This window comes from Pollicipes pollicipes, unplaced genomic scaffold (genome assembly GCF_011947565.3).
Source record: "Pollicipes pollicipes isolate AB1234 unplaced genomic scaffold, Ppol_2.1 Scaffold_7231;HRSCAF=8579_pilon_pilon_pilon, whole genome shotgun sequence".
NCBI classification, from domain to species: Eukaryota; Metazoa; Arthropoda; class Thecostraca; order Pollicipedomorpha; family Pollicipedidae; genus Pollicipes; species Pollicipes pollicipes.
In genome coordinates this window covers 32,105,712-32,164,187 of record NW_023597034.1, presented here as the reverse complement: position 1 = coordinate 32,164,187, position 58,476 = coordinate 32,105,712, and the positions used below count along the sequence as shown (strand labels likewise).

General features: G+C 53.3%; 3 protein-coding genes across 3 annotated transcripts; 2 read left to right on the top strand and 1 right to left on the bottom strand.

Moving 5' to 3' along the window:
• Positions 1 to 1,931: 1,931 nt before the first annotated feature.
• LOC119109694 (dynein light chain 2, cytoplasmic) lies at positions 1,932 to 7,637 on the top strand. Its single transcript, XM_037233423.1, has 3 exons — positions 1,932 to 2,083; positions 3,763 to 3,879; positions 7,221 to 7,637. Exons 2-3 carry the CDS (start codon positions 3,772 to 3,774, stop codon positions 7,380 to 7,382), a joined length of 270 nt encoding a protein of 89 aa, XP_037089318.1. The 5' UTR covers positions 1,932 to 2,083; positions 3,763 to 3,771; the 3' UTR covers positions 7,383 to 7,637.
• Positions 7,638 to 7,910: 273 nt separating this feature from the next.
• LOC119110013 (translation initiation factor IF-2-like) lies at positions 7,911 to 25,955 on the bottom strand. The gene is made up of 10 exons (XM_037233761.1): positions 25,840 to 25,955; positions 25,359 to 25,425; positions 19,816 to 19,996; positions 14,749 to 14,876; positions 12,641 to 12,749; positions 12,340 to 12,415; positions 10,061 to 10,178; positions 9,642 to 10,024; positions 8,280 to 8,898; positions 7,911 to 7,914 (listed from the first exon to the last, which is right to left on the bottom strand). The coding sequence occupies exons 1-10, from the start codon at positions 25,898 to 25,900 to the stop codon at positions 7,911 to 7,913; spliced, it is 1,746 nt and encodes a 581-aa protein (XP_037089656.1). The 5' UTR covers positions 25,901 to 25,955.
• Positions 25,956 to 30,114: 4,159 nt separating this feature from the next.
• Positions 30,115 to 43,526, top strand: LOC119110012 (uncharacterized). Its single transcript, XM_037233759.1, has 4 exons — positions 30,115 to 30,231; positions 38,771 to 38,914; positions 41,978 to 42,182; positions 43,302 to 43,526. The coding sequence occupies exons 2-4, from the start codon at positions 38,775 to 38,777 to the stop codon at positions 43,524 to 43,526; spliced, it is 570 nt and encodes a 189-aa protein (XP_037089654.1). The 5' UTR covers positions 30,115 to 30,231; positions 38,771 to 38,774.
• The last annotated feature ends 14,950 nt before the right edge of the window (positions 43,527 to 58,476 follow it).

Below are 58,476 nucleotides of genomic sequence, written 5' to 3'. Positions count from 1 at the left end.
GAAGGCCTGCCGCGTTCAGGAACGACCAGCAAATATGATGTGTCCCTCTAATGGCCTTCGATCGACCATGGAATACCGCCCTTGTCGCCAGAATGACGGCCAGAAAATACGCTGCGGTTAAACGAATGGTCCTGCGACCCTTACCCGGAACGACAACGTGCCCCATGATGTTGTACTACTCAGAGGGTCCCTTTACCCGAAAGAAGTAAGCTTTTTTAGTGTTGAATTGAGTGGGATGAAATGAGTTCGGAGCACACAGGCCACCCCATGTTTCCCTGAGAACGTTCATTATTTTGCTGAATCGACAAGCGAAACAAATATCATCAAAAGTTTTGTGGTTAATGTGCCTGCGTTGACCACTGCAAGCCTGGGAAATCACAGGTACGTGGTTTGATTCCTCATGGTGCCCGCCCTTCCCGCCAGGGTGGAGGCTGGCGGCGCCACATAACCCCAGCAGCTGAGGGCGTCATTAAGTCCCAATGAGACGCCCATAATCTCGGATAGCGAAGACCGCGATAACTTGGGAAAGATAACCCGAATATCTGTAATATACGATTTGGTGTCCATTAGCGTTCAAAATTATTTTTTTTTTCAGATGCGGCACGATTTTCGTGTACCTGTTGACCACGGCTTAACGTTAACCATAGACCGACCAAGCGCGGTCTACTGAGACTGCAACACCTGTCAAGTTTTTTTTCACCAAGACACGCGAGCGCGCTCGCTCAAAACTATGTTACGTACCTTTTACCACAAATAATTTCAGACTGAATGTTGAACATATTCAGAAAAACATGACTTGGCAATACTAATGCACATTGTTGACCTAATTTTGGTCTTCGACCTACAGTCACAAAATCATTGCTAGCTCTGTACAGCCCAGATAAAAATTCTGACAAAATTTCTGAGCTCTATCCGTCTAAAAGAGTCCACCGTACTGTTGTCGAATGACGAGAGCCGGCGATTTTCCATGCAGTCATTTAATGCATGAGTTTGTCATCATATTTACTGTTAACTTACGGCAGTAAAGCTGGAATATATTCCAGCCAAGAGGTAGGACAATTTGCAAGTGAGGAGAGAGAGAGAGAGAAGAGAGAGAGAGAAGAGAGAGAGGAGAGAGAGAGAGAGAGAGAGAGAGAGAGAGAGAGAGAGAGAGAGGAGAGAGAGAGAGAGAGAGAGAGAGAGAGAGAGATATATATATATATATATATATATATATATATAATATATATATATATATATATATATATATATATATATAACACGACCTGCGGCGCGCCTTTTAGGTACTTCGGGCCCTCAAATCGGCCCCTTAGTGGAAGATTCCGAAGGACCCGAGAGGCCTCCCGGAACCTAAGTGGGCGCATGCCCCTGTGCCTCCCCCTGCCTGCGCTATTGCCCCCGACGGATTTTAAAAAGTCACACCCCGGCTTCATGTCTTTCTTTTCATTTCAATGGGGTAAACATAAACTATAACAGGAGCCAATGGCCGGAAAGCGCACGAGATGGCAGGCTGGATCGATGACGCTGCCATAACACCCAAGATAAATTCTCGCCGGCAGCACCGCGCGGCTCAACCTACACGGCTTTGCTTTTCGTCTTTCACCAGCCTCAACTCATTGATCGCCGGCTAGAAACTTCTGTAGAACCTTCCTATCCTTGACCAATCACAGGGCGGGACTAGCAGAACGGTGTTTGTGCTGCACACAGGCCCAGAGTAAAGTGCTAACACAACCAAAAATCATGTAATAATTTCTCAATTAAATCGGCTAATGAAAAGCTAAACATTTTTGAATTGTTTAATATGAGTTTAAAAGTAGTTTAAAGTGAAAAAAATATTTAGATTTTACCTTAAAAAAGCAATGGTATGAAAACTTGATTGACTTTAAGTCTTTTCAACTCATAACTATGGACCAGTGTGCATCAAATTGAGCGCCCTCGGCCGCGGGACGGAAACGCCTGTACTCACGTGTACAGCAAGTGGAGGAGCTTGGTGTACGGGCAGTGTCCTGGTTGCAGGTAGAGGAGTTTTCAAGAGTTATAGCTTGGAGGACAACACTGCTTTCTTTTTTTGGGTGCAGCAAAGGTGAGGCGTCCAAACATCAGGGAGTTGACGTGTGATGTGGCTTTATACCAACTTACGTGATGTGCGTTTTTAGCAGCGAAATTTGAAATGAACTGCTGTAGGGTATTGAACTGCTGTAGTCGCCAAGTCGATTACATATGTTGGTACGGCTCTTTCTCAGTAATTACAACTTTTTCCTGCAGTTGTGTGGCCTGTGAAGGTAGGTAGTTTAGTGGCCTGTTTAGGTAGTGGAATGGCCATGATTACGCCCATGCACGCCCAAGTTGAACACGCCTTTGCTCCTGCTCAGCTAGATGCTTACCCGCATACTGGCCAGTCTGTGTGTGTCACCAAAATTCCAGTTAATGTTATTGTAGACTGGTTGTTTGAATTTTGACAGAATAATGCTCTTCTAAGGTGTATCTGCATAACCTTCATCATCCTCACAGACATTAGGCATGTACCTATGTAATTCTTGTAATCTATGTAATTTTCTAATCTATGTAATTTTGGGATCTAGGTGCCCAAATAGGCAGCCATGTGCATTGAATGGTCTTGGTTCATCCTGCACCCATCTGGTCACATATTTACTGGCTTACCTGCATAGATAGCTAAAAGTTTCCATACAGGCTGCAAATATGGAATTTTAGCCATAAGTTTCAGCATTTGCAACTTTGCTTGAAAGATTTAGAGTAGGTACTGTATTTTTCCATACATGGCATTTGTGTCTTGAACAAGACATAGATGAATGCTTAAATTGACTTCTGATGTGTGGAGGTAGGCCATTCTGTGTGCATGTTATTTTGCCTACTAGTAGTGCATGCAGAACCACTGCAATAAGCAGTGATGTGACAGACTAATTCTGACTGTTTTTATGCTGTTGCTTTCCATGGGCAGAACTAGGAATATAAAAATAACATGAGTATTTGCCATCAGCTGACTGTTCTTGGAGCAGGCAATGGATGATAGGATCCTGATAGGCTTTCCATGAAACTTGAGAATGGGGTGGGATGGAAAGGAATATGAAATGCAATTGTTGCATTTAATCTTTCATGTATGATGTTTCTAGATTGAATCAATTAGACTGGTGCCGTTTTCACCATGTAGTGCCAGGCTGGCATTTATAATTATGACTGCTGTTGTAAATGCTGATTTTTATAGCTCATTGTCTACTGAGCTGACAATAAAATATATTGTAGAGCATAATATAATGTGTGATACTCATTATATCCTTGTGTTTTTATTTGTATCACATTGCCCTCACAACTGACATAGCTACATATTTGCCTCTCCATATATAGAAACTGAAGTCACTGATCATCTTGTACATAGAAGTTAAGAAACTAGCACTGAAGTGATTGTTACCATCATCCATTTGTTAGACATCAACTCATTTAGTGTATGCAACCAACCCATTTTAGTGTATGTAAATAAGGAAACAGTTAATTGGTTGTCTCTGGCAGGAGGATGCCTTGAAGGCTTGGTCTGTCCGCATGATTCGATGTGGCCTCCTGACCGCATGTGACAGTGGGTGTTCTACTGATCAGTATGAGGGGAGGGTGTGGGAGAGAAGGGCACCGAACGGTCCGGCCGTGGCCGGGCCGGCCGGTCGGCGGGCGGGCCGACGCGCAGGCTATTACTGGCCGGCCAGGTGCCGGCTGCCCGCGCCCGCCGTGACGTCATCGTCCTGCCGCCGCCAGTGAGTCACGATGACGGACCGCAAGGCAGTGATCAAGAACGCCGACATGTCGGAGGAGATGCAGCAGGACGCCGTCGACTGCGCCACGCAAGCCCTCGAGAAGTACAACATCGAGAAGGTGAGAGCGGCCGGACAGGCTGCTGGCGGTCCTGGCCGACTAGAGGCGGCCCCCGGCAGGCTGGTGTGGTCACGACGACGTCGTCTGATACGCACCATGTTTGTATTATTGATGGCGTTGTGGAAACGTCAACATTGGCGGCCCTAGGCCACGGCGCGTATGGTTTGTACGGGGTTAAGCTGAATGAAGGTATGTATGAGGTAAGATGCAAGTAAATACGATGAATAGGACCAATCAGTCGAGAGCGTCTTACGCAGAGCACTTAAGGAGCCTATGACCGAAAGACAGTGCCGCCGTAATGTGGCGGCACAGCGGCAAGGATGTCTACGGATGAGCACGTTCTGTTGGAAACTTCTCAACCTGCTTTTGAAAGGCGGACATTATTGTTGCATAGTCGGCGTTTTGTCCATACTTTATCTGCCCAGTAGGCGTGCTGATGATGGCGGGCCACGGAGGCTTTTTGCGGGCCCGTTCGCGTTCCGGACACGTAGCCCAGGCGAGTGCTCTTCCAGTGGTCGTGCAATGTAATGTCAAGTAGTAATATGGTTTGGCTGGGATCAAATGCTGCAGCGCTGTTGGGATGATTCGTTAACACGCTTTCGGGCGGGGGTCAAATTGACCCCCCGAAGGTTTTTCCAGAATGGTTCCCGAAACGGCGCGGCGCATCCGCACCAAATTATGCATAGCTGTAGACAATTGAATGCCGGATCGTTTGACATAAAACAATTAGATGTAGCTTGTAAGGTCACTTACCTGTGGCAGGTCAAAGTCAGGCCATGGTTTCAGCGAAGGCAATTTCTAGGGAATCCTTCAATCTGATTCAACAAGGGAGTGTTAGACGAAGCCACACATTCTGAGATGGTTTCTTAGGCAACACAACAGTTGAATGAGCAAATTACATTGACCTAAGATCAGGTATGAATGTCACACCAGCGTCAAAACCAACCTGTTTTGTTTCTCTAGGGCTTACTGTGTGGGATAGTTTCTGGTGCTCATTTCAAATTTATTGATTGCAGGAACCGCATTATACAGCATCTTCTTAGAGGTCAGAATAGTTCATTGACCTAAAATGACCCAGGTCAACATTTTGTTTTAGGAACATACTACCTAGCGTAATCCTTGTCGCTCAGTCAAGTGCAAAACTTAAAGCAATCTTGTATGATTTTGGTCGCCTTGACCTTCAAGAGGTCAACCAAGTTTATTGACCTTAAGTGAGCACGTGACCTTTTGCTTAGAAACGGTTATAAAGGTTCTGGGGGCACTTTCGAGACCAACCTGGAATTTGGCCTTGTTTGACCTTATTTGACCCGAAGGTCATGACCTAGGAACCTGAAACTTGTACCTAAGTGAGTTCACGTACAGGTCAACACACCCTGTAAATTTGGTGTCGCTAGCTTTCTTAGTTCCTGAGATGTTAGGGGGTCAAATTGACCCCCACCCGAGCGAAGGGTATCTAGCCGGCCACCCGGGCGCGTGTTAATAAATTGACTTGAATTGTAACTTACGACTGAATGTGGAGGCGAGGACGTTGAGTTCTCCGTGCCGCGTGTTTTGCGGAGGAAGGTCAGCATGTGACAAATAAACATGTCACTGGGGAAACTGAGGTGAGGTGGCAGCCTCCTGAAGCTCTCCCATGTGGGCGCGATACGATTGCATCTTACGGTGCCAGAAATAACTCCCAGCTGCAAAATTTGTTATTTTCAGCACCAAGGCGTGCGAGCGTGACGTGCGTAGTAACACGGAATGAGTCTAACGCTTGACCCATCATCATCCTCAGAATGTGGGTTTCTCCATCCGAGAGGAAATGCTCGGTGGCATTGGTCAGTGTACCGATCATCCGCTTGCCCTGAGCTGTGTGTGCTGTCCTCGTTAGCCACGTCGAGTGGGAGATCCCGCAGCGCGGTCGAATGATCCTCGACGCCAGGACCGTACAGGCCAGGAATGCCCGCAATGTGGGGTCCACTGTGGCATTGTGACCCTAGTGAAAGCGTAACCGGCGGATGACGGCGGTCGTTCCCGACCGCAGGTCAAGCGTGTGAAGTGGAGCGGGGTCGGTTGATTCGCGCCGTGCAGACCGATCGGCGCTGTCTGGCCGGTTGGTATGCCGGAAGGCGGCCCGTTTATTTATCCAGCGCCCGGTTTATGTGACGGCACTGGTTCGGAGTATTGCGGTGGTGGGGAGGGGCGACCTCCGACCTGGGCGTGGCCGGTCAGTGTCGGATCGTGTCGTCAGCTGCCCTCTTCTCCGCGGGAAAACGATAAAGCGGCTAGGTGGTGCCGGTCCTGCCGTTTCGATCCTGTGAGTAATGGATAATACGTAGGTGGGACAAGCGGTATATAATTTGGGCATGGAGCGTGATCTTGGTACTCTTTTGCCAAACTTGGTGGCTGTTTTTTTCGGTGCAGTGTGGGTAATTCTGTTCGTTTTACTTCCTCTAACCCGATTTTTTTGGAGCCGTTGGCCTTAGTGGTATACTGTTTTTTTTTGTAGTTCACAACAATAAATGAAATGACAGGCCTTGTGAATGCTGTGTTTGTTTTGCTTGCGTCTTGCCCAGCAAGCGTTCTCTGTCACACTCTTGATCTAAATCGTTGATCGATAAAATTTCCGAGGCCCTGGCAAGGCTTATGTAAAGCTAGCCAACATTCTAGGGAAAGATGTGGAATGCGCGTACGATGAGCATCAGTTGCTCCTCCGCCTGCCAGACTCATGGAAGTGGGATGTTAGAATGCATTGGTAGCTCCTATCCATATTGGTCCCAGATGCGACAGATTCCATCGTGCGTTTCATCAGTCGCTTATGTTGAGGCATCACCTACATGGCGTTGACAATCACGTGTTATCAACCGCTGGTCCCACATTGTAAAGGGCTTTTACTGGTCTTACTTTCAGGGAAAATGACGCTCTTTTTCCTTAATAATCTTTTGTCGATGCAGGTGTTGTTGCACAGTTAGTGGATCGGTGCGGTGATGACACTACCTTGTGGATAAAACGAAGTCCAGCTCCAACAGGAAAACGGGTATCGGTGTCTTGATGACCTGGCTCATGAAGTCAGCAGTGAGGTGGTGGCGAACGTTATCTTGTGAAAAATGCTGATCTGTGAGGCACGAAGCGATCAATTCAAAAGCCAGTGTATGTTACTGAACGTGAGCAACAATTGGATGACCTGAATTCTGCTGACGTAACACGGCATTGATTGTTGGCGCCTTCGCAGACGTGGTCCACAGAACCGTTTTATTTACGAATCTGTCGGGTCTGATCTGAGACTAAGCAGCCTGCTGATGCTATTGGTTGACGGCAGATGAACGAATGAAGAGTGACGCACCGAACCTCTGTTTCAGGACATCGCGGCGTTTATCAAGAAGGAGTTCGATAAGAAATACAACCCCACCTGGCATTGCATCGTGGGCCGGAACTTCGGCAGTTACGTTACGCACGAGACCAAGCACTTCATTTACTTCTACCTGGGACAAGTAGCCATCCTACTGTTCAAGTCCGGCTAAATCTGCGGTAGCTTATGTGGAATGTCTTGAAATTCTTGTGCACTAACTGTCCTGCGGAGAGGAGAGCGTCCGTTTAATTTATTGCCGACAAAACGAGGAGTGACCGTGATGTAACCGCAGCTCGCAACGCTTTCATTCCCTCTCTCAAGTACATTATTATTTTAGTGTTTGTTCTTTTGTTGTGAATAATATGGTACTCAGAGTCGGGATTATTAACATTAACGTTAATAAAGCTTCAGGCCGGTGATCCACCAATGTCGTTTTTTGCATCGTTGTCTTCCAAAGCCCTGTTTGCGGGACACATTGTCTGAACCACTCGCCATTTCTGGAAATGTTTATTTTTACACATCGTGCAGTCTTTTCGCTGCATGCAGCCTGGCAACACAACGACCTGGGAAAGCAGAGTATTTCACGGAGCGGAACGAGAGAAGCGGAACATCTGGAGCGTTCGGTCGGGCGCGCACCCCCTCCCCTCCCTCTCCCGGCGGGCCCCCATTGGCCGCCGGCGGGCGAAGCGAGCACACCGAGCTAGCTGGAGAGGGCGCCCGCGACGGCGGCGGCGGCTGCGGCGGCGTAGTAAGGAGGCACGGCCCCGGTTAGTCGACTACCGCGGAAATGAAAGCACGCGACTGGCGGCGCCCGAGCGGCTAGATAACCCTGTAGGTGGGCTTCTCGGGCGCGTCAGGCTTGGGCTCGGCCGGCCGGCCCGAGCCGAACAGCTCGTGCGAGAAGCGCGGCGGACCGGCCGAGCCGGAGCTGAACAGGCTGGCCGTCGGCGGCCTCTCGGCCCGGCCCGCCGGCTCCGGCTCCGGCGCCCGACCGAAGCCGGCGGCCGCCAGCGGGTCGTCCAGCACGCGCGGCAGCGCCGGCGCCGCTCGCCCGGCCGGCGCAGGCTCGTCCGGTGGCGCCGCCGCTGCCGCGTCGCCAGCGGCCGGCTCTGCGTGTAGCGAGCGCTGCAGTTCGTCTCCGGTCATCGAAGTTTTCATCGGGTCGTGGGGCGCGCGCGGCAGGTCGCCGCCCGCCGACGAGGTCGTCATCGAGTCGTGGAGCGAGCGCTGCAGGTCGTCGCCCGTCATTGAGGCCGTCATCGGGTCGTGGAGTGAGCGCTGCAGGTCCTCGCCCGTCATCGAGGCCGTCATCGAGTCGTGGAGCGAGCGCTGCAGGTCGTCGCCCGTCATCGAGGCCGTCATCGGGTCCTGGAGGGCACGCTGCAACTCCTTGCCCGACATGGAGCCGGACATGGGGTCCGCGGCGTGGAACGAACGCTGCAGCTCGTCGCCCACCATGGACATGGACATGGGGTCGCCGGCGACGTCGTCGCGGTGGTTGAAGTCGGACTGCTGGCCGTTGGCGGCCGGCGGCGCCGACGGCAGGTCGTTGACCAGCGGGCTGTCGGTCGGCTCGCCGTTGCGCAGGTGCGAGACGTCCGTGACGCCGCGCGCCAGCGGCGACCGGGCCACCTCGTCGCCCGGCGAGCGCAGGCTGTCGGCCCGCGACGACTGCGGGCTGCCGGTGCCTGCCGGAGCGAGCGGGCGGCGTTAGCGCCACAGGCAGACTGGAGCTGATATAGGGCTGCAGGACGCACGCTGTGGGGGGCTCAACAGAAACGCTGAGGAGCCAGGACCCGGAACGGTACAGCTGGGGGCACGAGAAGTGGCTGGCGCACCTGGCGACCAGGTCATTCCCCAGCTGGCTGAGCCGAGCAAGCCTGCCGAAATTCGGCAGCGCATCGCTGAATCCGTGAGGACCGGAGGCATGTGTGGAACTTTCCAGCCGCCGGCCTGCCGCGCGGTGACGGCCTGGCCGACACAGGGGACCGGGGCCCTTATGAGCGGCAGCCATGGCCTGCTGGCGCCGCGCGGTCCGGTCAATAGCCGGACGCTTTAAGTAACCCTGCAGGACGGCGGCGGCTGTCTAGGCTCTAGGGCGTAGCGTGGGGGGGGGGGGGGGGTTACCCAATTGAACCTGCCTCGAGTTCTCGGTGACGAGATAATGGCGTGCGCGAGGTGGACTAGACCCACCTGGTTATAATTAGACTTAAAATGCGGCCTGGCGGCAGTGGGAACAGAGAGCGATGAATGCAGTTTAAAGGGCGGATTGGCCGTAACGAGAATGTTACCGAAATAGCTTCGTTTCGACGACATCAGTTACGTGGAATGGCCCCCTTGAATTCGGTCCATTTTCTGGAATTTCCGACACAACGCCTAAGAGCGGGTCGGTTCGGCACCACACCTCGCCTGCGCGCCGACATCCACGCACCTGGCATCACGTTCTGGGTGACGGTGAACGTCTTGCCGGTGTCTAGCGGCACGGTCCAGTTGACCGGCTCTGGCGACTTGATGGGGGCCATCTGCTCCGGCGACTTGACCCGGGTCGGCTCAGGCGCGCTGCGCACCATCTCCTCGGCCGGCTTGGCCGCCGGCGGCGCGTCCTCGCCGGCGTCGATCGACGCCGGCGCCGGCGCTGGCTCCGGCTCCGGCGCCGTCTCGGGCGCCGGCGCGCTGCTGGCCATCGGCGCCGGCGGCGGCGCCTTCTCCGCCTTGGTCGGGCTTCTGGCCTTGGCGGCGAGGCGGTGGGCGGAGCGCGAGCGGGGCGTACCCCCGCGGATGCCCTTGCCGCCCGAGTCGGGCGTGCCGCCGGCGCTGGCCGCGGCGGCCGCGGGCGCCGGCGCCGGCGGCCTATCGGTCGGACGCTTCCTGGCCTTGGGTCGCTCGGCCGGCGCACCCGCGTCCGCCTTGGCTGTCGGCGTGCGCGACGCGGCCGGGCTGCGGCCCTTGGCCCGGTCGACGGCGTCTCCTGCGGACAGCGGGCGGCCATCAGCTCGATCGGGATGCGATGGGCGCGCCGCCGACGGCAGCACCCGCCCACTCCCGTGTCTGGCGGCCGGCCAACCCGGCGGCGGGCCGCGCCGGGTACGCCCCCTCCCTCCCCGCCCAGGCCCGCCTCAGCGGTCACGGGGTCAGTCGACTGCCCGCTGCAGCAGCAGTATCTCGAGCAGCAGCTCGGACGCGGCATGAGAGCAGATATCGAAGGCATGTGCTCGGGGCGGATATTTCTGGACGTGTACGTCATGACGCAATGTATACGCTGGCTGGGCGCGCCACGGTCTCGAGGCTGCAGCCAGGTCGCCGGCCGGGGTCCGGCGGTGCTCCCCAGCGGCCGGCCGTGTGCGCCTCGGGCGGGGCTCGCGGCAGACATTCATCAGGGTGTCACGCCCCCCAAACGCAAACAACGTGGTCAAAGCGAACTGGTCTCGACAGCCGCGATGGTTGTCGAAGCGATTCTTAGCGCGCAGTCGGGCGTGATCTAGCTTTAGAAATGAATATGTTTGGCGGTCGGTTTCGCCAGGTTGTGAAAACGCGGCTTCCTGGAAAGCAAAATTGGAATAACGATCCCGCGGCATTGTGAACCGCGAAACAAAATAACTGGGTACTGACTGTTTGGGTTTGCTCTCGTGTACCAAACTTCCTGCAGACAACTGGTGCAGCTGACCGCGCTCAAGATGAAAAGCCCTCTTTCGCCTTCGTGATTAGATGATTGACGTGTACTTCGTCTGATCTTGTCCGGTGTTGTTTTTCTTGTTGGTGAGGAGCATTGGCTGTTGATGGGCCGTTCTAAAACTGCGCCACTGTTCTGGGGCATGTGTCCGTCGTAGTGACTTCAGTATAAACTGAGAGATAACGTGTACAAGTTTTGTTTGGGCTTTGGAATCTAGTGATAACACTTGTCCTTACGGAATGTTGTGCTACTGTGGATGTTTTTTCGTTTTGTGATGACAATTTCTCATCCTTGGACCTTTGTATCACTTGTTCCTTTTTGCTGTCGTCCATGCAATGGAGGCTGCAGGACTGACAGACTCGTGAGGATGTTACTCATCGATGGCCCCATCGCGTTTGTATGAGATGACGTCATCTGGTTTTTGGCGGTATAGCTGAGTGTTTGTGTCGTTCACTTTCGGTGTCTCCCACCTGGTATGTTTTTAAACCTTCTCTTGTGCAACACTTGAAATTAGTGCTCCTTGGAGTTCACTGTATGTCAAGATTCCTGAAGTTCGTCAGTCATTTTGTTACACTGAACTGTTCCGGGCTGTGGTGTAAGCAGGAATCGGTGAGGATAGGGCCAACTCAACCTTTTTAGTCCCGGGTCCTATTTTGATGCTTCAAATACCCACTTTGTTTTTATATTTTAGAAGACTTGCAACATCTTAAAGTGTCGAAAAGCACCGGAGCACTCACTCTCAAGAGGCCTCCGCCACCTCCAGAAGGGAACGCTGCCCCAAAAGCCCCCTTGGCTACGGCACTGAGACGTAGCGTGTACTAACTTCATCAGCGGGGTTTGAGAACAGAGCGATGGTGCAGCATCGACGTCTTTTGGTTGGTTTGTGTCAGCTGTTCATACAAGATCGTTTTTGGGGGAGTCGTTGGGCGTGGGGGAGGAGAAGCGTTCGTCTGGGGGCCGCCGCGGAGTGTCGCTTGTCAAGTGTCATCTGTTATCAATTGACCGTGGGCCAGGAAAGATCGCTACCTGACCGCCGTCTCGTAAGTCGGGGATTAGGATGATATCACAGTCGAGGGCTGCAATCTTCGTATTGGGACGAGAATGAGCCGAGCTAAGTGGAGAGCTCTCGGTAATTTCCTAACGTTGCGCGACTGGATCAGCAAGTGCCTTCCGCACAGCGCCCATGCCACGTGCGGATAATGCCACCATTCTCCCACGCGTCTGTGTGGGAGAGCTGCGAGAAGGAGCCTGTCAGCGCATTAATGTTTACAACAGGCTTACTACTCCCTCCTACAAAAGTCGGCTAGGCTGCAGCAACAGCTGTCGCAGCCCACCTTCCATCCGTGGCCTTGACGCGGGCTGCGACCGGTGGGAGCTTGGGTCGGCAGAGCAGCGCCGGAGCACCGGAAAGCCGGCGCACAGCTGGCGCGGTCACGCTCCAGCTGTTGCGGTAACTCACCAGCGTGCCGCTCTGACGAAGGCTGTGCGCTGTGTGGCCGCTTGGAGCCCTCCGCCGCATGCAGCTTGAGCGCCATCTGTGGCCGGGGAGACGAAGTGTTAGTGTCGGGGCCGGCCCACTCTGGCTGGTCACCAAGGGCCTCAGCAATCTATCATCGCTCTACGCACCAAGGATGAGTTGACGTGACCAGAGTCGCGGAAGACCGTGACCAGTTGCAGCAGCATAAATCTCCTAGATGGGCGACCGGCCGGCCCCGCGACACGACCTGCCAGCGTTCGTCCGTCGCCGCTGCGCCACCTACCTTCGTGGCTCCTGGCGACTTTCTGGTGCTCGGCGGAGGGTGCGACTGCTGACGCACGCTAGCGCCGCCGGTGGCCACGGGACTCCTGCCGCGCTCCTCCCGAACGAGCCTGCCGACCGGCCATGAGTATTAGCAGCGGCGCTGGGCTCAGCACGCCGTGCCGCTCCACCGGAAGTGTGCCGCTCGCGCGAGGCGCCCGAAGCGCCCGGACGGTCACCGCCCCCTACTGGCGTCTGAAGCTATCCTGGAGACCGTAAGCCGACATCACATGGTTCGCGCACGGCCACATGGGTGCATGTTACGCGACCAATCATTACACCGACTGGTGAACTCGTGATTGGTTGTCATTGTCATGCGATCAAATGTGCCACTCATACTGTATCCCTCTTTCAATGAGAGCCACATGAAGCCAAACTCGTCTGAATCCCAGCGTTGTTTTAGATGCCGTGCAAATGCTATAAGGCATCCCCGGATCACAAAAAAGTAAGTGCCACCGTCATTGAAGGATGTGAATGTGTCAAGACCCTTGGTACTGCTAGAAACCATTACAGGACTTAAGCCGCACGCAAGTGACGTAGCAAAGTGTCCTGATTTTCCCACAGGGCTGAGCCGTGTTCAAATACTCACTCCATGCCATTCACGGCTCTGGTTATGCCACTCTCGTTACTCTTCATACAACTTTGCTCATCACTTCGAGCTCACACCACAAGCATAATGGCGACTTTTTGGGCTGACGCGTTCGGTTATCAGATTATTCATTGTCGCGATCTCCCGTGACGCTTGCTGTCGCGGGAAACCCGAGATACTTGATCGCGAGTGAGAGCTGGCTGTGAACGTCGATTTTAAACAACATTGGCGCACTGTCCTTTGATCTGATCACCGATCGTCGTCGAAACACTCGGCCGTAAACGTTGACATTACTCTGGCTTCGACACAGAGGACAACACTAAGGAGGTGTGGATCCAGCCAACTCGGAGAAACATAGAACCCTCGGACCGCTGAAGCTACGCGCTAAAACCCGTTAAACCCACACGACTTTGACGCCGCAGCATAAAACGTTATCGGTCAACTTTACAGCGACATTCTTGACAAGCCGCAACGCAGTCGAACGGTGTCTGTCTTAATCATGGATTGAACTTTTGATCTCGTTTTCGAAGCAGCTTGCAGCCCATGCCTCCTCCAGTCCAAATCAACGCTCCGGCTATGTCGACTTCGGCGACATCGGATCGGTGATGTGACGGCTGCGCTCTGCGGAGCTCTTTGTCAGGTGTTATCTGAATCCACAATAATCTTCAATTTATCTCTACAATAGGCTCAACATGACGTGGTGGTCAATAATCAGTGATCAGTTAGAGCAGCAAATATTTGGCTTTTTTGGGAAGTATTGGCTTTCGTCGTTTTCTAGAAGCCTTCGGTTTAAAGACCGTTGTCACGAGTTTGACCGCATTGTGAAGTACGCACGCAGGACTGAAAAAATTGTTGTCGGCGGAGAAGCGATCCTTCGCAGTCAATTTGAGAGCGAAATGGGGCCGGGGAAGAGCTAACCACGACGTTGTTATTTTGCCTTCCGTTGCCCTGCTATGAGATGGCAGGTCTTTACCACAGATGTAATTATGCAATGTGATTTGATTCATAGGTAAAGAAACGACGAACGATCGAGTCTCGTGCAAATGTGTGCGTATGGGGTACCCTAAAGCTATTGCGGCCCGCTATACTTTACAGTGTTCCGCAACATCCGGTTCCTCATGGGTCCCCAGAGTAGGTCCGAAGGGAGGGGGGCCCTTACCATGGGCCCCACGGGCCTTGGGATCTGCCACTGGAACAAGTATCGGTTACCGACGACACCGTTGTCTCCCCGAAGCGAAGCGTAACCATCTGTCACTGGGAGACTTGCTCCCCAGCAAGTCTGGGAGTTGAGCGACGCCGGCTCTCGACCTGGAAGCCACATCACTGTGCAACCTGCTTCAAGCCGCGTCACACAACCTTGTAACATGTCTCCTTTTCCGATATCGTCGTGCCAAAACATGCATCTTGGGCAACATCCGACGCGCACTCTTTGTGCTTGACGTCAGGCCGCCTGATCGCCTCCGTTTGGGCAAGACACTAACCCGGGCTTCAGGGTCTCCAGGTAGAGCGCCGAGATGATCTTGCGCTCCGCCAGCAGACTGGGATCCTCCTCCCTGTCGTACAGGTGGGCCAGGTGGGGCTGGGCCATCTCCCGGCCCCATCCTCGCACCTGGACGCGTCAGAGGAGCACACGTTAGCGCCGGCCGTAGAGCTGCGCTGGAGCAAGGCTGTACATACCGGAAATAACCAGCGGATGTGAAGTGTCATGAAGGCTCGCCGCGTAGCGTCTGCGTGTGTCTAGAGAGGTTGACAACAGTAACAGCTTTAGGAGGGGTTCCGCTTTCTCCTGAACTCACCGCTATACCCGGTCGCACCACTCCACCAAGTCACGCCCGAAAAATGAACGGCTTTACCTGACGACGAACATTCCCTTCCCTCACCCTTTTCGCTCTCTCGCTTCTAAGCCACGGCCTCCAGCTCGCCTGGTGGGCACTTTCGCCACCACCGTCCCTTTTCCGCGCGACTTCTCTCTGAGCCGACTGATACCTCCGCCAAACGAGCCCCGAACGGCGCCGTTCCGACCCGCCGCGCCGGTGGGCGGGCCGCCTCTCTCGCGCCGCGGCGGCAGCGCCGGCTCGTCGCCGCCACCGACGCCGACCACCGCTCGTAACGGAAGCCAGACGGTGACGTCACGGCCGTCGGCGCGCCGCGAGCAGCGGCCGGTTGCGAGGCGGGAGGCCGCCTGGTGATGACCTCCAGCCGGCGCCGGCTCGTGACACGTGGCTCGGGTGGTCATGAGTCGAGGCTCGAGCGGCCATGACTCGAGGCTCGAGCGGCCATGGCGGCGCGCTCCGGTCCGGCCTCTGTGATATCCCCTGAGGCTCGGAGACGGATATCACCGATTGGCAGACGCCGTCTGGGAACGAACAATTGCCGAGGCTCGCAAGAATCGGATTATGAGGCCCCGCCTACAGCCGTCACCCCGTAGGCGGCCGGCGTGCGCGCGCGAGGGCAGACGGCGGCGGAGCACTGCCGCGGCGTCGTGGCCTGGTTTGGCTGTGGCGTTTCTGACGGATCTCCGCGTCGCTGTCAGTTGTCGTCAGTCATCTCACCGGGCGGTGCGGATGTCATACCCGATTGTAGGTGTCTGGGATGGGTGAGTTATGCCACCGCAACAGCTTGGCGAAGTCATGATATTCCCAGTAACTACGCCGACAATATCTTCCGGAAGCCTGAAATAGCATCCAATGTTTACTCCCCTTATTCCTTCGTTCAGGCGTTGGTTCGTCTCCTACTGGATGCGCGTGCTGTGATGTATTACTATGGGATCACTACTATGAGTACTATGGAATTCAGTGACGTATCTCGGAGACTTCGGCCCTCGCGTCGAAAGTGTGGAAATCGCTGACGCGCCACCGACTTAGCAAGTCAGCAAAGCGCGCACATGGATGCACATGCGCACACGTGCATGTTAAATATACTCGTAAGCGACAAATCATGTGGGCACCTATCTACCGCCAGCGGAAACTATTCCAATGCTTACTTGAAGAATTGAGATAATCAAGGAAAGCTTAAAGATGATGTCCAGAGGCATCCCAAAAGCATCGTTTTTCCAGAAGAGTAGTCCGAAAGGTCCAGAAGGTTCTGGACTACTCCAAGTTGCTTCAAGTTGAACAACCTTGAGCTGTCGCGACAACCCATCCAGAATACCATGCAGTTTTATGCGGGTGACGTTTGTTTCCAATACCACATCAGATGAGTCTTAAATGACCGCAGCCATCATGTTTACGACGGGATTACTTTGTTGACATTTCAGCACGTGTAAATCCTGTTTCCCCAACGCGGGTCGCCTGGGCAGGATGAACCAATGTATGCCAAGGTAGCCGCCAACTTCCCGGAGATATTCGACATCTGGCGCTGCAGGTCGGAAGACGGCCCGACGTCCTTGTATCAAGTTCAATTATCTGCGCTCTACGCCAGGAGCACAGGATTCCTGGCGCGAGGGGCAGGAGCTGAGCCCCAAGTGCCCTGAAAATTTCACATTGGCTCCACGGGTGTTGACTGAAAAGTGACCGAAATCGGGTACCAGCAGCCGACCTGGGAGAAGTTCCGTCATTCCTACTCAACTAACTTCTGATCAGCTGGTCAGCTGTCTCCTGCAAGCGCTGACGCTTGCGGCTGGGACGGGGCTGGATATACCCTCCACTGGGTGAGGTGTACGATAGGACACATGCAGCGCCAGCGTGTCCTTGTCGGCAACTTTGTCAACGTCAGCATGAGTTTATCTGAGTCTCCTGAACGCGAGTACTTAAAAACAAACAGCTGCAAGATAGGCTCCCAAGAACTGTAGCTATATCCGCGTTGATAGAACTGTCGCCCAAACCAGATAGAACAATGGTGATAGAGCTACCACCATTGTGTCACCTAAACAGAGTGCATGGAGGATGAACTTTGGGTCTATGATCGTCACCGATGCTCATCGGTAAGGTTCAATGGCGGCTACTGCTCTGGCGTTGGGCTGATGCGGTATTAGCGGCCCTGTCCCCCATGGTGACAGCATCGCTGTGTTCAGGGCCCTGAATGACTCGCGGGCGCCGGTGGCGGCCCGGCCCCTGTTCAGCCCACGTACCGCTGCATGCCAGCGTGCCACCCGGGCGAAAGCGGCGGGCGCCCCTGATCTGCCAGCTCTTCACCCGTCGATGGCAGGCAGGGGCTTTCTCGTACCGCGCCGCTTCATCCTCGAGCCGCCGTGCTGGAGGCACCGTCCATCACTACCTCTCGCGCCCGCAAGCTCCGTGCCAGACTGGAGGATGTACACTACCTCTCGCGCCCGCGAGCTCCGTGCCAGACTGGAGGATGTACACTGTCCCGCTCGGTAGCATGGCTTGCTTCCCTGGTGTAACAGTGCTGGCTTGGCGTTGTGTAGCATCGCTGGTTTGCCTTTATGAGAAATATTTCAACGTTTAACAAAATTAATCTGGCGAAGTTGTGTGACCCACGAGAGTATCAGCGACGTGCGAATGTATTCAAGTTATTGTGGTATCTTAATATTGGACTCATACTAGCACTGTAACCGCACCGAATCAAAAAGCCGCTTGAACGATTAGTGAATAAAATGAACTCTTGGCGCTCGTGAAATTCTGATATTCTCATATGTGCTAGTGACTCTGCCTGGACAACTAATGAAAAGGCAAAAAACCGAATCCTGCGGTAAACATCACCTTTGGAACAAACTGAACACACGCAGACATGTAAGCTATCTGATTATGCGCACATTTTCGCGTGGGGCCTACTTAACGTGGATAATGTTATCATATAAGCCGTTGGTCTCGTTTGTTTTTGGAAATGTCACCGAGTCATCCATCTGACCTATCAGCTAGGGACGTTATTCGCCACTAATTTCATAATGGACCTCGTAATTTCATAATGATAATCTTGCAACGCATCACTCGCAGCTTATAGGCCATTGATCTCATTGATTTTTGAAATGCCATCGAGCCATCTACATCGGCTTGTTTGCTTGTGATGTCATTTACTGCTAGTCCCAAAATGCATCCCGCGATATCATTCTAATGATTTTGCATCGCATAATTTGATATATAGGTTTATTCCCACATTGACATAAAACTATAAACAAGAGTGTGGTCGTAATATCTTTGCAGCTTTTCAGCGAGGTGATATAGATCGATGAACTGACATTACCTGGGGTAGCTATTCCCGCGAGAAAGCAATATGCGCTTGTATACGCACTGGGGGCTGAAATCCACTGTGGCAAACTCGTGGCGCTGTTGTCGTTTTTCCCTGGTACCGTAGAAGCTGTTGGAGGGCATCCTCATCTGTGTCGTCCAGCCAGAAGCGTGGTCGCACGCATGGTCTTAAACATGCAGACCGAAGCAGCGCAAAACTATGATTTAACCGGCCCACAGCTTATAGTGATAAGCTTATCCACACAGGCTCATTTACGCTACGACTTGTTTGAAGGCATGGACACGGTGTGAAGTAGCTGGCGTAGAAAAGTTTCGTCATGTATTTCTTCCGAATGACCTTGCATGGTTGGCTTTGGGATCAGGTTACATGCTACGCGAGCCTACCCGTTTGCACTGCACACCGGGTTTGATGCCATCTAGTGCACACTTCCCAAAATATGAACTCTTTGATGGGGCGGGGCAGTCTCTCCCGCAGATTGACCCATTCTCATAAATTTCATGTGAGAAAACGGGTGATCCTATTTTAGTGAGAAAGAGTGGCGGTGTGGTCCAATCGAAACTGGCATCACTTCTGATAATTGCGTGGTCGTGCAGGATAAGTGGAAACGGAATGTAATCTTGTTACGACCTGTACTGACCGGTCAAGCATACCTAAGCAAGATCTAAGCAAGACCTAAGCAAGACCCAAGCAAAAATGTCAAGATTACAATGGGCAGAGGTGACGTTGCTGACCCAGTGCCATTCCCCCAGATTTTTGACAGAAGGTTATTGGTCCTACCAATCAGATTCTAGTTGCATCTTCCTTACAACAAACAGAACCTTATCATCAACAACATCTTATCAAATATTATCAAAACATAAAAATAAAAAAAACAAAAGCATGTTGTCAAATACCTGTCAACGCCAGCAACAAAAAATACAAGGTATGTTTCCAGCGTTGTCTTGTGTCCTCGGCTGTCAGGTTATTTACCAAAATACTACCACCATTTGAAGCCCCGCTACCCTGGCTACCCGCGATATGATCCATGTTGAAACTTTCAGTAATTACATCGTAAAGAACAACTTAAGCAGTCGTTGCACATGGTGCATATCTTTCTACCGTGGCAAAAATGCAGGCATCAGACGTGTCAGAAGAATATGCCACCGTGTTTTGCCCTCTTACTAAACCTTTCATCAAAAGGCTTAGTCTGTTTTCCCCGGCGCGTGTGGAAGTGGAATGTGCCACGCGAGCTTACGGTGACCGTCTTTGTGCCAAGCAGTCTGGCTGGCCATACCACACTCGTCATACCACACAATTATGTGTCCTGCTGGAACAATCCCACGCAGCGATGCGTACAATCCCTGGGTGCCGGCAGCAGCTGGCCTCGCCCGCCAGCTGGCCTGCCCCCCGTTGCGACGTACCTTGTAGCTGGAGGCCTTCTTGCGGAGCTCGACCACCTCCTCATACCAGGGCGTGGCGGGCGCGTCGCGGCCGGCGGCGCCCCCGTCCGCCGCGTCCTGCGCGCCGGAGAACCGGCCGTCCACATACGTGTAGTCGGAGAATGGCCGGAACTTGAGCTTGTACTCGGTGTTGAGCGCAGATCTGCCGGAGAGGGGGGGGGGGGGGGGGTGAGCGGGGAGGGGCTGTGCCGGTTCGCCGCGGGCGGACGTGGCTACGCCGGGTGGGTTGGGCTGTTGTTGCCAGGCCATCGCCCGAAATTGGCCTACAGTAGCTGTCGCAGTGGTCAGCCATTATGCTCGGAGTGGGCCGTAAATTCGCAGTGATGTGACGCTTGACAGTGATCTAGTAATATTGATGTGAGAGTCTGGCATCTCATTAACACATGGTGCAGGAACAACAGAACAGAAAAGTGTTGTCAAACTTCTCGGGAAGTGGAGGGATCAAGTATACAGCGGTAGATGGCAAAACTTTACCTAAAAAATGGGCAGCCCGCCTCTGGGACGTTCCTGCGCGTCTCGTTTGACGTGGGTTTGCCGTTTCCCACACAGTGTACATGTCTAACAAAACAAAGGTTTTTGCACGTAACTATTGAAAACTTCGCTACTGTGCTTCAAGTTCCATCTCTGGCGATCTTATGATAATGCTAGGATAATGGTGTCAGTCTCAAGGTACACACTACCTTGCAAGCTTTAAGTAACTGCCATGGAGTCCTTTTCATTCAAGATGCGCTTTGATCAGCCCCGCCCCCCCCCCCCCTTAAAAACGCCAGCTCGTCACATGGGACAGCAATGATATCGAGCAATTCCATCTTTAAGCACTGAGCAATCTAGATATCAGGCTGTCCTTCTCTCTCCGACTTGAATTAATCTGATCACCTGACTGCCTGATCTCCAGACGTGATTATATATGAATATTTTGCAACTGCCCTGTTTCCAGACATGTATTAATCCCGATATCATGCAACTGCTCCATCTCCAGAATTCAGGCAATTTGAACATCAGGCAATCCACCAACCTTAGAGACAGATTAATCTCAACATCACCTTTCTATCCGTCTCCCGATATCGTGTGTGCGAACGTGAGGTTATTCTTCTTTCCCATCTTTTTCAGACGTGCTGTGACCCGAATGTTCTTCTTTGTCTTCAGATCTGGATTAACATTGTATTAAATAATTCGACATCTCTAGACATGCCGCCATCGGAACATCAGGCAACTGTTCTGCCCACAGCCATGAGACGCCTAGTCTGGACGTCGAAAATCCCTACACCAACAGACGTGGCTCAAAGCAAAAACCTGATCATCGCGCTATCTTCATCTCTCCCTTGATATATCTTCATCTTCAGATATAGCTTAAGCTGCACATCAGACGGCGCCTCCGCCCCCAGACACGGGATAATCTTACTCAGCATGGGCTCATCAGGGCGGGCATCGATTTACAATGACCGGCGTCGCATGGGTTGATTAAATCTTCAGTAAACCAATAGAGCGCAAGGCTAAGTTGGCCCGGGTCACGTAGGCTTCAGCACAGTCCCGAGCGACAACAGCAAGGCGGCGGGGTCTCCATCTGTACACCCTGCCACTGGGTGAGCTTTCGTCCCCAATGAGTGACTTGTATTGGTGTTAACATTTCATTCCCTAAGTTGGTCTGCGTGGCGCTCAAGAGACATCTACCGGCATTGTGATCCGTGCCCGGAAAGAAGCCAACAACGGCAAAGTTCTGATGGGCGTGCCTGAGAGAGACGTGAGCGAGCAGTTTGGGAACGCAGTGAAAAGGCGTATCCCACGCCAGTACCCGACCGATAGCGTTGCCAGGCTACAAGCACCGCCCAGTCTGTACTTAAGTGTTCTGACCGTCAGCCGCCCCAGCGACGCGGTGGCGAGCTCACGAACAAAGTTAGAACAGCGCTCATGATCACCCTGCCAGCTTTCCAGCGACTACAGCCTGGAGGCTGGCGCCCTGTCCTCCCGTCATCCATGTCATCCACGTCTGGCTGCCACCGCAGCTGGTACGCCTGCGGCCCTCGGCCGCAGCTGTCTGCGGTCCTCGGCCGCAGCTGTCTGCGGTCCCTGGTCGCAGCCCTCTGTAGTGCTCGGTCAATGCCGTCTGCTGTCTGCGGTCCTCGATCCCAGCTGTATGCGGTCCTCGGCTGCAGCCGTCTGCGGTCCTTGGCCGCAACTGTTTGTGGTCCTCGGTCGCAGCCGTCTGCCGCCTGCGGTCCTCAGTCGGAGCCGTCTGCGGTCCGCGGTCGCAGCCGTTTGCCGTCTGCGGTCCTCAGTCGGAGCCGTCTGCGGTCCTCAGTCGGAGCCGTCTGCGGTCCGCGGGTCGCAGCCGTTTGCCGTCTGCCGTCCTCAGTCGGAGCGTCTGCGGTCCTCGGTCGCAGCCGTTTGCCGTCTGCCGTCCTCAGTCGGAGCTGTCTGCGGTCCGCGGTCGCAGGCCGTTTGCCGTCTGCCGTCCTCAGTCGGAGCCGTCTGCGGTCCTCATTCGGAGCCGTCTGCGGTCCCCAGTCGGAGCCGTCTGCGGTCCGCGGTCGCAAGCCGTTTGCCATCTGCCGTCCTCAGTCGGAGCCGTCTGCGGTCCGCGGTCGCAGCCGTTTGCCGTCTCTGCCGTCCTCAGTCGGAGCCGTCTGCGGTCCTCATTCGGAGCCGTCTGCGGTCCGCGGGTCGCGGCCGTTTGCCGTCTGCGGTCCTCCGCCACCAGCCCCATCACTCTCCCCTCGCGTGAGGCCGCACCCAGTTCATTCTGGCGGCATCGACCGCCGATGGCGCCGACCAGAAAAACGGCCCGCCCGTGGGAACGGCCGGAGATGAGCCAGACACAGCTCGAGCCCAGGAAGTGACCCTCTAATGGTCGTCCCTCCCCCCGGCTGGGCTGGCGACAGGCGGTTTTGGTTGGACTTCCTGACACGACCAAGGACGGCTTTCATGACATGGGATTTATCACACGGACCCGGTGGCGCGGTTAGAAGGGGAAGTGGCGGACGCGTGCACCAGAGCAAGGTTCGCGCTCAACTGCGAAACAGCATTCGGTTCGTGAGTAGATGCTCAGTACTGTTCGCGTTCACGGGGTTTTCAGCAAAGCGTTTATAGCTACCAGCATCTTTCCCAAAATCTATAACCATCTTGTTGAAAATGTGAACTAACTGTTTTGCACACACGGATGACATCTACTTTCCCTCGCTGGGGCGAGTGGGCGGCGCGGTTAATGAAAGCCCTTTGGTTCTACGAAAAGGATTCCCACAACCTGCAATATTTAGCTAGATGTTATTCCAGGTCGCTGACATCACCTGGCTCTCAAGGCACTGCACGGAAAATGTTAGGATGTGAGAAGGTGTGGTGCATAAGCGCTCGGCGATGAATTGCCTTCTTATTTCGGCGCGCATCGAGTATTCCCGATTATTTGCTGTGAAGCTCTGAAACTGTTATATCATGCACGCCATCACAGTTAGTGACCTTTAATAAAGGTCACTAACACATTTACATGGGGTTTTGAACTGAAATGGCCACCTTTAAGACCTTTCGGTGCTGCTCACTAATGTTGTCCTTACGACCTAAGCTCTTCTAGTTTCTGGCCTACACGCCCGCGAAAATGGAGAAAGGTATATCAAGGAGAGCATTTCAAAGTCACCGTGGCATTCATGACATCATAGCAATGTCATTCAAATCCTACCATTCCATAAACCATGCAGCGATGAAGGCCAAGAAAACAAAACTGTCAGTGTTCAAATGTGGCGTTCGTGAGTGCGCTTTCCAGATATAACGGCTGTCCATGTGCTCTCAATCAATGTTGCGCAAGGTACGATGATGTAATCAAACCATGACGCATTGACGGAGTATATTTACTAATAAAAAATTGCGCTGTCTAGAGCAGTTTTTCCCACTTAAAAAGTATACCAATAGTAATAAGGGAGCCTGTTTCATCGTATCTGAAGCTTGATTCAGTATATTAAATGTGAAACATTCCATTTAATGTTATTCGAGGGTGAACCAATCGGTTCAAAGGTTCGTCCGGTCAGGCCTTTAAGATTATGCAGTGAGTTTTGGTTGTGTACCAATCACGGTGAGCCAATAAATTAGGGGGTGAGGATTTGCAAAACAAGTTTGGGCTGAACAGTGATATTCGGTCAGGCCTGCGCCCCAAAAGCATTTTCTCCCCGGATTTGGTTCGCATCCTTCTCAAAGCTGTGGAGGGCTGGAGCCCCCAACTGGATAGGAAACTACAACTTTGCAATAGTCCCACGGCACATAAGCCGCAAAAGTGAAAAGCCAACAAGCCAAGGCAGTGGAAAGTTAGAGAATATCTTCAGGTGACGTCACATTGGACGTTGCTGGTGCACTTCGAACTCGAATCTTTGCAATGCCGGACCGTCATGCTAGCTCGAACTCGAACAGAACAGTGAATAGCCCTCATCGCTGGTTACTGTGCATTTCACCCCTTGACCGATTTCTGTATTCTGAATTTTGAATTGAATTTCTGAATTCCTGATGAGGTTTGGAATTCTTCTCGTTCCACCTCAAATCATGCGATCTCTAATCACGGCTGGCAGATCAAATGACATCACAAGGGCTATGAGTTTTGAAGCAGCAACCATGCCAAGTATGGAAAGGACTCCATGACTTTCGAGATACGACGCATAAAATGCAAATCACTAGGACTTCCTCAACACCAGCATGCATCTTTGCCTGGTATGTGGTGCACTGAAAACGAACACTGGTGGCCAATATTATACATATGACACGTGTTACCATCAAGAGGGTACATGCGTCTGGTGGTATTACTCCTTGTGCTGACCTCAGCACCGTCAGACGCATTATCCAGGGGGCGGTAACCCCTCCCCACCTGCTGGGGTACCGGATAAGCCATCGCGCGCATTGTAAGCTGTGCTAGTTTCTCATCAATCGGCACGGTTAGTCGGGCTCCAAGGTGGTAGTGTGCTTTTTGTAATCAAGACAGGAGTTCCACCTCAGTCTTCAGGACAGACAAAGCAACTTACACGACGAACGAGCAGCTCGCAGAAACGAAGGGATGAGCATGACGTTCATCGTCTTTAAAAGAAGCAGATAAGATACAGATAACATCCTTCCGATCAGCATGTGAGCAATATTTGTTGTGTCGTGCGAAACACACAGAACTGTGACAAAACTTAAGCTGTGAGACAAAGGAAACACTCACGAACGTAGTTGGGGCCCCACAATTTTTTGCACGACCTTCGACGGCCAACGCCTTCAAACGGCTTCGTATTTTGATATGTGGTCAGTGACATCAGCAACAGATAAATGAAAGCGACATCCGTGCACCATTACGCTGTGATTTCCTGTCGCAAAAGGCTGGGGCACGACAATTCGTATCGGTTTAACTGCCCAGAATTCTTAGCCCGGGTCTCCTCCTTTCCTTCCAACAAGATATTGTGACTGAGTGCCTAACTGCTTGTCTGCCTCACGTAGTGAAGGACACCCGTCTGCGGCCTAGCTGCCGATAAATAAAATCGATATGACAGGGACCGCACCTTTTCTGCGTTGTCACCGGCTCTTGTGCCGCCGCTTTGGACGGGTTGCTCGGACCCATCCAAGAGCCTGAAAGGGAAAAACCTGTCAGAGGCGGGTACAGACGCTGCCCAGCTCGGAACTTGGGGCGTCACATCACTCAGGACTACAAGACAGCCGACTCCACCACAAGATCGGAGCGGGAGCCAGACGGACACCCTGAGGAAGATCACTCCTCGCCCCAGGCACGCCCAGCCCCGCCCTCCGGCACAAGCCACAGCGACACGCCGAAGAGCACTCAACACCGGCGAGGGGACACGCCGTCCCGCCGCGGCCTGCGTCCATCCCCTCCACTGATCCGAGGGGCGTGGCACCCCCGGCTGGTGAGAACGCCTCAGCTCGGGCGTGACTCAGCGCTCGGCGAGGGGCGGCGGCAGCGATGGCCGCCGTGCAGCCGGCGCCCGCTGCACCAGTTGCACCACTTCACCCCCGCTCGGAACTCACTGTCCTGCGTCAGCGGCACGGCGTCCGCCGCCGAGGCGTTGCAGTCGAAGCAGCGTAGCATGGCGCCGGCGGCGGCAGCGGCGGCGGACGGATCTCTCTGGGCGCACAGCGGCGCGGCGTGCGGCCCGGGCGGGGGGCGACGGCCAGCTGGCGGTCCCTCCCTGGCCGACCCGGCGCCAGCGCCGCCAGGGGCCGCCCCTCCGGACGCTGATCGACTCACCTCGGCGGCCGCCGCCGCCGCCGTCGCTGCCGTCGCTGCTCGCCGTGGCGGCACCCTCACCTGGCAGCATGGTGGTCGTCAACGGTCGTTGGCCAGCCGCATCAAAAACCCGCCTCCCAGGTCACGAATCTCCAGAGCGGTTTCGGGGGGCGCGCTCGATAAGGTGCGGTCGATGACGTCTCGGCGTCGCTGCCGGCGCAGCGGCGGAGTCGGCTTCGACGCCGGACTGGCAGCGGCCGCGCCGGTCCGATCGATAGCCGACAGCCACCGCCTCCGCCAGGGGAGGGGCAGCCGGAGGTCACCGCCAGGAGCCGCCGGGGGGCGCCGCGGGACGTGGCCTGGACCGGGACGGGGACCGAGGCCTCGGACGCCGCTGCCGGAGGCGGCGGTCAAAGTGGAGTCGGCATCGTAGCTGTCGGCCCGAGTGAAGCGCTAGAAGTCTGACAGGAGAGACGGGAGGCTCGGGCTTTTTAGCGGTTTCCATGCAGTCTGTAACTTATGCTAAAATGGACTGGACTTCTTCCGGACCGCCTAGCGGCAGGCATGATGCAGCATTTCTGTCCTTCCGTCATATTTATAGCGTGTTATGGCCTCCTCGGAGATAACGAGAGGCGTATGCTAGTGTTCCATTGAAAAATGTGGCTAGTTACGCCAACAATTCGCGTACTTTTGTCATGATTCTTCATTCATCATCTCGTCATCATTTTCATCATCACTCAACAGCGAAAGTGCTATGGTATCTCCAAATCATCTGCACGCATAGTATACCTAAACTAAGTTCCGCCATATACCGGTGAGTTCACAAAAATTGGAGTGAGACCCTTTTCACACAATGCATGTTTAGTTCGTGTCTCTCCTCCATTAGCTGGTGGCCAGTCCCAGCCCCAGACAAACTGCTGGTCGTTAACCCACCAGAACTCTCAACGGACATGTTAACGGATCATAAGCACATGTCCGGGGTAGAGTAGCAGTTCTAAATCTCTGGTGTATGTAAGGACAGGCTACCGGCTGTTACCACGCCAAGCTTTGTCCGGAGGCTTGACTCTTACGACACATACAGTATCAGGTGGGTTACCATGATGATCTGCACACAACTCACGTCCAGGCTAGGCTACCGACCCACTTCACACCAGCTCACGGTAGGCTACCGACCCACGTCACACCAGCTCACGGTAGGCTGCCGACCCGCGTCACACCAGCTCACGGTAGGCTACCGATCCGCGTCACCCCAGCTCACGGTAGGCTACCGACCCGCTTCACACCAGCTCACGGTAGGCTACCGACCCGCTTCACACCAGCTCATGGTAGGCTACCGACCCGCGTCACACCAGCTCACGGTAGGCTGCCGACCCGCGTCACCCCAGCTCACGGTAGGCTACCGACCCGCTTCACACCAGCTCACGGTAGGCTGTTGACCCGCTTCACACCAGCTCACGGTAGGCTACCGACCCGCGTCATACCAGCTCATGGTAGGCTACCGACCCGCTTCACACCAGCCCACGGTAGGCTGTTGACCCGCTTCACACCAGCTCACAGTAGGCTGTTGACCCGCTTCACACCAGCTCATGGTAGGTTGCCGACCCGCGTCACCCCAGCTCACGGTAGGCTACCGACCCGCGTCACCCCAGCTCACGGTAGGCTACCGACTCGCTTCACACCGAGCTCACGGTAGGCTGTTAACCCGCTTCACACCAGCTCACGGTAGGCTACCGACCCGCGTCACACCAGCTCATGGTAGGCTGCCGACCCGCGTCACACCAGCTCACGGTAGGCTACCGACCCGCGTCACACCAGCTCACGGTAAGCTACCGACCCGCGTCACATCAACGCAGGCCTGGTACAAAACGCCGATCACGTTCTGAAGTTCTCGGCTTTTGTTTCATGAGACTCCTTGTGATCGAGGTGTTCATAAATAGCCAGGCCCGCAGTGCAACACATATCAGAACCAAAAGGCCGACATGTTTTGCTTGTGTCACGTTTCAATGAATGAATCATCATTAAATGTGTGAGACGAGAGATGTCTGACGCAAACCCATCAATCAAAATGTACCGTTAAGTGTCGCCCTATTTCACGTTCATTTTTTTGTTGTTGCAGTTGAATGCTGCGCTTTTTCACGGGACTGTTCAATGCCTTAAGTTGCCTTGCTTGCCTTGTTAATTCAAGAAATGAAATACTCTCAGGAAAGTACTGTAACCAGATAGATATTAAGAGGACTACAAAATGGAAATGAAAAACGCGGGATATCCAATTTATAATACACAAAAGTTGCGCTCTTTCGTCTCCCCGTTTTCCATTCTTCACCTATTGACAAGTATACATGGTAAATGGAGCGTAGTAACCGTCCGAAATATTGGCTGTACACGGGGTGGAACAGGCCCGAGAACGCCGTTGAGAACGCGCAAACATCGAAAACACGTTCTGGGCTGCTGGCGACTTGGTGCGGCTGCTGGCGACCGCTAGACATGTGCCGCGTCATATATTCTTTAGATTCATTGATCCCGCATTAGACGCGAAGAAAAGATATTCGCTATTACTTTCTCTGGGAGCTTCCAGAATCCCGTGTGACAAATCATGTCACGCAGAATGCTTGTTTTTTACCCTGCAAGCAAATCCACGCGCAATGGTGAGTGCGTAGTGATAATAGCTGGTCTAAATGACACAATCAGCCGGCGAAAGAACAATGGGCGAAAATCCCACCGCAATCCGACCATTCCACGTGATTGCCCAGCGGTTGCAAGCCGGCGAAACACCGACGTGTCCTGATGGGGCGTGCTTCCGGGTAGGCGGGGGCAACAGCGGGTGCTAAACTCCGAGCCTTTAAGGGTCTATTGTGCCGATAGCTTTGCATAAACTAATGAACCCAGCATACTAACACGGAGCCATAGGGTGGAAAGCGCGAATTTGCCACACAGAGCGAAGCACAGATGTGTCGGAAAGGTCATTACGACATGGGTCGTATAATGTCGTCTGTGATCGAGCGCCAGTCTACAGTGACGCTCTCACCGACCCTTCCCTGAAAACGATGCTGTAACATCAAATGGTAAGTTTCTAACCGCCAGTATACGATGTCGAGAAGCAGGTCTACACAATGGCGTTAAGCGTTCCGCAAACTGTCCCCACCACATCGGGTTTCTATTCCCTTTTTAACGCCTCCATGAGGCCACGCACCCACCGCACCCCAGATTGACACAGGTGTAATTGAGCAGCGATTGTGAGCATGCAGAGTTCCCACGCTGGCATGTGGTTATGTAGCGGCCGAGTTTATCGGCATGCCAGACTGAGCGGAACGCTGGCCGCTCACGCTACCGTGATGGCTGGCAGATCGATGGTGGCTGCAGGTCGCGTGCGGCCTCGAGGTAACTCCCCGCCTGACTGCGATGCTAGCTATGCATGAAGCACTGCAATAATGCGATTTCCTGTACAGTTAAGAGTTGTGGTGGGGTGGGGCGAGGGAATGAAGCCCCCGACCGCCTTGCCGGACTTAAAACCCGTACCTCAACTCATCTTAAGTGAAAAAGAATCTGGAGCCGGTCTAAGCCTTGGAAAAGTCCAGTTTTACCAACTGAGCTTTTCGGGTAAAGGTTCCGCTTTTCGTCCATCTGCAGCTACCTCACTCCGCGTCTGCCCTAGACCAACTTCACCTTCAAGTATTTCGTTGGAAGCATCCACATCACTGTACTTAGACGCCTCCGAAGTACCGAAAACCTGAAATATAAAGCGGTGCAGCGGTGCCGAACTTGAACATAGCTGAACTTTGCTGCAGTCCATTCCGCGGCCGTCTCCGTTCAGCGTCGTCATTTCTGGCTATCCGATACGTTCTTACAAGCCCTCCCAGGACACCAGCGCCGCCTCCTCACACCGAGAGGTGACGCACACGCCACCTGCGCCCCGCGGCGGGCTCAGCGCGCCCAGCGCCACCCACGGCATCCCCCGCCCGCGCAGTAAGTCAGCGGCCACCCGGCGCTCCCGCCGGCACAATGGCGGCCGGCCGCCCCGGCGCGACACCAGCGCCACCTGGCCCGCCGCGCCCCGCATCGATCGACGGGCTACGCGGCGACGACTGCATGGCGGCGGCCATCGCTGACATGACCCCAGCCGGCCGCGCTGACCTCGAGACTGAGCCGTAGCTGCCGACCCGCCGCCCCGCGAGGCGCGGCTGCCTCCGTTCGCGGTGAGTAGCTCGCGCGGGCCAGCGTCTGCCTCGGCGGCCGCGTCCACCCCGCGTTCTGCGTCTTCCGCGTTGTGTTGTTCAGCGGGCGCCGCTCGCGACGGATGCTCGGTCGGCCCGATCAGAACGAGGGCTGCTGGGGTCTGGGAGGCGTCTGCTAGGGGTTTTGGGGGTCGTGCGGCTCCTTTGTGGTGCCAAGCAGTGAGGTACGTGGTTTTGGGTTTGCGTAGTGCTCGCTCGCTTGGTGTTCTAGAGTGTTCCAGTGTTCACCAGACGAATCGTGCATAATGGAGACGTTGTGTGGGTGTTTGGGGAGGGGCCATCTACAGCGCGCCCTTGTCCGACTTCTTCTGCATGGGATTTCTTTTGTCAAACGCTGGTAGGATCGACTTTTTGCATGGCGGGATGTTTGAGCCCATTATGTTAAGCAAATGCCGTGATTCATTCAAGGTCGGAGAGCGGCCTTTTATTTACAGTGATACCGATTACGCCCTCAAGCTTAATAATGGCGGCCTATCTTTCCATGTCTATACTTTTGTGAAGAAATTAAGGCGGGGTATTTGTATCACGGGTGGAATAATTTTCCGGACTATCGTCGTCGACCAGTGCGTTAGTACATACACAACGCCTCGGTCAGTTCACTCTCCGGCCACCGTTAGGTGTTCTGGTGACCTGAGAACCTTCGGAAACGTCGTATGCATGCTAAGACACCAGACGAGGACGAAAGTCCGACTGATTTTCCGAACGCGATGTCATAAATACCGTTGGATGAACATAAAGAACGTCAGCTCCGGTTATGTCTGCCAATCAACAGCACGAGATACCTTTAAGCTGTCATAAAGAATGTGAGCTAAAATGAATCTTAGGAGTAGACAACATGTCTAGCCCTCTGATACACTGCAGGCGGGCTTGCGCTGTGCTGAGCTGCTCAGCCGCGCTGCGCGACGCAGCGTCGAGACTGGCCCGCCGCACAGCGGTGCAATGCGGCACAGCCTATGCCTGCAGCGCGCAAACGTCGACTGAGTGGAGCGGCAGAGGCGGGGGAACTAAACCATACCAGGAAACGGACTATAGTGCCTGTTTTGCGAGAGAAGAAGCGGGCGAATGGCTTTTACGTGGGGCATGCCTCTTAAATCCGTTTTGGTTACAACGACATGGGGCTGTTGTTAAATTGCTCCCAAGCTGCCAAGCTAACCCTAGGCTGGGCCGGAGGTGGCGGCTGTTACCGGCCTGACACTTCTTTCCCGAGCGTTTGTCATGCATCGGCACATGAAAGCTCTAAAAGAAAATGACGGATTCCGTGGATTATAATCTCCATTTATGAGAGTATGTGTACATTTTAAACACGGGTGCACAACTCCTTTTTACGGAGACACGTTTAATTTCTGGCGTGATCATTGGTCCTGTATCATGCTCTGCACTCGAGATACGAACGGCGACACTTATTATGTGTGCTGGGAGCTTTTCAAACGATAACGAGAGGATAGCATTTTGATTAGCCACTTGATGCAAGGGTGCGCTAGTTGTGCGAATACGTGACGTACACAACACTTCAATACACGGGTAAAAGTTTCACGTCCTTGCCCGTCAAAAGTTGAACACAGCTGAGCACCTGAAATCGACCAAAAATCATGAGATATTCATTCCATCACAACGTCGCTGAAATGGTATCACACCGGAATCGTGTCTTGAAATTCATCGCAGCATAAGTTTAGAAATGACCGACTTGTAAATGACGTCATTCGCGTTTTAAATGTTCGCACATAACACGTGTCCACAGCAACTGAGTTCAGAACGGCTGATGCAATGCTGAGATCGAACCGAGCCGTATCACGCCGCGCTCTCAGTCTTCGCTTGAGGCTCTGTTCTGACCTCAGGTCGGAGGTCTATGCAATCGATCAGCGATTGGCCGCCCAAAACAACCCCGTGGCCACTCATGCCCGCCGGCTGAGCCCAGGCACGCGGCGCACGCATGCGCAGATGTCATCCATCGTCGGCTTTAGTGCGGAGCGGCCCTCCGTCTACAGCGCCCCCCCCCCCCCCACCCCCCCCCCCCCCCCCCACTCCCCTCACTTCAGAAGTGTTGAGAAGTTCGCTCGAGTGCCTCGACTCGAGCTCATGACTGAAGCTAAACATGTAACGCGCTCACACGGATCAATGTCGCTGCATTCATGCATGGTGTTATCGCACTCAGGTTCGCTGCTAACGTACAGAAACAGACGCATCAAAACGCTGTGCTTGCTTACACATCAGTCGTGCACTGGCCACTCGGACACATGTATTGCGAGCACTTCAGTAAGCGAACTTCCCGTCGCTGTCAGCGCCGTGTGTTGTTCCGATAAGCTGCAGACAGCAGCGGTAGTCGGCAGACGCGCATGGTTGCTCGATCTCTCCTTTTTCTATAACGAGGCCCTAGTGATGGTCGCGGTGTATCTCAGCATCGGCCATCAGAACTGCTCCTAAATGTCTGCCTCGCGGATGTTTCTGTCGGACATATTTTGGAGTTCGCGCAACGTGTGCAGCCGATCAGAGCGGCTGAGACCACGCAAGCTGTGACGTCAGCACAACACACAGCTGGCGGCCGGAAAACTAAACCCGGAAGGCCAGTAAGCTCTCGAGGACTGAAATATTGACCACTTGCGCTTTGATTTTGGCCATAAAGCTATTGACTTAAACGCTGCCGTAGTGGAAGTAATACCAGGTGGCTCACGCATCCTGCTGGGCCCGGATTAGGGTCAAAACTAGGGAAAATTATTACCTTAACAAAACGAAAGATATCTAGAACATTTTTTCCATACTCCCGTCTGAAAACTTACCGGCTATAATAAACTCAGTTCTCTATACCAATAAGATGCCATACACGGCGTAGGAAAAAACAAGACAATATCAGATATGAAAGCTGTCGTTGATGCTATGTCCTGTACTCTACTGTACCCTGCCAAGCTATTAAAACCAGCCACCTAGGGCAACTGGTGCCGACATCTTTCATCAGTGTGTTGAAATGTCCACATTTCATGATAATTTGGTAGGCACCAGGAAGAAAGTTCACTGATCTAGCATTCACGTACTAAAAACAACTAATTTGTTTAAAACATGAGCGGCCGTGAGTCCGGCCAAATCTGTTTATTTCCGTCGTGACACCAATCACTTTGCAATGACGTACGATTTTTTCAGTGGTGACCTGGATATCAAAAACACAAATTATTTTGAGTGGATATCGGTCGCAATGAACAGGCCCATATGCCTGCGTGGTTTCAAAACTAAATCTTTCTCGGTTAAGGTCACGGCGTCCGGCATTTGAGATCGGTTTTGGAAAAGGTGGCGTTGACCACTTTTCAGTCGCTCGCTGGAGAACAGCATGACAAAATTTGTTCACTTGGGTTCCACAAAGGCCAACACTAATTCATGCTATCAAACCTGTCTACTCCGCCGTCCCAGCTTGCACCGCACTTTCTTTGCTGCTAATACGTTGCCCTTCGACCCCGAATCCTCACAGCCTGACCCGCCCGCCCGATGTGCATTGCCAAGGCGCTGGGTTGACCACCATCCGGCTCGATACTGATTGGTCGATCCTGAGCAAGGGGAGGGGCAACAGCCAGTGTAACCCACGGCACGTTTGCAATACCATGAGACCATGTCGGTCTCGTTGGCACCCAAATGCCCGACCTTTGCCACCACCGCCGGTGGCGCTATGTGCCGGACGGTTTTTAAGGCCTGCAGCAGGTTGTAACCGGTACATTTGCCTACGCGTTGCAGTTTGCTTCACGCTTTCATCTACTCTAGCTGCTGGGATCCAACATTCCTTAAAAAAACAACATTCAAACCGGGTGTACTCACGGCTTGCGCAGGAGAACACGTGACGTCTGCATTCATCGGGTCATACTCCTGCTCATGCAATTGTCCGTTGTCTCCCCGGTCAGAACGTCCCATGTCGCTGCGACAGAGTCATAAAGATCTAAGACCGGTTCAACTTTTGTTTTTCGGCTTTCATTTGGAAAACAGCTCCTTATTAATCAAATGGGGAGGTGCAAATGATAGCAATTTTTCAACGTGACGTAAATAACTTGCCTTGTCAGAACGCTTACATGTAAATATGTGGCAATTCATACAGCACAACTGTTTACATAACTAAGCCTTTTTCTGCTAAAAACACGGTGAGCCTGCAGCCAGCGGTTGCAAAGATATTAGTTTTCAGAAAATGTCTGGAGGCCGGGCGGGCCAGGACTGGGTCGCTCAAGTCGAAATTATTCTCGTAACTCAAGCAAGACCCACCAGCTCCGCGGCCTCGGTCGCAATACATCGAGAGAATATGTCGCAACATTTTGCGTGGCTAACTCGCATTGGCTTGCTCGTTCCCTTTCAGACGAGTGCAGGGAATCGGGGAAAAAGCAGGAAGACAGGAGACAGATAAAAACCAGCATGCATTAACTGGGGCGAGAAGTCCATCCCAGCACACGATTCAAAGCGGTTTCTTGCCGAGGACATCAAACCGTGTTGATGTGCAACTGCAGCAATAAAGCGAAAACCGACGTTGCAATCTGGTTGGAAAAACTGCAGCGTTCCACTCAAATTTGGTCCCCCCCCCCTATTTTTTGGCCGAAGTAATCAAGGCAGGCTGTTAATGGTTAAGTACGCATAATAACAGCACGCTTACTTGTATTTGTCAACTTGTAGTTCTAGTAAGAGAAGAAAGGTCGACTTGCATGGATTTCCTTGTTTTTGAGGCAATGCCAGAAAAATAATTTGTCAGGTTTTGTTTGATGACGTATTGCAAAAACATCTTGAACGTTCAGCGTGCATTCAAATTTCACACACTACTAATTATTCTAGCTCTCAGCTGTGATGAAAAAATAAATGATGATTATTGTATTATTGTGATTATAACAACTTTAGACTTCGATGCACAGCACTAGTTAATGCCGTGTAAATTTGTAGCTTGAGCAGAAAAACGCAAAGTAAATGAAATATCAATAAGGAAGTTGTCAATTCCTCGCCCAACTTGGACGCATTGCAAACCATTCTATGGCCAAATTACGTTTCCGATGATTGCAAAACCCTTACTCGACATTACAGAAAGCGTTTTAGCACACACTAACACAGCGCTGAACTTCAACGAAGTGCTTTCGATTCATTATGAATCAATGTACTGGAGTAATCTATGATTGTCCTCTAGAATAGTTGACTCGAGCCTCCCAACTGCGTTGAACTTAAGTATTGAAAATTATAAAGCAATGCCGTAACTCAGGGTCTGTCTTGAATTATAGTTAGATAATTGTCACTGGCTATCAAATACATCGGACTTTTTCAAAGTTGGCCATTCCGGAGCACGTTTATTTCAAGAATACCAACCCTTCTTCACGCAAGCAGGTGGAAAATATAGCCGGTATGAAAAGCAAATGCAAAAGAATGCAAAGAAATAAGAGAAAATCACCTGCTCATGTTAGCGCTTTCAACTAGATTCAAACCCGAATAGCCAAGACGTGTCGTTTTGTCTCGAAAGGGCATCCATTGCAATCATATTATACCCGTGTGGCGGATACAGAGTGTCATTTGAGAGTTTGGAATGCATTGCTGTTCAGTGCGTTAATGGATATCACCACCCGACTTGGCTTCTGTTATTTTACATGTGTTTGCAACTGTAAACACCTGTATTGCATTGTGATCGCTGTAGCCTCAACTTCTCGGGAAAATCGCATGGGAAGCGGGTTTCTGATGAACCGTATCTGAACGGTGTGGTAGTGACGAGGAGGCTTATGCTCGCTGACCCACAACAACTTCCATCATATGTTCCTGACAGAACACTTTGCACTGTATTTTATCTCGACAGTAGAACGTATTGACATCGAGCAGCGTTCGGTCACGAAACCTCCAGCCATTTGCTGGCAGTTTATCTGACACCACAAAGCTGAGAAGATGCACCGTATAAGAACAAGTCACCAATACCACACGATGTTTTCAAACTTAAGTGCAGCTTTTCACTGTTAAGTAGGCAGTGCCATTTTATACATCACCTCGTGCTGGGCTGCATACCACGCACATGGCCCCGAGCGCCCCATGACCACAGGGCGAGCCCCTGTTCACATCCCGTGACGCGTGCGAGCTAAGGCACCGACCAGTACAGGGTGGACTGAGTTCGAGCCGCTTACAGCGCAACAGCGTGGACCGGCTGCGAATCGAAGCCTTACGGCATAAAACAGAACCTGAGCGTATGTGCTGGCTGACGACGCCCGTAAACGCCCATAGGCGTTTTGGGACGGTACTGATCCGGCTGGTATGGTTCAGGTAGCTGAATCAATTCATGTTTTGAGTCAGACGCGCTAAATGCAAGCAAGCTAATCGATCATAAATATAATAGATATGTATATAATACTCTCTGGAACATTTGCTTCTCTTTGATTATGCTAAGGATGTGCGGAAGATATGAAATGGTTCTGAAAATTAGGGAACGGGAGAAACCAATTCCCTCGTCCGTGCTTGTGAGCATGGTGGACATAAATAGCGAAATCAGCGGGGAAAGCAGTGTAGGTTACCCATCTGGCACGAAACATCTCTGCCAAGCTGGCAGCCAACCTGTTCCTTCCGGGTCGAACAGGGCGCTGCCATTCTTGCCATTTCGGCCTATAGGCTGTGCGGAAGACGGAGACACTCGGTTCTCCGCTTAATCAGACACTGCTCGTATGTCGCCTGTGACTCCATTAGTCTTGGCCTCAAATTCAAGTACAATTATTAATGTTCGCACGTGGGCATAAATGCATACACGAACGTACATTGTTCGCACGTGAGCGTAAATGCATACACGATCGTACATTGCTCGCACGTGGGCGTACTGCTGGATTTGTCCATTGCATGAAACTTTATGTATGCATATGTCACAAAACGATGGGAGGAAAACACTGATATATAATAGACACGCATCATTATGTGTTTCTTTTTGTTTCGGTTCCCTTGTCCATGAAGGTATATAGCTCAGGACAACACTTCATGCATGAGATACGAAACCCATTTCATACAATGAACTTGCATTCTGGTGTGTCCCAGGACGGACCATTTCTTAAGTGCATTTAAACCATTTACACCTCGGTTGTGGCCACAATTTGCGTTAGATGGCGATAATACCGCAAAGCAGCCAATGAAAACTTTGTAGCCCATGGCTTTCCCCACCCCACTCAATCTTCCCCGCACTTAAAGGCCCTATTGAACGTGGTGGGTTTCCGGGGCAGAAATTCCCAGCACTTGTCGGTGATTTAATGCGCTCTTGCAGGGCTTTTAAACGTCAGAAGAAGTTCCTGCGATACATCAAAATAGGATCCAGAGTCTAAAAAACGTATTCTGCGTCCCAAAACAGAGAACGTAGAAGACGGAAGACCGGAGAAGAGGGATCCCAACGACTGATAGGGGCTCCTATGACCTGGTTTGGCCCCTCCTGAGCCAAATTTTGGTTACGCTTCTGCAGGAATAGCCGGTGCCCACCTTGAACTTCGCTTACGCGCTTCTCCAAGTCCCAAATCACCATGCCCTCCAATGAATTCAGCAACCGTTCCCTGAATATGTTCGAGATAGAATCAAAAGGTCATCGCAGACGGACTGCCTGAACAGCCAACTCTTTTCATCTGTGAAGTGCATTAGGTCTGTCGGAGTTAAAGTTGAAACGGCGAAACCAATCACCACCCATTCGCTCATCGCAAACGAAGCGCCGACGAAGCGCTGAATGGCCAAAAGCCGCCGCCCACGCCGGTGACCAATCATGGAAATCAGCTAGTAACTGGCAAAGTTAAATCCGAAAGTCAAGTCATCTTCCTCATGCAATTATCACCCACGTGTCGCGTGCGATGTCGTTAGATGCTTGTGTTCGGAAACGATTCACCGCCGAAGCGTATCGGCGGCGCTCGAGTGCTGCCGCCTAGCGACCATTTTGTAGAACCAGACCCTCTCCTCCTAGCTAGGAGATGGCGAGGTCTTATGCGAGCTCGTTAGTTCTTGAGTTCTGGGAGCACGTCGATGAGCCCGTCTCCCCACCTTTTATCTCTGAGAAGCGTCAGCTAGAATCTGGATATGTTCGTCTGTCGATAGCTCACTGCTGACCGAAACCCAACAACGTCTTCCTTGTACTGTAACTGCCAAAGAAGTCTTTATCTTGAATTGTCGCACGTGTACGAGATGCCGGCCCTCCACGAGAGTTGGCAAGATGCAGTGAAATGTATTGGATGGCGATGTATATTTATTCCGATAAAACACTATTTTCATTGCTGTTTCACTATACTTACATAAATTCAATGCGATGGACTAGGTGTTCTTAAATGCTATTGTCCTGGCTTTGCATGACGTCTGTCCGGTGTCCTTTCTCTACCGATTGCCAAAAACGTTCCGGGGCACCAAGCAACGTTGCTTGCCTTATGGCACAGCGTTCCATTCCGTCTTCGACTCCTCGCCATCACGTGGGTCCACCCAGAGACCGCACAGCCGAGGGGCCCGCTTAGCGGCTGCGCCGGATGCCATGACCGGACCGGACCTGACCTGACCTGACCCGGTCCGGCCGTTACAGGGGGATGACCGAAGCTGCACACAGCCGCAGCGGCAGCCGGCACCGGAACCTGGACAGCTGGTGTCCGGGTGAAAGCAGCTGCAGTGAACGTTCCATCAACGAGCGTGACTTCCTCGCCGATGTAGACTACGAGTGGCTCTGCGGGTGAGTGGACCGCGTAGGCGCGCTCTGCGGGTGAGTGGACCGCACAGGCGCGCTCTGCGGTGAGTGTGGACCACGCAGGTGCGCTCTGCGGGTGATTGGACCGCACAGGCGCGCTCTGTGGGTGAGTGGACCGCACAGGCGCGCTCTGGGGATGAGTAGACCACGCAGGCGCACGCAGACGCGCTCTGCGGGTGAGTGGACCACGCAGGCGCGCTCTGCGGGTGAGTGGACCGCACAGGCGCGCTCTGTGGGTGAGTGGACCGCACAGGCGCGCTCTGGGGATGAGTAGACCACGCAGGCGCACGCAGACACGCTCTGCGGGTGAGTAGACCACGCAGGCGCACGCAGACACGCTCTGCGGGTGAGTAGACCACGCAGGCACGCTCTGCAGGTGAGTGTGGACCACGCAGACACGCTCTGCGGGTGAGTGGACCACGCAGGCACGCTCTGCGGGTGAGTGTGGGCCGCGCAGGCGCGCTCTGCGGTGAGTGTGGACCACGCAGGCGCGCACTGCGGGTGAGTGGACCGCACAGGCGCGCTCTGCGGGTGAGTGGACCGCACAGGCGCGCGCTGCGGGTGAGTGGACCACGCAGGCGCGCTCTGCGGGTGAGTAGACCACGCAGGCGCACGCAGACGCGCTCTGCGGGTGAGTGGACCACGCAGGCGCGCTCTGCGGGTGAGTGTGGACCACGCAGACACGCTCTGCGGGTGAGTGGACCACGGCAGGCACGCTCTGCGGGTGAGTGTGGCCGCGCAGGCGCGCTCAGCGGGTGAGTGTGGACCGCACAGGCTCGCTCTGGGGGTGAGTGTGGACCACGCAGGCGCGCTCTGGCGGCGAGTGGACCGCGCAGGCACGCACTGTGGGCGAACGCGGGCTCTGCGCGGCTGTAAACATCAGGAAGGTCCTGCGATAGCGGGGCTTTTGAATACACTGTTACGAAAGGCTCCGCACAAGGCCGGTCTCGCGGTCCCAGACCACAGGCGGTTCTGGGTGGGCACATTTCGTGGATGCACCGAATACTTTGGTCGATGATCAGCCAATTCTGCAGGTGCGCACCGAAAAACCACAACAGATACCAGCGTAGGCATAGATAGCGGGCCACTGGAAGAATAATAGCTAGCTATTTCTATTGCAAGGCAGTCTTTCCTTCCGCAAGACTTTTCACTAGGCATGTCGTCAGGGAAAGGTCTCGTCTGCGCTGTGAGACAGCGCATTTGAGACAGCTGCACAGAACAGCGCATTCTCACTTCAGTAGAAAGTTACGCATTCTCCTGCCACCGGCTATGCCCGCAAATTACACCTCAAACTTTCTGCCCAGTTTACCCTAGCCCGGTCCCAAAAACGAATGAAGAAATTTAAGCGGTTTGGATGTGTGCAGTGCGGGTGAACGGATGATTGACTTGTTGGCTGGATTTACCGACTATATCTCCTCATTACCGACTTCAAGACCACCTCTGAACACAACTGGCCTCTCGTGCGCTCCCTGGCTTACACGGCGCGATTCAAAAATGTCGCAAGCCACACTTTTGGTAGTCGTAGCTGACCTCTGGTCGTGACGTCACCCTCCACCGGCATGATCGAGAGGCCGCCGGGCGGTCTCGCTGCGCGCGCCCCGTTGATGGGTTGTTGTGACGGTCTCGGAGCGCGCCGCACCTCAGAGTTGGACCACGTAACCGGATTGTGCCCGATTGTGTCTGATTGTGTCCGATTGCGTCCGATTGCGCGTCTCGCGGCGCTGCTGAGCCAGCATAATGGCCGCCCCATTGAGACAAAGTGGCGCCAAATCGGCCACCAATCGCAGTGCGGCCAGATTGCCCGCGCCGGATCGGCGGTAATTTGGCGCGAGTCGTAATTGCGCGCGGCCCACGCTCGCGCGCGGCCACGCACGCGCCGGTGTGGCGCCACGGACCGTCCGGTCAGCTGGTGCTTATCAGCTAAATCAGTCGAGCTCGGGAGCGTCCAACTGGTTCTGCTCGCGGTGATCGGCGGCCGGCAGGCGTGGGGAAGGGTGCACTTTCTTTGAGGTGGTGGAGGAAGCGTCGCAGTGTCCGCGCCGTGAGCTGAGGAAAGTTGTGAGCCAGGCCAGTTATTAAGGCAGAGCTTGAATCGCCTATGCCTGGCCAGACATCACTTTCCTCTCCGGCTCAGTGTCTACAGCTGAACTATGTGGCAGATGTTCAACTACTTCCATCAACATTTGGAACGTGATTATATACGAGGACAACCTGTATCTAAAGCATTTCGCCGGGGAAAGGATGAACTTTGACCAGCACGACTTTAACAAAGAGACTGCGTCAGCACACTCAGTCACTGAACGGGTCAGGCCCACGAACCAGAAGCGCATCATCACATTTCATCTCAGAGCTAATGGTCTCATAACGGGACTACCAACGGCCACCAATACTGACAGGCATAATCTGCCGGCCAGAAGGCGCGACCTCGTCACCAAATGCTGATCATTCACTGCCCGGGAGATTTATGCGGTCATGATTTGGACTTGATTCGCTTCGGCACATGCATGAAACGGCCTAATTTCTGCCGTACGGTGCCATCTCACTCGCAGATGTGTCACGCTCGAGCTTAGCCGGCCGTTTCTGCAGGGTGGTCCCACCCGTCGCATCCAGGCCCTCGGGCGATTGCCCCGAGCTGCGCACGCGACGCCGTGCGCGATCTGGGGTCGCGCGTCACAGGCCAGGACACTAGGTGGGGGTGAGGGTGGGGTGGGGGCGGGAGCTTAATACGCTATCCTCTGCGAGGAGGAACGAGATCGTTTATAGGCACGCCGGAATGCATATGCAAGGCTTCAATATCGTTAAGTGAATGTCAAAGCCATTGCGGCTAACACATCGCCTCGAGTCCTATCCCGGAATGCGTAATAAAAAGATGCTCTTTATTCACAGCAGCGCCGCGATAGCGCCGCAGCTACGACACCGCTCCCCGGCCCGGCATATGCAGCCTCGCCTCGCAGCCGCCGACGCTGACGATTCACGGCGGCCATGACCGGCTCCCAGCGCGGGGCCCGCTCGGAACGCCACCATCAGCGGCGCGTGCCTGTGTTTCAGCTACGGCTGCGGGCCGGCTCGCGCTCCGCAGGCGTACAGCCCCGATCTGAAGGGCGGGCCGGCGCCGCTGGCTGACGCCCAGCTCTACAGCGAGCTCTCCTACCATGTGGACGCCACGCTGGCCGAGGTAGACATGGAAGAGTTCTACCGCGGCGACATCAACCGCATCCTCGAGATCTCCGGCTACGGCGGCGAACTGTATGAGGTACGGGCCGGGAGACGTGGTGTGGGGTGTGGCTGGGCCTCCAGCATGTCCGCCGAGCCGCCAAGTTAAACGACTGTGTGGAGCTCGCTCACCAAGAAATAGCCTGTTTGGTATTCCATGCGATGTCTCGGTTCGGTGGGAAAGTCTACTGGGTGCTCTGGTGTACACCTTCGAGTTTTATGGGAGCCAAAATAGCTATGTCATGACACGAAATATTCCTTGCTGGAACCCACGGCCTTGGTCGCCGTGCGGTAGTGCCTTCCAAACCCGGAGGCACCTGGCCGGAGGAGAAATCCAAAAGGTAAATGGACGAATATAAAGGCGAAGAATACTTCAATCGGCGAAAAGCTTATAAAAAAGAAAGGGCTGCGCCCGCCCCTCGCCCCAACCCTGTTTTTTTTTTTGTCTGTACTACGAATAGCTCCAGCCATTTACCCCCACTTCTTCGCCGTATTTCCATTTTCCTGAAGAACGATAAAATTCCTTGTTTTAGGGTGTGTGTGCTCTCGGCACCTAATGCGGCCCGTGCGGGGCAATGCTGGCACTGGGATGTCGGGGCAATGCAGCCTGTCATGGAACGGCATCCCTCGGCCCGCCGTATCTGAACGTCCCTCGGCTCTCAGGCCAAGCGCGGGCTGAAAGGCGCCAAGCGTCGCACGCTGCACCGCATGACCGTGGTGCACTGCGGAACAGTCTAGCGACTTGTGCCAGGAAGAGTCAAACCGTCCATTTCGTGCTCGGATTCTGTTACGCGTTACGTGCATCGGCCATTTTAAGATTGGAGCGACTAATTAAAAAGGCTAAAGTTTGTGGATCTCATGCATCCGTTCTTTTGTGCTTTTACTCACAACATTGACACAGTGAAGGACAAAGTAGCTCCGTCAAAACATCCATCGATCATAAAATGGGTTTTGGAGATTGGTGCGCGGCATATCCCTTCATCAAAACCGGGAAGCTTACGACGCCGCTTAAGCGGTCTCCGGTGGATCAAAATTCCAGGTCTGTTCTAATAACCGCCGCAGGCTAAATAGTGTAATCACCATCTGGCTGCACGCTGCTGGTGAGCATCAGCCCCAAAAGAGCAGCGGCTCAACTGATACCGGCGCGGCCTCATTCCAGGAGGAGAAGGAGCAGTCGTCGGCGCTCTTCTCGTCCACCAAGGAGCAGGCGGTGTTCAACACGATCTCGATGGATTCGCTGGACTGCTCTTCGTACGAGGCGGAGAACATAGCCCGCTCGTGCCGCACCAACATGAACAACTACACCATCGCCTTCGAGGCCAGCATGACGAGCAGCAGCAACGACCCCAGTGAGTCGAGCGAGACGAGAAAAGGCGAGCGATAAGACGAGGCCAGGGCGGGACAGGGCAGAGCAGCGCACAGCAGGACAGGACAGGACAGGACAGGACAGGACAGGACAGGATAGGACAGGGCAGGACAGGACAGGACAGGGCAGGACAGGGCAGGCAGGGCAGGGCGGGACAGGGCGTGACAAGGCAGGGGAGGGCAAGGCAGGACAGGGCAGGGCAGGGCAGATGAGACGAGGCCACGCACTAACAGACCAGACCAGACTGGATCAGGCATTAAAATACTGGACCTGAACAGATGTGACATACCATGTAGGGCACACAGCTGGTGCGTCAAAAGTACGTGGTCAACGTCCTGAAACGCCCAGCGGGTATGTGTCCGGACGGCACTCGGCTAGCGACTTTGACGACACAACACCGTGGTCCCGTGAAACATGATCTCGTATATTTTTGCAGCTTTACACATGACCTTTAGATAGGAAACCGTGTTTGGACGCCGACATCAGTGGACAGTTCTACAGGAAGAGTGCATGCACCAGGACTCGATCACAGTATATATAAATCGGCTTTATTGGCATCGTACAGAAACTTTTGCACCTTGGGGGCGTGGTTCGTAGGGAGAGGGCAGGTGGGTATGTTAATTTTTGTGCTAATTATGTGAACCCTTTTGTGAATGGTAAATGTGCTAAATTAGAATGGCTGGAAAATAAGACAGTAGTACTGGCCTTATTTCTAGTAGAATAACCAGCAGAACTGAGAGAGTCCCTCTAACTCTGCATTCTTCTGGTTGTTATACGAGGAATAAAGCTATTAGTGCCCTATTACGTATATGCATAATGCTCCCCGCAAACGCACTCAGCAACTTATGTAAAATGGCCGGAATGTGTCAACAGTGACGCTTGGGTTATTCATGCCAGGTCAACGCCGAAAAACACTGCTATGTTGGAAGGCATTATTCAACGCACCTAGATTACATCGAGGGGCCAAACCATTGTTTACATAGCTTCCTTCCCTCGTCGCCCTACATGGATTCAAAGAGAGAGTTCCACATCTGTATGAGATTTGAAGCCGAAATAGTCAATTTAAAGATCATTCTGTGCAGTCACAACCATACCATTCCTAAGACACGAAGTTTGTCACCCTCTAGTTTGTGCGCTACACGCCCGCGAAGACGTGCAGACCGTTTCGTGCATACTATTTCAAGGCCATTCGGGCATGCGTGGCGCTATAGTGACGTCATCCAAATTCTGCCACCACACAGGCCAGGCGACGTTAAAGGCCAAGGAGAATATCCGTTCATCCGTTCGGATCTGGCGTCCGTGAGGGCGATTTCCAAACAAAGGCAACGTCAATTGGCTCTCGAACAATGTTGGGCACGCTGTGCGAACTTCAGTCAAACTTCAGTCATCAGTCAAACTTCAGTCAAACACGTTTTGTGCTACATGATATAAGAAATTGAACGTAGTTTCTGCTCTGCCGGTTATTAAGTAAATAAGACTTGCGGTCGAATAACGGAAGAACTGCTCCTTAATCGAGTACTTGAATACAAGTAAGCATCTTCAACTCACACTCAAGATGCAAGAACACCATGAGAAAGTGCCAAAAACAAGCACATAGCAAGTTTTGGCTTAGCACACACTTTCATCCCTTGCTGCCATCTCTCGACAACTGTGAAGTGCTACAAGGAGCTTCAATTCTGCACGGGTAGTTTGGCAGTACCTCGACGTCATACAAGCGTTCCATGAAACAATCAGACAATGACGTATTCAGGAGTATATTTATTAAACCGATAACTTGTGCTGTCTAGAACAATCTTCTCCAGTTAAAAGTGCACCGATAGCAACAACTAAGTTTATTTCCCCATATTGCTTGCTTCAGGAACTTCAAATGTGCAACATTTCCTGCAATGTTCAGCATCCTTGCGAAGTTGGGGTTCCGCCACCCCCACCCACCTCCGTTCCTACGCTTATGATCATGGGCGCACACTCTAAGTTCAGAGTCTGCCAAAGCCAGGGACATGAATGGTCATGAGGTGCCTTTACATGACTTAAGATGACCCCCAGCTGCCGTCACATCACCCATTCAATATAGTACTGAATGGGGTAATGGATAATAGATATGTATGATAATAGATTATATATATGTATGATAATAGATAATATATATGTATGATTATAGATAATATATAGGTATGATTATAGAAAATATATACGTATGATGATAGATAATAGATATGTATGGATGGAGATTATCATATCAAGCTGGTGCGGCCAGCCCTCCGCCGGGGTCTATTTTCAATAGTTTAGTATTAAAGTCATGGTAATTTCACGAATAGAATTTAGTTAGCGACTACACCAACAGAAGCTGCTAAACGCAGTCAACTTTGACTATGCATGTCACCATTCACTTGAAAAGGCAGAAGTTCGCTCAAGTACGATTGCTTTCAGAGATGAAACCCACATGCCTGATTCAGACGGCTACCTAAACACGGAGGCAAACTTTAACCGCCCAGAAGTTGAGACCAAGAGCAGCAAAGTCATGGTGATACGCCATTTTCTGGCATTTAGCAGCGCGCACCTGTTGGGCATTATCCCTAATTTAATGAGACACTGAGAAGGAAACCCCACCTTGCGCTGATTAACATATGGTGCCTAATGGCAGACATAAATTTCCGTCACTCCCTAAGCAGCTCCAGTAACGCGAAGTCTAACCATCTGGAAGCAGCCGCGCTAGACCGGGCCCGTGTATGCATGTCGTGGGAGATAGGGGGAATCGTTAACATCCATCTTTTCAGCGGATATGTTAATGTGAATGCGAACAACGATAGGAGTTGATGAACCCAGAAACATCATGTGTGGTGCCAATGCTCTACTAACGTTTCTCATGTGGTTTGCATGCAATTTCCTTCATGCCAAATAGCTCCCAAGAACCATACATCAGGGTATAGCGATAATCATGCGATATAGCGATGGCCCTCATGTAACGAGAACATCAATATGATTGTCCAGTCGTCCGCAAACGGCCCTTTCATCTCAGCAGATGTCTGTTCTCGACGAAGACCGCCACGGGCGCGTAGAGCTCGTATTTATTATCGGCGGCGTCAGAACAAGACATGACGCGATCATTACCACGGAATTAGGCTGCCAGAACAGGTGCAGCACGGACCATGGCTCTTGCATTCTCGGGACAGTTTTTCAATTAAGACACAGAAGACACCTGGCAGGCTCGCAAACATGGGAAAGAAGTAGAGCATAAAGTTTTGATAGCGGTTTCTATTTGTCTGACTTATGTGGGGGATGGTTGGGCGGGATTGCCCCAGTAGATGTGACCAGCAAAAGCGTTCCGTGGCCCCTCCTGATGTCGTGTATCGAAAGAAGAATGGTTTTGACGACACACGAAACTGTACCCTCGAGCCTGAGATCACCTTCCGCTCCAGGGTGGATCGGCTCCTTGCGATATAAGGTAGCACACGCTATTGTGCTGGCGGGTGTGATGTCATGGTCTAGCGATCCCACCTGCCGTGGAACAGAAAATGCGCTGCGCAAACGAGGTCGCTTCGATACTGGATTTAGACCTCACCGCGCAACACCCTGAGATCGGAACCGGACTGTCCGGACCTGTGCGGGCTGCGAATCGTTGGGTTCCAAGGTGGAGAAGCAGCCTTTCGTGAAATTTCCTCATGCAGGACCAATATCTTTTGAAATTGCGCACATAGCGGACCCGATGCCCTTTCAAATGCCACGGAGGCTTTTGCTCACAGTTGTTGCCTGCTCACGGTCATCTTCTTCGTGTAAATTCTGACGGTCTGACGTCCTCAGACGGGACCCTGCCCCGGTGGACAACGTGGCGGCGCGCTGCCACCAGGCCGTTCCACCACTCGGCCGGCCCGCTGACGACCTGGTGTGTGAGCAGCGGCCGCGGCCGCCGGGCTCCGCGCCGGCCCGCGCCCAGTCCAAGAGCCTGCCGGACGCGCTGATGAACGCGCCGTTATCCGGCTCGGTTGCTCGTGTACGACGTGAACCAGTCGCAGCACGAGGCCAACACCTCGCTTTTCGGGTTTTCGTGCGGCAGCGGCAGAGCAAGCTGGCGTCGTCCAGCTGCGGCCAGTCGTCCAGCGAGCTGCTGACGGCGCACAGCGACAGTTGCTCCGACTGTCCGATGAAGAGCGAGTCGGAGCGAGCCGGGCGGCGAGCGGCCGCCGGCGCGGCTGACGCTGCTGGAGCCGGTGCCAACCGCTCCCTACCGGCCGTCGCGCGCCGCCGTCGCCGCCGTCAAGACCGACTCCTCGTCCAGCGACGCTTCGAGCGGACGCGGCCGGGCCGGCCGGCGCGAGCAGGCGAGGCGCGGCCCGCCGCACGTCGACCACTGCATCCAGACGTCGGCCACGCTGTCCGGACGGCCGTCACCGCCCGGCCGGACGTCGCTCTACGTCTGCTACCCACACTACTCGATGCCGAACCTCCAGTTCCTGGAGCAGTGCCCGATCCAGGCGTCCGTGCATCTGTGTCCACAGGCGCCGCCGCCGGCGCCGGCACGCGCCGAGACCGCCGCGCGCCGCAAGACCCGCCGGCCCTATTCGTGCAGCGATGCCGAGACGCTGCGCGGCAGCAACCTCTCGCACATCCGCGACTGGGGTTCGCTGCGGCTGCTGCTGCGCGCGACTTCCAGCGCTGTGGTGGAAGAGCTGGGGTACGGCCCGGCGGACGGCGCGGCGCCGGGCCGCCTACACGGCGGCCAGTGCGACTCGGCGGCCGAGACGGCGCGCCGGCCGCGGGCCGCCGGCACGCCCTGCCCGCACGCGGCCGACGCGCGCCTCACAGAGTCGCAGCGCAAGGGAATTCTGCGGCGCGGTGGCGCCGGCGAGCGCGCCTGCGCCGCCTGCGCCGCCACCGCCCGTCGCTCGCTGCAGGAGCCCCTCGAGCTTGGCTGCACGGCGCCGCCAGCTTCGCGGTCAGCAGTGAACGCGAGCTGGAGCGCATGGCCGGCGCCAAGACACCGCCGCGGGCTGAACGACTCGGGCGAGGCGGGCAAGGCAAAGCGCGGTGAGCTTCTCCGACAGCCACCAGGAGATCGAGGACGGCGGCGAGCGGCAGGACGCGCGCATGCGGCTCGTGTTCGGCGAACGCTCCGAGTGCGTTGTGAAGTCGCGCACGCCCTCGCCGTCGCACCCCAAGCGCGTCATCATCGTCGAGAAGGAGAGCTTCAAAGGTCAGTTTGGGCACCCAAACTGGCGGAGAGGGTGCAGTGCGGTTTTTCGTCTTGCGTCACATAAACCTGAATGTTTTGCTCTCTCCTACCGCATATTTTGTGGATCTGTACGATCTTACACCTGCACAGTTACACTTGCACTTACACTATGCTGACACTTTCTCACGTAGCGTAATCTCAATCACTTCTTGCCTGTTGCCACCTGGAACGTTAATTATGCTGATGATATGCCGACCAGTTCACTCGATGATGATGATGATGTTGATGATTCATGACCGGAGCCAACTTACGGCATTCACCAAGCGATTCATCACACTTGCGGATGGCGTTGATGCTACTGACCACGTGACAACCAGACCTGTGACGATCTTTTCCGCTGCAGGTCTTCTGAACCCACTGATTGAGGCGGTCGACGAGATCGTCTCGTACTTCCAGGAGGGCTCCGACATGGACAACGGTGGTAAGTCGATGCCTGGAGTGGTGGCGAACAGAACTGAACGTAAAACTTGCAGAGGAAAGCGATGGCTTGGCCCTGTTCCTCTTACAGCAAACGAAGAACAACTGGTATATGCTTAGGACTGAGTGTTCTTTGTGCTCGAAAATGTGTTTGGGATGTCTCAGATGTCTTGAGACGGCTAGCGGTTTGCTGTGAAATTCTTGATTTTTGCTGACGCTGGTTGATGTTGTATTACGTCACATGCTTTGGTAACTTACGGTCTAGTATCTGATAAACCATGGTGACGAATGATCTGGTGAATTCGGTAACGCAAGGCGACGTACCGTCACGTTGTTACGATGCCCTGGAGTTCCGGAAAGGCCCAGTGACATTTGGGGCAATGTACCGACATTTGGCGACGTCTGGTGAATTTGGTGACGTTTTTCTTTAGGAGGCGGCGGCCACCGTCCGGCCAGCGGTTACCTGGTGCTGGACCGGCTCTGTCCTGCGCTTTACATGATCCTGAGTCATGGTCTCCTGACCACCCTCGACACGGCTTTCGGCGAGGTTCAGAACAGCGGCTGGCGGATCGTCGAGTCGGTCACTTCTCTCGGTGAGTGGTCGGTAGCCGGTTGCCTTGCTCGGTAAGCTGTCGGTAGCCGGTCAGTTCTCTCCGTGAGTTGTCGGTAGCTGCTTACCTTGCTCGGTGAGATGTCGGTAGCCGACCAATTCTCTCGTTGACATGTCGGTAGCCCGCTTATCTCGCTTGGTGAGCCGTCGGTAGCCGGTTTACGTCTCCAGGTGAGCTGTCAGCAGCCGCTTACCTCGCGTGGTGAGCCGTCGGTAGCCGGTCACTTTGACCTGTGAGCTGTCGGCAGTAAGTTATTTCCCTCCGTAAGCTGTCAGAAACTCGTCAGTTCTCTCGGTGTCTTGCCACCTTCTGGCCATCGTTTCCGTGAAGCACCAGTCGTTGGTTACCTATTTCTTTCAATTATCAATAAATCATCACTTCTTTTATCAACAGTCCATTTAAACCCCTTATCTGCTGTGAGCCAGAAGCGATCGATACTGCAGGGCAGGCGGCATTGCTAGTCCAATAAGCCCCCCAGACATGAAGAAAGCAGACACAACTGAGGATTGCGAAGGAATAGGAGCTGATGTGGAGACACCCAGGGCTACATGGAGTATTGCAGACATTACCAGACTGTCTCTGTCTACGCCATCCTGAAACTTGTTGCTAAAGTTGCTAATGACCTGCTAATTTACTAGGTAACATAATTAACGGAAAAAGAAATACAATTAAGCTTGAATTCTTCATCTTAGCATTATTTCCCAAACACAAGACATATTTCTTCCAGATGCAACGTTCCTGCACGGTTAGACTAGTGCTCATCTGCGTCGTTCTCATTTCCGAACAGGGAGCGTCAGAACTTGCATTATTGCTTTTATTAGACTTTAAATGACCGTTAAAGTAAAGTTCTTTGCGTGGTGGCGGAACGGAGCAGCCCCCCCCCCCCCCCCTAGTTGCCTGTCCATCGGTTTGCGGGAAGTAGGGGTGTCGCTTTCTAAAATCGGTTTGCTAAGTCAATAAATTGACCTAACCTGCCCCCAAACCCTGATATCGCTCGGATTTCCAACACGTTGGTTTGCGTCTTTGATATCAAAATTGTAATTTAAAATGTGGTTGGTTCCAAATTATTTTTGTGTTGAAGAATGGCTTTCAATTTGAAGACGATGTAATAGTGATAATAATGACGATAACAGGTCGCGATGCGCTTGGGACCTAGCGCACTAGCAGTTCAAGCACTTGCTTCATTTCACTGGCTCAGTATTCTCCTTTCTTCTTTTTTTTTGCTCAAATATATAAGGGGCTCAGAAGAGCATTGCGGGGATTCAAGACACTATTGGGGGTTCAGGACCCCCGAGGCATACAAAATGACGCCTCTGGTGGGTAGCTAAGTAGTTCGTGCAGCTAGAAAAAATATCAGTGCCTCTCTCGGTCAAAGAGAGAAACGAAGCCGGTCCTTCAGTAGGACAAAGAAAGCGGCTTCCCGCGCTCACTGGGCGGAGGCAGGAGCTTCGCTCTCAGTGATGGTACCCGAAGCTCCTTGCGAACCGAGCGGGTGCCAACCAATCATCTCGGGATGTTTTTGATGTCCTCCCGCCTGCTACCACGTGATTCGTCGTTTTCAGGAACCTGTCCTCAAGCATTGCAGGATCTGGTGATGAAGCTGAACAACGAAGACGGGCTCTCGGAGGGAGTTCTCAAATTCAATGCATTCATCTTCGGCTTGCTAAAGTAAGTTCAGGGAAAACTGCCTGGCTTTCGGTCGCATTCCGCTTGGAGGTGAGTGAACCATTTTCGCACGTACTTCCCGAGACAGATCACCGCTTCTGGGACAAAGATCGTGTCCGGCGCTGGCATAATCAATCCTCCGGCTGCAAAAAACACGCCAATAGCCAGGGTGGTCCCGCTAATTACGTTTGGGTAATAACCCGACGCGCATCGCCAGATTGACCTCGGGGACCCCTCTGCATCGGATCTAATCAGGACGGCGTTAGTCTCCGCCCCGCCGGCGCCGGCCGAGCTCCAGCTCGACTCCCGGCCCCGCTCTCGGCTCAGCGCCAGGGCGGGTGTGGCCGGCCAGAGCGCGGTTCAACGCCAGGGCGGGGTGTGGCCGGCCAGAGCGCGGTCCAACACCAGGACGGGGTGTGGCTGGCCAGAGCGCGGTTCAACGCCAGGGCGTGGTGTGGCTGGCCAGAGCGCGGTTCCAACACCAGGGCGGGGTGTGGCTGACCAGAGCGCGGTTCAACGCCAGGGCGGGATGTGGCCGGCCAGAGCGCGGTTCAAACGCCAGGACGGGGTGTGGCTGACCAGAGAGCGGTTCAACGCCAGGACGGGGTGTGGCTGACCAGAAAAAGGCTCAACGCCAGGGCGGGGTGTGGCTGGCCAGAGAGCGGCTCAACGCCAGGACGGGGTGTGGCTGACCAGAGAGCGGTTCAACGCCAGGGCGGGGTGTGGCTGGCCAGAGAGCGGCTCAACGCCAGGGCGGGGTGTGGCTGGCCAGAGAGCGGTCCAACACCAGGGCGGGGTATGGCCGGCCATGAGCGCGGTTCAAACGCCAGGGCGGGGTGTGCTGGCCAGAGCGCGGTTCAACGCCAGGGCGGGGTGTGGCTGGCCAGAGCGCGGCAGGGCTGTGACTGGCCTGGGTGGAGCTCACGATGGCTTTGTTCCGCGGGCAGCACCCTCGGCTAGTTTTGATTTTGGATGCAGCTGAGTGGTATTTGAGTACCGGAGACCGTCGACGATGGTGGCTCTTAACCATGCCCTGCTTAGATGAGATGAAAAAATGCCGGTTGGATGCTGGGGTTTCTCATGTTGCCGAGAGCAATGACATGCTTTTTAACAAGCACCGGCAAACGAACTGACTGGCATGCAACTACCGCGCCCATTAACTACTGCTTCACTAAGGGTTGCGTTAGTTGGGGTTTGGCCAGAAGGCAACACAGCAGATAGCTGTAGATGGCATATGTATCTCACCCTAGCTTTGCGCTTTCGAATAATTTGAAACAAAGCAACGGCAATGTCAGACTGCCTCCGTGTACATTAGTTATCATATTTTTGGACAAGGTACCGTCCTCCACATTATTGGACGCATTGCATGGGCATGGGCATCCCATGGGTCATAATCGCAATTAAACAGGGTCAAGGACAAAAATATAAAAAACTTAGACCGCAGGTGAATAGATAACATTCTCTTATCCCGTACATGCACGGACATTAGAAACATACAACATAATAAATCGATGGAGCTGTGCCGTACGACCACCCGACACTATAATCCTGTGCCAAGGACTGCGCGAAGCACGGACGGCGAAGCCGGACGGTTGCAGTGACCCACACCGAATGTGAGGTTTGAAAATGCTGATCACAGGGGTCAGGCACCATGCACATTGTACGGGCAGAGTCGGTGACGTATGCAAGCGCAACACATTCCGAAAGTTGGCATGTTAGCTTGCAGTGATATAATATTAGCGGTTTATATGTGAGACGTTTTAAAACCTTTCGCCATACTTTGGGGAACGATGTGCAGTAAATATAGACTCTATGTCCGAAGACAAAATCAGGACAAGAAAAACACATTGTTCGCCAACCCGGCAAGATGCTACAACACAACAAATAACAGACCAAACAACTTCGGACTTAAGTATTCATTCATGACATTCAGAAACATTTCAAAGGTTACATTACTCCTTCCATACGCAATAAACATTTATATGTATAATACGTAGCATATATATATATATATATATATATATATATATATATAATAAAACAAATATATAAATATATCTATATATAGTGCAATAAAAAACAATATGATAAATAAAAACATGCCCTTAATTTTTGGCACTGGAAGTTTGCATTTGAAAAAGTTGACAGCCACCGATATCCGATAGGTATTGGTTAACGACGATATGACATCATTACTTGGATGTATTGTGGGAGCACCCGACGTTCCAAGACACGTTTATTGCTTATTAGTCACGAGTCACGAGTCATGAGTCACGAGTCACGAGTCACAAGCTTGAGATCATAAGCGCTACCTGGAATAGTCTAATATTATTATATATCCAAATCATTGATATTTTCGCTTTATCAGTACCAACTGGCCTGCTATTTATCAGCGCAAGCTTATAATGGCTTCATAACATTTCACGTTGTAAGCTTTGACAAAAGCAACCACTATGTCTCCGTACAGAAACCCATCTAGCGTCCGGTCACGTGTCAGAGCTGTTGCGTCGCTCGTCTTTGCCACAACAGGAAATTATCGATCATGTCCAATTGAGTGTTGTCGGAAATAAGTGTTTTTCAAAAACGTCTACCCGCTTTCGAAGCAAAGACCTCATAAATGCTGGTCAACATTAATGGGAGCGCTTTAGCTTGGCGTAGACAGTACGTAATAAACTGTGTGTTGTCGAGTTTTCAACATGGAACAAGGGCCGTGGCTGAACGACGCGCGAGATACGCATTGCGGAGGCAACGGCCGAAAATGAAAAAATGGAACGGCCAACCGCCATATCATTTAGGTGATGGCAGCATGATGACCAATACACCCGAGTGGTCTGCCTGATGACACCAAATATATCTATTCTCTGTTAAGAACTGATGGTGCATTACTTTTCTGCGGCCATTACAACAGATGGTGCCGAATTGTGCTCCATTAGTCGACGTTTTTCTCCGGCCTCGGTCGCTGGACCGGTCTGATATGAACAGACGGTTAGCGCCCACATAGACGATTGGCAATAAATTCCACCTGGCCCGGTGCAAAAAAACGCAATCATATGGCACAGAAAAAGGATCGAATAAGCGTGCAGTAGTGGGCAAAGGTCCAACCCATGCGTTGATCTAAGCACGCAACTGAAGCGTTCAGAGCGGATCTTACGCGCGAGGTTAACGGTGATTACGCGCAAGGCTGCAGTCCGGGTTCGTCCGGCGAACTGGCAGGAGACTTTGTGGCTTCGACAGCCCGGCCCGCTGCGTCCGACCGGCTCCCCTTTCTGTGGCCCGTGGGGCTTTGCTTTGTATTAGCAGCAATGTCCTTTGCGTTCACACGTTTTGGTGGCTATTAACATATTCATCGCGATGTAGAAGGTGTGTCAGAAACCGAACTGATGAATGGCAGGAAAAGGATTTGCCATGTCTGTAGCACGTTTAGGTGCAAGCCTTTTTCAGCAAAAAGTACAATTTTTCCAAAGTTGTTCCACAATATTTGCATTTCACTTGCATGCAAGCTTTGTTAGCTTCGATATACCGATAGCTCAGCTGACCAGAGCCTGCCTTCCGATTCACCCAAGCGTGTTGGTGTGGGTTCGAGCCGCATTAGGACCCGGCCGCCGCTCCCGCCTGGGGTGGCCGGAGTCCGGTGGAGGCGGCCGCGCCAAAGGTCACGTGACGTGAGAGCGTAGCGCGCCGCGTGCCGAGCAGTGCGGCACGTTAGGCTTTCGTCGCCACATCCTGTGGTTGACCCGGAACTCCACGACCGGATGGTGGAGGCAAGACTCACGCAACAGACACTGCTTAGTGTCGTCGCTGATCCCAGAAATGGATCAATTCCAAACGTTTGCGCTGAATTTAGAGAAACTTTTTGATCAGTCGTGGTTTTCTGAAACACTTATGAAATTAAGGAGGCATGAAATTGACAAAATCTGAAAAATTGACCCGGTCTGGCCTTCATTTGTTACCAGATTAGGCTACCCGGTAAAAACGACACGGGATAGACACGATATGATAAAACAGTACCTGCAGGCAATCGTGTTGGCACGTACGTCGCCCTGTGCTTGCAGCAGCACGAGAAAGAAAATCACGGTTTCCTTAGTTTCGGTACGGCTCAAGGTTTTGTTCAGGTATGAGCAGCCAGGGCAGATAAATACCTGAAATTCACGGAACAACGTGCTGGATTGCTTGTCGTCTGTAAGTGTTGGACGCATCCAGCAATGTTTGACGCATGTTAAAACCGGGCGATAGCTGCAATACTTGATAAGGAGCTAGCCGTTGTCAAAATGGATTTTCGGGTTACATTTGCAAGCCATATTTTAAAGATACTTAACATACTTGACACACCAATCATAGAACATGCAGTTCATTTTTTTGTTCAACGCCGTGGCTTTATTTTATCATTCTTGCCGTGCTGGTAATGCTTTGACTCTGTTCTGAATGCGTGCCTGTGACCTATTGGCATGCTATGAGGTTATGAGGATCCATTGGCATGCTAGGACGGTTAACCTCTAGGAAAAGATAGAAAGTTCACCCGATCAGCGAAAGCGGACCCGATGTTTGTAATAAGCCAATCAAGTGACGCCTCGGTTTGCGCGGGGCACTTTCTGGCAACGTTTGAAGCCCGGCCTTTGCGTGGGCCGTCTACTGCAGTGCTACGCAAGTAGCGCAGCATTGATATTTCGGCACACAGTCACAGAAGCATGTAATCTTGACGAGACGTATTCAGGTCAAATACATGAGCAATCGACATTACCACCCCGAAGTTTACTACCCACATTCCCATTGATGTCGTCACCACTCCCTCCTTCTACAACATTCTCATCTCTCACATCACTACATTCCACATCCCATGCCCCTTGTTCCTTCGCCTCGTCCCGTTCCTCCGCCTGGTACATCACGTCCACCGGGCGTCACGGGCGGCGGAAGAATAATCACATCCCGGCGTCAGTACGGCGCGCTCGGACACGACGGTGATGAGCTGAGGCGCCCCCGAGCCCCGCGGGACCTCAGGTCGGGCCGGCGCGACACGTACCGGCTGTCAGCGGGGCCTAATTACCGGGCCGGGGAGAGGCTCGCCGGGAGGGTGGCCGCGCCTTCCGGTCATTAGCCGGCGGTGGGAGAGGACGTGTGACACTGCCGGCCGCAGGACGGCTGCGGGCGGCTGGCCGGACACAGACACTCACCGGACAGCCGGGCACGCTCACTCACCAGACAGACGGGCGCGGGCACTCATCGTACAGACGGCACGGTCACTCACCAGACACAGTCACTTTCTGGACAGACGGGCACGCTCGCTCACCGGACAGACGGGCACTCCCACTCACCGGACAGCCGGGCACGCTCACTCACCAGACAGACGGGCGTGGGCACTCGCCGTACAGCCGGGCACGGTCACTCACCAGACACAGTCACTTTCTGGACAGACGGGCACGCTCACTCACCAGACAGACGGGCGCGGGCACTCGCCGTACGGACGGCACGGTCACTCACCAGACACAGTCACTCTCTGGACAGACGGGCGCGCTCGCTCACCGGGCAGACGGGCACGCTCACTCACCGGATAGACAGGCACTCTCACTCACCGGGCAGCCGGACACGGTCGTTTACCAGACAGACGGATACGCTCACGCACCGGGCAGCCTAGCGCGGTCACTCATCGTACAAACGGACACGCTCACTCACCGGACAAGCCAAACAGTTTCACTGTCACCCACCAAAAATCTGGACCTATCCACTCAACAGCCAGCCAGATACCAACCACTCAATAGACAGTCAGACACAGTAATCACCGGACAGACGGACACAGCCACTCACCAGACAGACGGGCACGGTCACTTACCAGACAGGCTCACACAGTCCACTCGCCAGACGGCCAAACGTAGCTGTCGGTGCACGACCACCCGATGGTGCGACGGGGAGCACAGGGAGAGCTCGCGCACGGCACTGCCGGTGGCTTTTGCAACACGGAAGGGCATTGCACAGAGATTGAGCATTGTTGACATGCTCGGTGACCGGTTGAATACCCTTTAATCGGCTGGGGGTCAATATGCCCCCTGAGGTACAAAAACTAAGAAAGCTAGGAGCACCAAAGTCGCATGATGGCTTGGCTGAACTTACTTGTGCCCAAATCGCAGGTTCCTACGTCATAACTTTAGGGTCAAGGGAGGTCAAACAATGTCAAACTTCGAATTTATGCCAAATTACTCCCAGACCTCTTCATGCCAACACCTTGAAGCTAGGTGCCCGTTCTTGGCAGAAGGTGGGTGGCGTTCATTTAAGACCAGTGACCTTGTTTGGCCTTTGGAAGGTCATGGTAACCCAAAATCATAAGATTTGTTGTGATTTTCACATTTCAATAAGCGTCGAGGATGTCGCTACGCGCCATGTTCCCAAAGAAAAAATGTTAAGCTGGGTCATTTTAGATGAGTGACCTACTCTGACCTTTGATATGTCTATGCAAGATATCTGTTGTGGTCCCTGTTATTGACAATTTCGAAAGGAGCACCAGAAACTACTTCGAACAGCAGGCTCTTGAGTTAAAAAGCAGGTTGGTTTAGACATCGGTCTGACATTTATACCTGACCATAGGTCCATGGATTTGTTGTAATCCTAAGTTTGACTGATTATTGCCTAAGAAACTATCTCAGAGATGTATGGCTTCGTCTAACATTCCGTCGTCGCATCAGATTGAACGATTCCCTAGAAACTGCCTTTGCTGACAGCCACGGCTTAACTTTCACCTGCTGTAGGTCAGCGACCATGCAAGACACACCAATTTATATACCAAAAGATCTGCCCTTTAATCGTCTACAGCTCCACCAGGTTTGCCGCGAGTGACTGTGCCGCTCAACCATTCTGTGAAAACCTTCGGGGAGGTCAAATTGACCCCTGCTGAGCTCGTGTTCAGTAGCTTGGTGGCCAGATTTGAAAGCTTGAATCAAATCACATCTGTTTGGGCCGAACCAAATGCGGAGCGATGCCGTCTCCGATGCCGGTGCGTGGTGCGTGGACTTGCGTTTACACCGTGGTATAAAAGAGAGGCTACCACGGGCTGCTGCGCTAC

Excerpts from the sequence above, each read along its gene's own strand:
- LOC119110013 (XM_037233761.1), bottom strand. The coding sequence starts at position 25,900 with ATGCTACGCTGCTTCGACTGCAACGCCTCGGCGGCGGACGCCGTGCCG. Across the intron at positions 14,877-19,815 it reads AGAAGGCCTCCAGCTACAAG|GTGCGAGGATGGGGCCGGGA; the intron begins GTACGTCGCAAC and ends TGACGCGTCCAG. Across the intron at positions 12,750-14,748 it reads CTGGAGACCCTGAAGCCCGG|GCTCGTTCGGGAGGAGCGCG; the intron begins GTTAGTGTCTTG and ends GCCGGTCGGCAG.
- LOC119110012 (XM_037233759.1), top strand. The coding sequence starts at position 38,775 with ATGACCGAAGCTGCACACAGCCGCAGCGGCAGCCGGCACCGGAACCTG. Across the intron at positions 38,915-41,977 it reads GACTACGAGTGGCTCTGCGG|CTACGGCTGCGGGCCGGCTC; the intron begins GTGAGTGGACCG and ends CCTGTGTTTCAG. Across the intron at positions 42,183-43,301 it reads ACGGCGGCGAACTGTATGAG|GAGGAGAAGGAGCAGTCGTC; the intron begins GTACGGGCCGGG and ends GCCTCATTCCAG.
- LOC119109694 (XM_037233423.1), top strand. The coding sequence starts at position 3,772 with ATGACGGACCGCAAGGCAGTGATCAAGAACGCCGACATGTCGGAGGAG. Across the intron at positions 3,880-7,220 it reads AGAAGTACAACATCGAGAAG|GACATCGCGGCGTTTATCAA; the intron begins GTGAGAGCGGCC and ends CCTCTGTTTCAG.